Genomic DNA, 61,910 nt, shown 5'->3' with positions numbered 1-61,910 from the left:
CCTTAGGAGCATTAGGGAATGGTTGCATTTTTTTCCAGCTGTTCCGTGGGGACTGAGCACTACCTGAGCTAAAAAATAATGAGAAACTTCATGAGATTCTGTCCAGAGGATGGGATCACACTTGAAAATGTCATTTTTGTTGTCTCTCACAGGACAGACCAAGCCAAACCTCGCTGCACTCATCCCAAATGATCCTTCCTTCCCCACAGATCCCATTCCCATGAAGGGAGACAATGGCTGGGAGCAGAATAATCTGATAAAAACATAAACCAGAACTAAAGAAACTGAAGTAGCCACTGCATCCTTCAGCACAGGAACGGCTGGCACCTGCCCCACCTCCTGCTCCATCAAGTTTGATCACCAAGCTCCTCTGCTTGATTTCTCCATTTGCAAAGTGCATTGTTTTTGGGAAAAACAGGATTTATGTCTGTCCCAACAGCTTCACAGCAAAACCTGTGGCCCCTTCCCGCCTCATGACATGCTGAGAAAATCCTGATTTAAGCCCCAAACCTGCTCTTGGTGTTCAAGGATGCACCAGGAGGTACCACGGGTGTTCTGGGCACAGTTTTGCTCCTGTTTCCCACACCCATTATTATAACAGCTGAAAATCACACGTGAGCAGCATCTGAATTTCCCAAATAACCCCTAGTGAAGGGAGATGATCCAGGGGAAAGCACCCTCCTCCCTGGGATGTGGAAACATCCTCTGACAAAGGTCCTGCAAGAGTGAAGCAGGAGATTTTGGGGGCGCTGGGATTAATTTCTGGCCCAGGAGTGAGTGTTCACACAAACACTGACACTGAATCCTCCAATTGTGTTTTCCCTGGACAAACCCAGCACATGACTCTGCTCACCTCCCCAGCTCCCCTGATCAAAGCCAGTGCTGGGAACAACCTCGTGTCTAAAATAAACAACATTTCGGGGCAAACCTTCTATTTACAGACACAGAGAGGAGATTTTTCAGCAGGGAAAATACAGAAGTTGTTTGTCCAATTTCTCGGCAGCAAATTCGTTCCTTAGCAATGAAAGAATGAGTTGGGAAGGGGAATAAATAAATAAATCAGAACTCATAGAAAATTCAAACTACAGCAGGCAGGGAGCACCAAAGAAGAAAGTTGTGGCCAGATCTAGATGTAGAAGTTTGAGCTCTTTAGTCAGCTCTGCAGTAATTCTATTTTCCTTTTCCTTTTCCTTTTCCTTTTCCTTTTCCTTTTCCTTTTCCTTTTCCTTTTCCTTTTCCTTTTCCTTTTCCTTTTCCTTTTCCTTTTCCTTTTCCTTTTCCTTTTCCTTTTCCTTTTCCTTTTTCCTTTTCCTTTTTCCTTTTCATTTTCCTTTTTCCTTTCCTTTTCCTTTTCCTTTTCCTTTTCCTTTTCCTTTTCCTTTCCCTTTTCCTTTTCCCCTTTCCCTTTTCCCTTTTCCCTTTTCCCTTTTCCCTTCCCAGCAGAGATGGGAAGCCAGCAGACGGGAGGAGGGTAAATCCCACCTGTGCAAAGGAGATCTGGTCACAGGATGTGCAGAATTTAGATTTTAATAAGCAAAGGCTCTGCAAAGATGAAACTGGAAGGTGAAAGGCCGGGCACTGTGCTGGAACAAACGGGAACAATAAAGGTAATAAAGTGTTTTGGTACCACTTGATTTAGACATAAGGAAGATATTTTTATTTATTTTTTTACAATGAGGATGGAGAGACAGAGCAGCTGTGGCTGCCCCTGGATCCCTGGAAGTGTCCAAAGCCAGGCTGGATGGGGCTTGGAGCCACCTGGGATAGTGAAAGGTGGAATGTGGCAGGAGTAGGACAAGGTCACCTTTAAAGTTCCCTCTCACCCCAAACCACTCTGAGCCCAGCCCTGCTCTCATTGTGTCACCCTCTGATGTCCCCTCTCGGCTCCAGGGCAGGGGTGGGGAAGCCACAGCCCTGGCACATGGGGACAGCCCCAGTTTGGGGTGACCCTGCTGTGCCTCCCCCTGCCCTGCCCTGCCAGGACCCATCCCACACCCTCCAGCCCTGCATGAGCCACTCAGGGATGGACAAGCCTCTGCCCATCCCAGCTCAGCCCAAACCCGCGAAAATCGGGAGAGAATTCCCCAGAGCGCTGTGCAAGGGACGCCCTAACCCTGGGGACAGCAGTGGGACCCCGGCTTCCTGCACACCTCTGGGGAGGGGGAACAGGAAAAATGGGAAAAAGAGAGTAAAAAGTGACCTTGTGCTGTGGAGGGACACAGGGTTTGCTGTGCTGTCCGAGCCTGTGTGTGTGACAGGGACACCCCAGTGTGCCTGGTGGCACCTGAGAGCCAGCAAGGGACAGGGACAGCGCTCCAGGAAACCTTGCAGGGATGTAGGCAGGGGCACAGGGATGCAGGAATGGATGCAGGGATGCATGCAGGAGTGCAGGGATGCAGGGATGGATGCAGGGATGCAGGGATGGATGCAGGGATGCAGGGATGGATGCAGGGATGGATGCAGGGATGCATGGATGGATGCAGGGATGCAGGGATGGATGCAGGGATGCAGGAATGGATGCAGGTGTGCAGGAATGGATGCAGGGATGGATGCAGGGATGGATGCAGGGATGGATGCAGGGATGGATGCAGGGATGCAGGAATGGATGCAGGGATGGATGCAGGGATGCAGGAATGGATGCAGGGATGGATGCAGGGATGCAGGGATGGATGCAGGGATGGATGCAGGGATGCAGGGATGGATGCAGGGATGCATGCAGGGATGGATGCAGGGATGCAGGGATGGATGCAGGGATGCAGGGATGGATGCAGGGATGCATGCAGGGATGCAGGGATGGATGCAGGGATGCAGGGATGGATGCAGGGATGGATGCAGGGATGGATGCAGGGATGCAGGGATGGATGCAGGGATGCATGCAGGGATGCAGGGATGGATGCAGGGATGCAGGGATGGATGCAGGGATGCAGGGATGCATGCAGGGATGCAGGGATGGATGCAGGGATGGATGCAGGGATGCAGGGATGGATGCAGGGATGCAGGGATGGATGCAGGGATGCATGCAGGGATGCAGGGATGCAGACTGGGCTGCAGGAAGGGGGTAGGTGGGTGTTCTGCTCGTGCTTGGCCCAGGTTTTTTGGGAAAGAGCAGCACAGCAGCAGAGTGCTGCCGAGCAATGCGATGCTCTGCAGTGCGATCTGACGCGATTTGAAGCGGTTTGAAACAGTCTGAAGTGATTCGAACTGATTTAAAGCACTTTGAAGAAGCGACTTGAAGCAGTTTGAAGCCATTTTAAACAATATTAAGCGCTTTGAGGCGTTCTGAAGCGATTTTAAGCTGTTTGGGGTGACTTGAAGCGTTTTAAAGCAACTTGAAGCGGTTTGAGGCGGTTTGCAGCGGCTCGAAGCCGTTCGGAGCGAGCGAACCCCGGCGCTCTCCCCGCGGGCGGCCCGGCCGGGCGGTGCAGGCCGCGGGACTACATCTCCCATGAGGCGCTGCGGCGGCGCCGCGCCTGCGCGCTGCGGCCCGCCCGCCCCCCCGCCCCGTGCGCGCCGGAGGCCGGGGCGGCCGCCCCGGCCCATCATGTAGGTGCAGCCGCGCCGGCCCCGCGCCAGCCGCGCAGGGACCCCCCCGGCCCGGCCCGGCCCGGCCCGGCCCGGCCTGGCCCGGCCCGGCGCGGCGCGGCCCTGCGCGCCCGCAGCCCCGCGCCGCCCAGGCGGGAGCGCGCGCGGCGTTCCGGGGGGGAGCGCGCTGCTCTCGCATCTTTTGTGTGTTCGGGCGGCTCGGGCTCGGCCCCGGCGGGAGCCGCGCGGGGGAGCGCCCTCCGTGCGCGCGCCCTGCCCGCCCCCCCCAGCGCGCCGCGGGACGATGGCTCAGCCCCGAGGTGAGAGGCGCGTGCACGCGCGTGCATTTCCGCGCGTGCATTTCCGCGCGTGCATTTCCGCGCGTGCATTTCGCGCGTGCATTTCCGCGCGTGCAGCCGCGCGCGCGCGCGTGCACTCGCTCGTGCAACTTGGAGGGCGCGCGCGCGGGCGTTCGCTTGTGCAACTTGCGGGTGCAGCTCGCGCGCGCGTGCGGCCGGGCGTGCAAACGGCGCGTGCACCGGGGTGCGCGTGCACGCGCGCGGATGCACGCGCCGTTTGCACGCCCGCGCCGCCTGGGGGTCGCCGCTCTCTCCCCCCCCCCCCCCCGGTGCAGCTCCCGGTGCAGCTCCCGGTGCAGCTCCGGTGCAGCTCCCGGTGCAGCTCCCGGTGCCGCTCCCGGTGCCGCTCCCGGTGCAGCTCCCGGTGCAGCTCCCGCCGCATTTCCTGCTCGCTGGCGGTGCGGGAGCCCCCGGGCCGCCTTTGGCACGGCCGGGAGCGAGGCGGGTGCTGCAGGAGCAGCTGCAGCCGGGGCTCGGCGCGGGGTTAAAGCAAACTTTCAAACAAGTCCGCGAGGGACATGAAAGGTGAAACTGGAGCGGAGTTACCAGGAATTAAATATATACCTATGTTTCCATGGGAAAGTATTGTTCTCGTGCCAGCGCTGAGATCATTTTCCACCCATTTCTCCCCCCCTCCCCTTTAATATTTGGTAACTTTTGGTCAGAGGCGGCGGTGGGGTTTGTCACAGCAGCGCGCTCCGAGCGTGCAAAAAGGCAGGAATGGAGCGCTTGGGAAGTGCAGGCAGGCAGGGGCTGCGTGTTCGGGAGCTGCAGAAAGGCAGGAATGCAGCGCTTTGCAGCTGCAGGAATGGAGCATTTAGCAGCTGCAGAAGGGCGCAAAAGTTGAGAGTTTGGGAGTTGCAAAAGGACAGGAATTGGGCATTTTGGGGCTGCAGGAATTGGGCATTTTGGGGCTGCAGGAATTATGCATTTTGGAGCTGCAGGAATTATGCATTTTGGAGCTGCAGAAGTGGAGAGTTTGGGAGTTGCAAAAAGGCAGGAGTTATGAATTTCTGAGCTGCAGGAATTATGCATTTTGGAGCTGCAGGAATTACGCATTTTGGAGCTGCAGGAACTGGGCATTTTGGAGCTGCAGAAGTGGAAAGTTTGGGAGTTGCAAAAAGGCAGGAGTTATGCATTTCTGAGCTGCAAGAATTGGGCATTTTGGAGCTGCAGAAAAACAAGAATAGAGTGTTTAATAGCTGCAGGACTGTTGCATTCGGGAGCTGCAGAAGTTAAGAATTCAGTTGCAAAAGGGCAGAGATTGAGTATTTAGGAGTTGCAGCAGGGCAGGAATTGGGCATTGTGCAGCTGCAAGAATTGAGCATTTTGGAGCTGCAAAAGTTGAGAATTTAGGAGCTGCAAAAGGGCAAGAACGGAGCATTGAGGAGCTGCGAAAGGGCAGGAGTTGAGCACGGAGGAGCAGCAGGAGGGGGTTTGGGAAGGGGACAGCAGTGATTTATTTCTGCCAGCCTGGTGGTGGCAAAGAGCGCTGCCTCTCTGCTTTTGAACCCGCTGCTTATTCCAGAGTGGCTCTGCCTTGTGCCCTTGCAAGGGCCGGGGAGGGGGGGCAGGGTTGGGAGGAGGTGGAGAATTTAATATTGCAAAAATGCTGCGGGAATGCAACAGCCCCTGCAAGAGCAGGCGGGGAGGGCTTTAAGGAGGAGTTGCTGCGGCCATTCATTGTGAAAATAGATGCCCATATGTCAGCGAGCGGCCACACAGATGCAGCTTTTAGGAGCTTTTTGAAGCGCTTGGGTTGGATGTTGCAGCTTGGCTCTCCCTGCATCCTGCAGCCCTCACACATATTTGGGATTGGGGGGGTTGGCAGGTCCCAAACTGGGTTTGGAGCTGCCTCCTGTTGTGTTTATTTATTTATTTATTCCAACTAAGCCGTCTGTGGAGCCTTCCACAGTAATCCTTGCAAAGGCAGGACGTCGGGAAGGAGGTGCCTGCACAGCTCTTGCCACACAGTTTTCCCCTCTGTAAAAGAAAAATGTAAAGTTTGTCGTATAATTTATTCCTAATTTGGGTTTGCTGCAGTCATCCTTTCCAGCCCAGCAGGGAATTGTAAAAGTTTCCGATGTGGAGAGCCAAGGGAGTTTGATAGTGCAGGATTGACACCCAGAGCACTGTGCCACTGGCAGGAGGGGACAGGGGGGTCCCCAAAAACCCCGGGGTGGTGACAGGCAGGGAAGCTGTGCTGGTGGCCCTGCAGGGGTGCTGAGTGTCCCCCACTCTCCCAGCACGGCCTTCTGTGTCCTCCCCAGCACCAGGAAAAAGGGAAGATGGAAGTGGCCAACCCACAAAGCATGATCTCAATGAATGGCATCATTCTTGACTCCCTTTCCCGTCCTCCTCGCTCTCTGCAGCACCAGTGCCTGCATTCCTGGCTCAGATAACTTTTCCAAGTTCAGCTGTTCAGCTGGGAAGGGGTTTCAGCCCAGGGGTTTGTTCATTTGGGATAATGTGCATTTTGGGATAATGTGCATTTCGGGATAATCGGCATTTCAGGATTGGCTTTCATGTGTTGCACAGGAGGTTCCTCGGCAGCTCTGGAAAATACAGCCCAGAGCCCCAGCCAGCTGCTGAGCCCTCTCCCTGCTTTGAATCCTTTCCAGAGTTGTTCTGAGAATTTGCCAGAGATTAATTTTTTTTAATGCAGTGTGTCAGGGGAACATGTGAGCAGCAGAGCTGTTCTTATTCCCTGCAGGGAGTCCCACCTGGTTCAGGGGGACCCTACCTGTGCTATGCAAGAAATGAGGGGGATCTGCTTCCTGCACAACCTGTAAAGGTTAAAACTCACCCTGGAATTAAGAAACAACACTTTTCCTCTGGCCCTTTCTGTAGCAGGAATGAGCAGATGCCTCCAGCGCTGTGCTTGTGGTTTACCTGTCCCCTGACGGGCTCCCTGAGGGTCCACACAAATACAAAATACACCTGAAGTCAAAGACAATTTCACCCTGTGCTTCTTCCTGCCTTCATTCCCTCTTTTAAGCTGCAGGCTGGTATTTTTTTGTTGCATGTAGCAACCCATAGCGCATCAGCTTTTCCTGAGCACATCAGGAAAATATGCTCAGAAAATCAGGAATGGCAGCCTGTTCCTCACCTTCAGAGATGGGGCTGCTCTGGCCAGGAGGGCCTCGGTGTTGATGGGAGCTCACAAATTGAATGTTTGCCCAAATCCAGCCCATTTGGCTGTCAGGACTAATAGGATATTATTTTGGAAGAGATGGGGGGGAAAAAAAAGTGGAAGTCCATATTCATTTCAGGCCAAGCACAGTCTGAGGCTGTAAATCCAGACTCTGGGGACAGCAGATACATCCAAATTCTCCCAAATTCCTTGCAATGGAGGAATTATTCCCTGGCAAAGCCCACATGGGAGAAAACACCTGCAAAAATGCAAATTTCTCCATTGAAATAAGAACAGGGAAGGGGGAGCAGCATCCACGAGAGCACTGATTCATAAATACATTGAAATGATATTTGAACTGACTATTGCTGCCTGTTGGTCTCACACCTAAACCTCAGAGCCTGTTTCAAACACAATTTCCAGTGCTCCAGCTGCAAAGGGAAGCTGAGATTATGAGCAGCACGTGATGCTGGCTGAGCATGCACCCCGTGGACTTTGACCAAAGGCCCTGCACCTACTCCAAATACCACAATTTTATGTGAAACACTCCTGTTTTCCCCAGCCAGAAGTCTCGGTGTAAAGCTGCAGCGTTGGTTGTAGCTGGGGTATTTTTTTTGCAGCCCTGGGTAGGTGGCAGGTTGTGTCTGGTGTAAGATTAACCTGCAAGCAGCTCCCGTGGGTTTGTGCAATGTGCATTTTGCCTCATCAGCACCACCTCAGCTTCTCCCCATGACACAGGCACTTGGCAAGGGCACAGCCAAAGCTGTGCCACGGTCAGCCAGGTGCAAGCCTAGCAAAGCCTGGACTAGCAGCAAATTTCAGCTCGGGCTGACGATTTATTTTTAATTATTTTTTTTTTTTTTAATTGAATTTGTTGAGGTGCTGTGCTGCAGTGCTGGAGGTGCCTGCTTTGGGTTAAGAGAGGGAAATATTTATGAAGAGGTACAAAAACCTCGTGCAATGCCAGGCTGGAGGAATTACCCAGCTTGGGAGGAGCAAAATGTGGCTGGGGCAGAAAGTGGCTGTGCCCAGGTGAGCCAGAGGAGCTGAGACACCTGGCTGAGCCCTGCTCTGCCCTGGGGAGGTGTTTGCCCTGTCCTCATGTCCCAGCAGGTCCCAACACATCCCAGCACCACTGGTCAGGGCAGCAGCTCCCCAGTGCTACCCAGACTCTTGGTAGGGACACAACAGAAATATTTCAAACTCCAGCCAGAAGCAATCCTTGCAGTAAAAGTGCTGAGCTGCAGGAAGGAGGGAGCAGAGAGCTGAGTGCCCGTGCCAGGCTCCTCAGTGCCACCCTGAGCGTGGCTCCTTTTTTGTTGTTTTAGTCACCAAAACTCGGAGCTTGCTGACAAGAACTCCTGACACATGCACAAGCTGCTAAGGTGAGGCAGATGATGCTCCATGAGAACCACAGGAGTATTTTGGAGAGATGAGACACTTCATGTGGAGCCGTGGAACGTGGTTCCAGCAGATTTGCAGATTTGGGTCCTGTAGTTGAAAATACACAAGATTGTGTTGCCTTTTTCCCCCAAACAGTGCCTGTGTTTGTTGTCACTTGGGCCTTTTCTCTTTTTGGAAAGAGCTGACAGCACCTCCAGAAGCCTCTCTGGGAAACCAACACACCTGAAGAAAGCTCTGATCCCTTTTTTAAGCTGGAGAAAGAAGAATAGTGTGGGAGTTTTGTTAGCACAGCAGCAGGGATGCTTTTCCAGCCCTCTGCAAAGGCACTTGGAGGCCCAGAGCTTCTCACCGTGGTCATTGTGATGTTCCCAGCCCTGCCCCAAGGGATTCACCCCATGAACTCGCATTCCTGATGCTGCTCCAGCTCCAGAGGCAAAGCTCTGTCCCGCTGTCCCAGGGAGTGAAAGCACAGGGCAGGTCCCAGCTCTGATGGCAGCGGGTGGCACAAGCAATTCCGAGGAAGAATTACTCACCAGGAGTCCCTTCCTGCTGCCACTCACATTTTGGGGGACCATTTTGGGGTGCACTAACAGGTTGGCAGCGTGGCCACCAGCAGCATCATGAGGTGTTGAGTCAGCCTCCAGCGGCCAGAGAAATTACAGCAGTGTTCTTTTCGTTTCAGGCGTGGACAGAGCTATAATTAAAATAAAATAAAAATCTGTTTCATTACCTGTGGAGTTCCTTGGGGCCTGTCTGGGGATAGTTTAAGGGATTAGCATTATCAGCTCGAGCAGTGTTAGCAGGGGAGCAGATCCAGGAGGCTGGAGCTGTGCCACAGCAGATATTATGGGCTGTGGTGGCCAAGTGGTGAAGGCCATTCGGTGCAATTTCCATATCTGCTCATTGCGCAAAAAGTTGGGGCTTTTTTGCCTTTTTTTCCTTGATTTTGTCTTCCAAATCCACAATATTCTGCACTTGACAAATGTGAATGGAAAACCGACTCCTGCTCAGTGGCCTTGGCTCAGTGAAAAGCAGTTTGGAGAGGGGAAGCCTGAGGCTGTTGCTTGTAGGGCTTTTTCTCACCTAAAAGCCAGAATTAACCCCATCCTTCAAATCATCTGGGGATTCCAAACAGAGGATTGATCCCACCAGGAAAATCTCCGGGGTGCTGAAGCATTTTTGAGCCATCCTTCCTTTGGACATGGTGCAGAGGGTGCTGGACATCCCCTGTGGGAGCTCCTGCATCCGCTGGTGCTGCCAAAGCCGGGGCAAATCCCTCTGGATCTGCATCCCAGCCTCGAGCAGGAGCCTGGGTTTGTAGGGGCAGGGTCAAAGTTGGGGAAATCCCTCTGGATCTGCATCCCAGCCTGGAGCAGGAGCCTGGGTTTGTGGGGACAGAGGTGGCATCAGGGCAGGCTCAGGGGTTGGAGCTCTGGCTGCCTCCCCCAGTTGCTGCTGGAGCAGAATCTGAGTCCTGTGAAGCCCAACGCAAACAACCTCTGCAGCTGGGCTAGGGTTTCACATTTGTAAGAGAAAAAGGGATTTTTTTTTCCCCTACTCGAGCAGGAAAACTTCACAGAGCTGAGCTGATCCAGTTTCTTGCTGGTGCTGTTTTGTTAGCCTACTTAGCCTGCAATTTTATAATCAAGGCTGGGTTTTCTTAGCCTGCACCCAGGCAGATCAAAAATCGTGAGAAGAGCTGAAGCCCGAGCAGCAGCCACTTTTACTGCATTCAGATGAAAACAGTGAGGGGGGAGGAAAAAAAAGAAAAAACCCAGCAGAAGTTGCAGATGAGATGCCAAAGATAAGGCAGCAATAGAAAATCAGTGCAGGAGTCAACACTTCACTGTGTCTGCAAGAAGAGGCCTTTAATGAAGGCTGAGTCAGCACGGACTTGGGAGCTGCTTCTGAAGGAGAATCTTTTTCTAAAGAAAAAATATGTAATTGCACTCAATGAAAAATGCTTATCAGTGCCAAATGGCCTCAGAGCATCGCGTGGCTGCTGTGTGCGAGTCCCAGGCTGTGTTTTTGTGCACTGGGGGCTGGTCCCCAAATTCCTCACTCCTGGCTTTGCAGCAGGGCTTATTTCACACTCAAGCAACAAGTTATAAAAATTACAGCTTCACTCCATGGTATCATTCCTCTTATGAATGTTTATTGCTTCCCCGGTAGTTCAAGGTTAGACATAGAAAATGACTCAAAAGTTGTTTGTTCTGACAGCTCTAAAGCGATGGAAGGCCCAATCCAGCAAAGACAAACCTTGCAGAGAACTGGCACCAAAAGGGAAGGGAGAAAGAACATTTGAAAGGCAAACCCAGCATTGATTGCTGATGTTTTAAAGTAGGTTTGGATTAGATATTAAGAAAAAACTTATTTCCTGTGAGGGTGCTGAGGCACAGGGTGCCCAGAGCAGCTGCCCCATCCCTGGAGGTGTCCAAGGCTGGGTTGGAAGGGGTTTGGAGCACCCTGGGGCAGTGGAAGATGCCCGTGGAATGAGAAGAGCTTTAAGGTCTCTTCCAACCCAAACCATTCCATGGTTGGGCGATTCTTTCCCTGGATTTCTGCGCTCTCACATCTTTGGCGTGCAGCAGCCGCAGCCAGAGCCCGCTGCTGTCACCCCTGCACGTAGGAGGGGACACAATCCCTGCCACCACCCCTGCCCAGGCAGGGCACAGAGCTCAGGAGGTCCTTTTGGCAGCAGCTCTGCAGGGTTTTACAGCACCAGGCACAGCCCTGGGCACGGCTGCTCCTTGCAGGGCACCTCTCCAGCGCTGGCAGCTCCAGCCACACTTCCCAGCTTGGATTTCATACCCCTTTTTCCTAGGGCTGCTTTAATTGCCTGCAATTAGGGTCTCCAGTGCTGCAGAAGTCTGGAGAAATAAAAGCCAGTCCTGGGATTGATTTCTTCTCCCAGCCAGCTGATGCTGTGACCTTTCAGAAAGGAGGTGCCAGCCTGTGGGGTTTGTGCATGTGACTGCCCAGGGTTACATCACAAATTTGGGATATTTATTGTAGTTTTATCCAAGGAGAGGAGCACCTGTAGGAGCTGAGAATAGCTAAAGGAAGAGACAGGGACTTTACGTGCTGTCATCAAAACGCCAAAACCCCTCTGGGCTAAGCTACATCTTAAGTAGATTTGTTTAAGCACTTGACAAAAAGGCCTGGAGCAGGAGTCCAGGGCACAGCACGGGGCTGTGGCAGCCCTGGGGGTGCAGGAGGAGCTCAGGTCTGCCCAGCTGGGAGCAGAGGTGCAGACAGAGGTCTGACCACGATTTCCTTGCAGGTCTGGCAGTAGCAACAGGACAGGGAAGCTGCTGCACCTGAATCCGAGCACCACTGAGAGTTGGAGATGCAGATAAATCCTGCAGTCAGTCTATTCTTGCAGGTTTGCCTTTCTGAAGAGAAGGATGCTGCTGGTTAATGCAGAAGTTCCCTCCCAAGCAGACTTTGATACTTAACCGTGTTAATTAAATGCTTTCAAAAACCACAAGGTTGACCTTCGCTGCTTGCCCACAGATTTTTCTCTTATTTAACAAGCAGAAGGTTGTCAGAGTAGCCTATTAAAGGAGAAGAAAGGCAGTGCTCTAATACTGTTGGGTTTTGACCTGTTCCAAAGTGTTTTTCTGCTTTTTAACTCCTAAGAGATGAAAACCACAATCCCCTAACAACCTGCCAGGAGAAACCAGGCTGAGTCAAAGAGTTCTTGGCTGAAATAAGGCATAAAGTCTGATAAAATAGTGAACATACTTAAAATTTAAGGTTTTTAGTCATCTATGCAATATGCCAAGACAACCATCATATCTAGAGGTCCCTGTGCAGCCAGAGGCTCTGCTCTGTGACATGGATTGTCCTTTGGGATAGACCCTCTAGAAAATAATAAAGACAAAGAACACAGACTCTGACTGCCTTACCTTTCCCAAGGACACCAGCAATTTGCTCCTTGCTAATAAAACTTTGCAACAGCTCCACAGAAAACTTGGATCCCTTCCAAGCAATCAGTTGTATAAATTAACCAAAAGAGCAGATCATGCACTGCATGGAAGGACATCCCACATCCCAAAGCAGCCCCCGACAGCAGCATCAGAGCTGGAGGGAGAGCCCAGAACAGCCCTGGCAGCTGGGGAGGATGGCACAGGTGGTGAGAAACAGGTTGAGTTCTGGAGACAAGAAATGAAGAAATTCCTCACTGGAGGAGTGATTGGGACTGGAATTGTCTGCCCAGGGAGGTGGAGGGGTCGCTGTCCCTGGATGTGTTTGACAAAGCCTGGACGTGGCGCTCAGTGCCAGGGTTTAGTTGGTGAGGAGGTGTTAGGTCGTGGGTTGGGCTTGATGATCTCAAAGGTCTTTTCCAGCCTGGTTCATTCTGTGGAATAAGCCAAGGCTGAATTCACCGTGCTTGGCAGAGAGGAGGACCCCAGGGCTGGCACCTCTGTGAGGTGACCCCAGGGGATGTCCCCTTGCTCAGAGCCCCCCGAGCACCTCAGCCTTCCTCCCAGCCTGACTCCAGCTCCATCCATGTCACCAGGCAGCTTCTTTAGAGCCAGGCATGCCATTTTTTCTTTTTTCCCCGTTTTTTCTTTCCCCTCAAAAACATTTGGTACTTCCCCCACAAGAAATGAGGAGTTTTCTGTCTGATAAGGGGCTGGAGCAGCTTCCTGCAGCAGGGGAGAATTCCTCCTCTGGCCCTTCCTGCGCCGAGCCAGAACAATGCCAGAGCTTCCAGCGTGGCTTTACTTCGGATAATCTCATTTAGGGTCCATCCTGTGCGAGCATCTCCTGCCAAGGGGGGCTGCTTTTGCAGCAGTCTGCTTTAAAAAGGGGTTTTAAAAAGGGTTTTTAAAAAGGGTTTTTAAAAAGGCATCGCCACAGCAGAATGGCAGGAGCAATCCTGAGCTTCACTCAGGGCTGATGCAGGGCAGGGCTCTGTTTGGAGCAGTAGGGGCTGAAGAATATTTTTCTTTTCCCTTAAAGGAGAGGCTAAATAGGATTTTTTTCATGTCTTCATCCTGCAAGTGCACGTGGTGAACTCGGAGCATCCGAGTCCTTTTGCAGGACTCTGGGACTGGATGTGCTTGGTTGGGGTTGAGCACACACATACAGGAATTTACAAGGCTGGGATGTATTTTGTCCTGGTTGCTAAGTGGGGTGGACATTATGGGTCTGTGTTGATGATTTATGTTATCCTGCTTCTCTTGGTGACTTTTTTGCCTGGTTTCTGCTTTCAATTTTTCCCAATTCTGCTTATCTGCTCATGCACATGGTAAGCAGTATCCTCTTTTTGGGAGTGTGTGTGTAAGTGAAGCTCCAGCCCCAAACCTCACACGGGCAGTTCTGTGGAGGCTTTGACAGGCTCTTAAAGGGAGGTTTGTATTTTCAGCTCCTGCTTTAGAAGGCTGGGTGGAGAGATGTGACCTGATGGGCTTTGATCCATGTGGACATATGTAGAGAGAAAAAAAACCCTTCCCACTTCTGTCACTTCATTGGGAGGACAAGACTTGCTGTCACACGTCTGTCACGGTGCTGTGCTGTCACGGATTTCTTAAGTGTGTTCTCCAAATTGAGATAAAATTGCCTGATGAAACCTGGGGAAAGGTTTGTGTGTTTTGTATGCCAGACGAGCAAGTGTGTGCTCTTCAGCCTGGAGGAGACTGAGGACAGATCCCAGCAATCTGCAGCTCCTCCCCAGGGTGCAGCTCCAGTCTCTCTTCTCTGCGACAGGGACAGGACCCAGGCAATGCTGGAGCAGTGCCAGGGGATTGGGATGGGTTTTGGGGAAATTTTCTTTCCCCAGAGGGTGCTGGCACTGCCCAGGCTCCCCAGGGAATGGGCACAGCCCCAGAGCCCCAGGAGTGTTTGGACACTGCTCCCAGGGGTGCCCAGGGTGGGATTTTGGGGTGTCTGTGCAGGGTCAGGAGCTGCACTGGATAATCCTGATGGGTCCCTCCAGCTCAGGTGGATTCTAAGGAGGTGTCTGGCAGGTCGTGCTCTCTGACCTCTGCCTTAAACACGTTTGGACTTGAAAGATCTCCCCTGGAAGCTGCCTGCACCTTGCCCTGCACAGCCTGGAGCTCCTGGAGCCTTCCCCTGTGCCAGCCTGCAGTGCCCGGGTGCTGGCAGCACCCAGAGCCCGTTCCCCTGGTTGTGGAGCAGTCCCTGCATCCCTGTGCCCGTGTTTAAATTATATTTAAACAGTAAAACTGACTGAAAATCACAAGTTGTCTCTCTATGTTGCTTGTAAGAAAGTGAACAGTTTGTGGGGAGAAGGGAAAAGTTTTAGAAGTTCCATTTTTTTTCTTTTTCCTTTTTTTCTTTTTTTAGTGCGTGTTAATAAATCTGATCTTTGTAACCTTTAAGTCAGGCCTGTTTTGTCTTTTTCCTCCCAAAGTCTATCTTCTCACAGAACAAAAAGAGAGCAGGCACAAAAACCATCACGAATTTAGTAGTTTAACTTTTAGAAAAGTTCAAATTCGCGAAATCAAACTGCTGCAGCCATGAACAGGAGGGCAGCTCCCGTGCTGGGGCAGTGCCCAGAGCTGCCCTGCTGGGGACGCAGGTTTGGTTTTCCCGTGGTTTCCAATCTCCCTGGGACTGGTGTTTTGGATGTTTTTAAGGCAGGAGCTGCAGGTTTGGCAGAGGCATTGCCAGCAGAGGGAGCAGGAGCTGTTCCTCCCCTCCTGCCCATCCCACCCCTGCTCTCACAGCCAGGTGCTCCTTGGAGAGAACAGACACGGAGGTGGCAGCAGCAAAAGCAGCCTCGTCCTCCAAATCCTCCTGCACAAAAGCCCTTTTGTTCCCCGGGTGAATTCCAAGAGCTTGTCTCCAGTTTTGGTTCCAGCAAACTCCCACTGCAAGAAGACAGGCGAAGGCTGAAAACAAAGTGGCAGCGAAATGAAAAGTCCCTCGTAAAAAAAAAAACCCAGCCAGGGCTGGAGGCTCTTTTCTAACAACTTCCCTGGCCTGCAGCTCCTGTGGGTTTCCTGATGTGAGATAAGCAGCAGAGGAAGCAGGCTGTGGGATGGGGAGGCAGTGAGCTTTGGCAGAGGGAAAATGGGGATTTATGGTGTGCTGGGGGAGCCCTGCCCTGTCTGCTCCCGGAGCTCCAGTGCTGGGATTTCTTGTGCTGTGGGGGGAAGAGGAGAGGCCCCCACAGTGGCCTGTGTTGCCCTGTAGGATCTCCATCACCCTCACACCTTGCCCAGAGCAGCAGCAGGACGTGGCCATCCCACCGCTGGAAGCCACAAGGGCTGTGACCCGCTCCAGTGACCACGAGGAGCAGAAAACCAAATCCTTTAAGGCACCTCTTGGACTCCAGTGGGATTTCCTTGAACCTTGGCTGCGTGTTCCTTGCAGCTTCCCTGTCATGCAGCTGGGAGTGATTTGTAGGATTTGATGAAGATGTTTGAGATGATGTGATGGGAGGAGTGGAGGGGAGGCTTGGGCCACTTGTGAAGTCAGGTTGTTGGACAAACATTTGAACAAGGGAAGGTGAGAAGAGGGACGAGGCTTTGCTCCTGATGGGACGCCTGTCAGGCTGGTGGAAATGGACAAAGCATGGAATTCTGCATTTTGTGGGCTGCATCCTTTGGCAGCTGCTGAAATCCTGGCCCATGGCAGTGCCTTGCTTTGGTGGGTGTTTCTCAGAGCCCGCAGCAGCAGAGGTGTTTTTGCCTGAATTCCTCACTGCACGCAGCAGGACACACACACAAGGCTTGTGCAGCTCTGGGAGCTGGTGAGATCCTTGTGGGTCCCTTCCAGCAGGGATATTTGTGGTTCTCTGTGTCACCCATGGCCACGGATGGGGTTAATAGGGCTGAAATTTGTGTGTGCACATCCCGGTGCTCCATCCCTTCCACCACCACCTCCTCCCCTCTTCATCCCATGGATTGAGGCACTGCCTGTCCCTCACAGAGCTGAATCAGGAGAACTGAGGCAGAGGATCTGCTTCCCTGTATTTTGTCACAGGGAATTTTGGCAAAAGGTTCGGCCAAATATTGTGGTTAAGTTTCAGCATGGTGAAGGCTTTGATTATGCAGCCTTTGTGCCACACCATCACACAGCTCTCTCGCTATTTAATGATGCGAGAGATTACTTGCTGATTTTTATATCTCAGTTATTGAAGATGGTATTTGATAGTTCTGAGCAGTGCAGAGGGGAAGAACCAGCTGGGAGGAGGTGCTTGGGATCCCCCAGGGCTGGTGCTGGGGTGAGCTCGGGGCAGCCCAGGGTGGGTGGAATCCCCTGGGACGGGGTGTGCTCCTGCAGGGTGATGCTGCTGCTCCTGCAGGGTGATGTGCTGTTCCTGCAGGGTGATGTGCTGTTCCTGCAGGGTGATGTGCTGTTCCTGCAGGGTGATGCTGCTGTGTGCACAGAGGTGCTGTTCCTGCAGGGTGATGTGCTGCTGTTCCTGCAGGGTGATGTGCTGCTCCTGCAGGGTGATGTGCTGCTCCTGCAGGGTGATGTGCTGTTCCTGCAGGGTGATGTGCTGCTCCTGCAGGGTGATGTGCTGCTCCTGCAGGGTGGTGTGCTGCTGCTCCTGCAGGGTGATGTGCTGCTCCTGCAGGGTGATGTGCTGCTGCTCCTGCAGGGTGATGCTGCTGTTCCTGCAGGGTGATGTGCTGTTCCTGCAGGGTGATGTGCTGTTCCTGCAGGGTGATGTGCTGCTCCTGCAGGGTGATGTGCTGCTCCTGCAGGGTGATGTGCTGCTCCTGCAGGGTGATGTGCTGTTCCTGCAGGGTGATGTGCTGCTCCTGCAGGGTGATGTGCTGCTCCTGCAGGGTGATGCTGCTGTTCCTGCAGGGTGATGTGCTGTTCCTGCAGGGTGATGTGCTGTTCCTGCAGGGTGATGCTGCTCCTGCAGGGTGATGCTGCTGCTCCTGCAGGGTGATGTGCTGCTCCTGCAGGGTGATGTGCTGCTGCTGCAGGGTGATGTGCTGCTCCTGCAGGGTGATGCTGCTGTTCCTGCAGGGTGATGTGCTGTTCCTGCAGGGTGATGTGCTGCTCCTGCAGGGTGATGTGCTGCTCCTGCAGGGTGATGCTGCTGTTCCTGCAGGGTGATGCTGCTGCTCCTGCAGGGTGATGTGCTGCTCCTGCAGGGTGATGTGCTGCTCCTGCAGGGTGATGCTGCTGCTGCAGGGTGATGCTGCTGCTGCAGGGTGATGCTGCTGCTCCTGCAGGGTGATGCTGCTGTGTGCACAGAGGTGCTGCTCCTGCAGGGTGATGTGCTGTTCCTGCAGGGTGATTGATGCTGCTGCTCCTGCAGGGTGATGCTGCTGTGTGCACAGAGGTGCTGCTCCTGCAGGGTGGTGCTGCTGCTCCTGCAGGGTGATGTGCTGCTCCTGCAGGGTGATGTGCTGCTCCTGCAGGGTGATGTGCTGTTCCTGCAGGGTGATTCTGCTGCTCCTGCAGGGTGATGTGCTGTTCCTGCAGGGTGATGTGCTGCTCCTGCAGGGTGATGTGCTGTTCCTGCAGGGTGATGTGCTGCTCCTGCAGGGTGATGTGCTGCTCCTGCAGGGTGATGTGCTGCTCCTGCAGGGTGATGTGCTGCTCCTGCAGGGTGATGTGCTGCTCCTGCAGGGTGATGTGCTGTTCTTGCAGGGTGATGTGCTGCTCCTGCAGGGTGATGCTGCTGCTCCTGCAGGGTGATGCTGCCGTTTGGGAGGAGCTGTGCCCTTTCCCCAGGCCATGGGAGCCAGAGCAGCCACGCCAGCTGGGTTCAGCCAAAGTGTTGTAACAGGGTGTTGAATATTCCTGTGCAGGCAGAGCGCTCCTGTCTCCCACCTCCCATGGGCACCTCAGGGAGCAGGGATCTGGGGCTGCTCTGCATGGCTGTCTGTCCGCAGGGACCTGGCTGATCCCGGGGCTGCCTGGCAGGGCAGGGTGGCAGGGAGGGCTCTGGCTGGCCTTGTCCCCTCCGTAGGTGCCAGCGTGGTGCTGGCAGCAGCCCAGCAGGAGCGGGTGGCCCCACACTGCTCCCCTGACAGACTGGAAGTGACGCCGTGTCTGTGCTGGGAAGGGACATGAACTGGGAGGGGACACTGTCTGCCCAAGCTGTTTGTTGTCACCTCCCCATCAGCCTCAGGAGAGAGCACAGGTTCTCTTTGCTGGTCCCTGGGTGTGATGGAATGGGGCCCTCAGTGCCCATTTCCTCCCAGGCTGGTTTTCCTGCACTGGAATGGGGTGGAGGAAGCCACTGGGGCAGAGCCCAGTTGGGAAGTGAAATCCATGGTGCTGGAATGTCCAAGCCAGTGTGGGAGCCCATGAAACAGCTCAGTGAGGTGGCAGAGATGTCCATAGGACACAGAGGATCCCAAACACCCATACCTGCAGGATCCTCTCCATCAGACATTCAGCCTCCATCTCCAGACTGGCCCTGGGTGCTGGTGTCCAATAAATCCTGCTGGATGGTTGCTCCAGCCTGTGATTATCCCAGTGCTCCCTGCAGGAGCTGCCAGGGGGGGCTCAGGTTTGTTTGGTGGGGGGTTCCAGGGGGTACAGAACGGCCCCAAAGCTGCATCAGCTGCCTGTCCCCTCCCCAGGGTCCCTGCAGCCCTCCTCAGGGCATGTCTGAGCACAGGATCTCACCTCTGATCTCTGCCAAAGGGTCTCTTCTGCTGTGGACTCAGAAGGTCTGAACTCCTCTAAGTTCTGGAAACCCACTCTTATCAGGGTGTCAGACTCTGGTAACCAGAATGTGCAGATAAACAAGAAGAAATTACAACCCTCTGCTTTCAGTACTGACAAGAGTAACCCAGCAGCCTGCAGCCCTTTTGCAGGGTGTGTTAAGAGGAAAATGGGCAGAGTAAGAGAGATTAGCCTGAATCAGGAAATTACCTTCAAAATTGAATTACTGAAGTACAGAGCTTACTGAAAGGCAGACAAATAGCTCCTGATATTTGCAGAGTTTGGTGACATTTCTGTCCATGTCTGCACCGCAGGATCCACAGATTAAGTCTGCAGGAGTCCTTGTTGCAGAGCTCTCTGCCCTGCCTTGTTCCAGTGCTTTCTTCTGCTGCTGTTCAGAGCTTCTCCTGCTGGAGGCCGGTCTGAGGCAGGCACGGAGCCCTGACCTTGTGATTTTACCTCGCAGCAAAGCTGAGGATCTGTGTCTGGGCGGTGTTGGTGCCTCAGCAGGGCTGACCGGCGTCAGGCAGGCCCTGGGACACAAATAACCCTGGCATTGCCCAACCCTGCCCCGGGTCAGCGGGTGCACCTCGCCCGCTGCCTGCACGGCCCTGCTGGGCTGGGCTGGAGCCTCTCCTGGCCCGGGTTTATTGCAGGGTGCAGGGCTGAGTCAGAGGAGCGAGTTCAGCCCTGCGACGGAGAAACCCTGGGGCAGCTGCTGGCACAGCTGGGTGCTGGGGCACAGCTGGGTGGTGGGGCACAGCTGGATGATGGGGCACAGCTGGGTGCTGGGGCACAGCTGGGTGATGAGGCACAGCTGAGTGGTGGGGAACATCTGGGTGGTGGGGCACATCTGGGTGCTGGGGCACAGCTGGGTGATGGGGCACATCTGGGTGCTGGGACACAGCTGGGTGGTGGGGCACAGCTGGGTGGTGGGGCACAGCTGGATAATGGGGCACATCTGGGTGATGGGGCACAGCTGGGTGATGGGGCACAGTTGGGTGATGGGGCACATCTTGGTGATGGGGCACAGCTGGGTGCTGAAGCACATCTGGGTGCAGAAGCACATCTGGGTGCTGGGGCACAGCTGGATGATGGGGCACAGCTGGGTGATGGGGCACATCTGGGTGCTGGGGCACATCTGGGTGCTGGGGCATGGCTGGTCATTCTGTCGAGATATTTTTAAATGCAAGGTTGCTGCACTTACAGCAGCAGTTGCTCCAGGTGACCCTGCTGTGCCCTGGGTGCTGTCAGCAGCTTTGGGATATCTCAGTGTTTGTGTCCAGGAGGGTTAATGAGTGGATTTCTCAGAGATTTGGGTATTTCCAGGAGTCCTGTAAAGCTCAAAGTTCTCGCTGAGCCCCTCAAACCCCACGGTTGTTGCTGAAGTGTGGGCTGGAGCTGAGCTGTGGGTAGCAGGTGCCCTTTGCACTTGCACACCAAGGCTTTGCATGAAGAACTCTCTCCTGCTGGGCATCTCCAGGGTGCCTGGGACACAAAAGAAATAATCCTAATTCCTTGATTTGCCAGAACTGTCTGGGTTGGGAGTTTTGTCCCCAAGCCGTGGCCATGGGTCCTCTCCCTCTGCAAAGTGGCACTTCAGGATCAGGCCAGGTATTGATTGTGGAGCCTTGGGAGCTGCCCATGAGCTGCCAAAATTCGCTCCTCTTCCATGGAAACCCACCCAACATTCCTGTTTTGCCCTCATTTTAGGCATGAGGGTTTGCTCACACAGAGAGTCCGGCTGATAGGGGAAAACCAGATCATTTAGCTTTCAAAACCTTCCAAGAAATCAGACAAAAAATCCTTGGGAGAGACAGGAATCGTAAATGAGCCACTTTTATCTCCTAAAAAAATTGGACAAAAAAGCATTTCCCGCCTGTGAAATTTTACCAGCAAGTTACATGCCTAAGAGTGTTGTTTGAAAGGAAATGTTGCTACATGGCTATTGAACACATTTTTAATAATAAATTGTGGTGAAGACAGAACTAGTTAATATCCTTTGAAGGAAATAGGAGCTTTTTGTGGCAAGGAACTATTTATTTTGGATTATATCATAAAAAGTTTTTGACTGCAGTGAAACGTCTGGAGACTGGGGAATGGGATTTTCCTTCAGAAGTCGAAGTTTATTTTCTGTTACAGCCCGTGTGGGCAGCAAATTCCTCTGTCTTCCTTTTATTTGTTATTCTCTGTTCTTTTCACCGTGAAACATCGAAGTTTCCTTTTTCAATATTGATATTTTACACTGCCATAACTGAAGGGGGTTAACAGCATCCATCCCTGTGCTCTGTCAGTGCCGGTGGGAAGAGGTTAACGAGCCCCTTGGAAATGTGTTTTTTCTCCCCTCCCTCAGGAACTGAGTTTAAGACCTTCACAGGGAAGTGTTTAATGTGTTTTCATTAAGCCAGGGTTTCTTTTTTCCCCGCTGCAGTTTTGCTCTCAGCCTTGGTTTGGTGTCAGGGTTGCTGGGGCTGCTCCAGGGTCGGTGCTGGGGCAGGGAGGTTCAGGTGATGCTGCTGCCAGCTGCTGGCACTAAAATCAGAAATCAGGGGGTCCTCAAGGGTGGAAAAGCTCTCTGAGCTCATTGAACCCAAACATTAACCCAGCACGTCCAAGGCCACCACTGAACCGTGTCCCCACATGCCACATCCACGGAATGAGCACTTCAGGGGTGGTGATGCCACCACGACCTCGGGCAGCCTCTTCCCAATGCCTGACCACCCTCTGGTGAAGAAATTCCTCCAAATTTCTAATCTAAACCTCCCCAGGCTGTTTCCTCTCGTGCTGAGATGGAGCTGCTGCCTTGAGCAGTGCACTTGCAGGAAAGGCTTTGTCAAGGTTGCACCTTCTTCAGCCCCAGTCAGTTCAGTATTTACTGTGGGGCAGTTTTTGCTGAAAGAAAGCAGATTTAAGCTTCTGTTTAATGTCACAGACACGCTGGAAGTTTTGCTTATCAAAACTGGGTTCTGGAGATGTCTCTCAGCATCACTGCAAGGCAGGCTCGTTTTTTTCCCTTTCAATTATTCTTAAAACTTGGCTTTTGAGTCAAGTGCTTGTGGATGTCTCCATGTGCCAGATTGCAGGGAGAGCTCTCAAATGAAGCTTTAGCTCGAAGGCTCAGGGGCCAGCAAGGCTCCAGGGGTTGTTTACACAGAAAACTCACAAATTTTTGGGTGCTGGGGAGGAGATGTACGATCCTGTCTGCTGAGCCACCAGCAGAACCTTTTGTGTTTCAATCCCTGAGCTGGGGACTCCTTTATTTCACCACCTGCTTTTCTCACATTTGCAGTCTCCAAAAGCTCAGTTTCTCTGTCAGAGGGGGCTGAGACGATCCCGTGGCTTTGCTCTTGCCACAAGTGACACAGACCGGCAGATAAACACAGGCGGTGGTTTAGTCCAGGAAACAAAGCTAAAAATAGTAAAGATCCATAAAAACACCGTGGAAAATGCTGGTTTTTGTGTGGATGGAGCAGGTACCATCCAATTTTGTGTGTTATTAAGTTGCCCCCACGTTTGGAGCTCCTGTGCAGATGATTTTAATACAGCATCATCTCCCCGAGCCGACGTCTGCTCTGGCAAACTGGGGGATTTTATTTTGACAGCCAGACACTTGCTTGGCAGTTCCTATTGAACAGAGCTGATCTTGAGACTTCCAATTATTCTTTTCCGTTTTAAAAAATAAAAGCCATTTTAAGTATGTTTGTGTTTGGGGAGAAAGTCAATCATGTGTGAGCGGGGCTGTTGGATTCTGGAGCTGGGGGTGAAGGGGGATCCTGGTTCCTGCAGCCTCCTGGGGTTGTTCTGCTGCTTATTTCTGGTTCCAAAGCAGTGCCATGCTCAGGATTGCTGAGGCTTCCTGCAAACCACTTGCAGACTGGCCCCAGAGGCTTGGAAAGATGAGCCGGAACAAAAGGAGCTCAGAAATTTGGCCTGATCCAGTTAAAAGCCATGAAATCGCCTGATTTCAGCCCAGGTTTTGTTAAATAACCACAGAGTCAGCACATCCCTCTCAGCACCTTTGAGTGCAGGTCCTGACCATGGCAATTCCCATTTCCCATCCCTCCTCCTGGTGCCATCCATGTCTTCTTCAAGCTACTGTTGTTGCTTTCTGCTTTCTTGAAAAGAAAACCCCAAAGAATGTTAAACTCTGCCTGTGCCTTGGCAGCCTGAACGCACGGACAGATTGTGCTTCAAAAAAATGGCAGAGCTTCAAAATGCTGTGTTCTGTGAAGAAGAGACAAGGCAAATAAACTCTCCAAAGTGCAGGTTTTATTTCCCCAGGAGGAAAGGCTTTTAGTGTTTATTTGGGTTTGGCGTTTTGCTCCCTGGTTCTGCTGACACCACTCATAAGATTCAACCCGTTCTGGGTCCAGTTCAAATCAGCTTCATTTCCATTTTCTCCCTCCCAGAGCAGGTTCCTGAAGCTCAGGGACAGCACATGGGGTGGTATGAAGGATGAAAGGGAAAAAAGGGGAATAACAGAGCAAATTTGTGCCTGTTTCTGGTGAGATTTTGGTTGTGCCAGCGTGGCTGCAGCAGAGTGAAGGGCTGACCCTTGGGGTTTGTCAGGAGGCAGCTGATCGAAGTCCCTAGATTAACAGGGACACTTCAGCCCTAAAAGAAGCAGCTCCACAGCAATTTGGTGGATTTTTGTGTCTTTTCCACGTGTAAAATCAGTTTGAAGATGCTTTTCCTGTGTTTCCTTGAGGATGCAGGAGAGGCAGGGAGGTCGCTGCGATGGCAGCTTGGAAAATGCCAGAGGAGCTTGTCTGCCTGCACTGCCAGAGCTGTGGATTGAAATATTCCAATATTTCAATCTTTTTGAGATTCCTTCCTCTGGATGAAGTGCCAGCATCCAGAACACCTCTCCCTGTTTAACATCCCACAGAGCCTGGGCAGGAAGGGGAATCTGGAGCATCCAGCAGGGCCTGGTCCTCATTTCTGCCTTCCTGACACAACTGAAAAACGGGAAGGAAAAGGGGCAAAGAGCAACTCTGCTCACTGTAAGAATTCCTCTGCTGTTTTATACAATTGTTTTCGCTTCCTCACACACCAGCTTTTACTTTTTGGTAAGATTAGAGCTGTTCTTTGTGCTCTCCGTGATCTTGCCGCTTTTATTTTGCTTTTCTTGGGTGAGCTTGGGAGCTCCTGGGAGCAGAGAATTGGCTTTTTTTTCGTTTTTTATTCCCTGTGTACATTCACATCTCTGTTGGTTTCTAATCCCAGCAGTGAGTGTGCACAGGGTTTCCAATAAATGCTGTTCTCAGCTGGGTTCTTGCAGCCTGCCCCATCCTGGAATGACTTTGTCAAAGGAGAGAGCACAACCCCATCTTTTGGAGCAGACAAGGAAAAAAAATACTGAAAGAAACACCAAAAAAAAACCCTAAAACAAACAAAAAACTCCCACCAAAACAAACAAATAAAGCCTTTTTTAAAAACCCCAAACAAAAACAAAACAAAAAACCCAACAACTACAAAAAAAACCCAACCCAAAAACGAAAACCCTAAATAAAAATTGCTAATTTGAATTGATGAATTGATTCATAAAGGTCATTTTCCACTCTGGGTGCCTGCCCTTTGATCCAGCACCCCTCTAGCACTGGGATGCACAGGCACGTATTGATGTGTCGAAAGGAAAAACAAATTCAGACGTGCATAGGTGAAGTTAGAGAGAAAGGGTTGGGAATAGAGAATAAAACTCATGCTTAAAATAAAGAGTAATTGATAGAAATTGTTAGATTAAAAATGCTGAATGCCTAAATTAGATGTTTGTGCCTTTTTGAGGGGATGGAGCAGGGTTTTATTATGCAGCCAGGTGTTTACCTTGAGCTTTGGTGATGTTCCAGGATATTTTCTGTGTGAATTTGAGCCCCCTGTGTTGAAATCTGTGCAGTCAGAAGAAGGTTCTTGTGTTTCTCTGCTCTGCCTGGCTCTCATGGCTCTCTGGACCCCCTTTCCAGGAGAGCTGCCTCACATCCTGAGCTGCATCCAGCTCAGAAAAGCTTGGCTGGTCAGTGTGAATAGAAACAAATGGCTTTGAAGCCTGCAAACTTGAATTCTGCTTTATTTTTGCTGGGTTTGCATAATTTTAATGACCAGGAGATGAAACGTGCAGTTCAACAGAATCAGAATCTGCACTTTCAGATGCAGTTTTAAGAAGGTGTTTTATCGTGCCAGGGTTTGAAGTTGTGTGTCTGGAATGGTTTTAAATCTGAGAACTGTTTGAAGGGTAGGAGGAGAAATGCCTTTCCCTTTCCATGTTCTCGTGGCCTGCCTTTGCCAGAGCTCTTTGCCTGTTTTCTGGACCAAGCTGGCAGCCAGAGCTCGCAGGTTTGAGTGAAACCTCGCTGAACAAAGGCACTTTATGTTTGAACTCTGTGCCCTGAGTCTGCCCCACCAGCCTGGCTGGGCATTTCTGTTAAATAAGGTTAACAAATACAGACAAGCTGTGTTTTAATTAACCCCAAAGAAATCACAACAACAACAACAACAACAAAAAAAGTGCCTTTCTTTAACTCTGCCTTTCTCGTTTCACAGGCAAGAAGAGAAACCCTGGGCTGAAAATTCCTAAAGAAGCATTTGAGCAACCACAGACAAGCTCCACGTAAGTCTGCAAACACTGAGGCAGGAGGAAAAGCAAACCACAGCCCCTGGCAGTGCCCAGGGCCAGGCTGGACAGGGCTTGGAGCACCCTGGGACAGTGGAAGGTGGAATTAAAGGATCTTTAAAGTCCCTTCCAACCCAAACCATTCTGGGATTCTGTGATAATTTCACGACCCTTGCATTTCCCAGGGGCTCTCAGCCCATCACCCTCTACCCATCTGTGTCTCCTGTGCTGCTTATTGATGCAGGAAAGGAGAAAAACCAGATAAAAACCCAGTTTCCACTGGTGTGGCACTTTGGCCAGCAGTTTGAGTAACAGGCATTTGGTCAAGGCATGGGAACCCATCCCCTGTCCTGCCTGCTCAGCCTTGCAGAGGGAATCCCTTTGTGCAGTTCCAGCCTGCCTGGCTGGCTTTGTTTCTGTGGGGATTGAGTGTTTTTAGCCTGTTATCCTGTGCTGTGTGGCTGAGGTGATGATTTACAGCAGGTTTAAATGTTGCTGCCCGTGTAATCCACTTTTCCTGCAGGCTGGCAGGGATTTGGTGCTTGCCACCTTGCCAGTGAATCCCTCTGGGTTCCTGCAGGGGCAGGCTGGCTGTGAGAAATGCCAATTGCAGCTGCTTTTCCCTGAACCCTTTTTGGGGTGATTTTGTGCATCTCTTGATCCTGCAAAGCCAGGAGGCTGCTCAGGGCTGAAGGTGTGAGGGGATGGTTTGGGGGTTGGATTTACCCACTGAGGGAAAATGGATCTTTGCAGGGAATATTTCAAATCTTTTCCCTTTCCTTTCGTGCAGGCCACCCAGAGATCTGGACTCCAAAGCCTGCATCTCTATTGGGGAGGAGGTAAGACTGGGAGACCTGTGGGACCAAATGACCACCCTGAGCTTGTGGGATTGCCTCACCCCAGCCCCATCCCCAAAAAACGGGCAGATAATCCAATATCACCTACTATAAATAACACTGCCCATTTTACCTGACAGACAAAGCAGGGGTGAATAAAAGCTGAGAAAACCCAACCTGGGAGCTGGTGAGCTCTGGGGGCTTGTCCAGCCATAAATATGGAAGTGGCCCCTGGTGTTTGTGTCCTGCAGGGCCAGGGCTGTGTGGGTGGCACCCCATGGGCAGCTGGAGCTGGCACTGCCCTGCTGAACGTGCCCCCCTTTGCCTCCCATGACACGTGGGCTCCCTTCATATTTTCCACCATGGAAATTCCTTCCTTGCTGCACTGAGGTGCAGCTAATCCCCTGGAAATAACCATTATAAAGCAAGGGGGTTGCTGGCAGAGTTGTTTGATTCTCCTCTGCAGTTCCTTTGCTGATTTAAAGCCTTCACCCAAAAGATTTCTCTTTGCTGATATTGAAGGTCGTCTCCTCAGGAGCTGAACTCGGGTTAGATGTTCCTGCCTTGGAAGTAAATCCTTCTGACAGCATGGAAACCAGTCCACCTGAATGAAAATAAAAATAAATCAGGGAATAAAACAAACCCCAGGACAGTTATTTTGATAGAGGAAAAAGGCAGAGCAGAATTCAAAGCAGCACTTTGAAGCTGAACAATAAATTCATGAGGTGCAAAAGACAGGCCTTGGTGTCGGTGAGGTAATTCCTGCAGTGAAATGCTAATCCAATAGTGGTTTAAAATGCCTGATTTTGGAGGCTTTCCTTGCATTTTGCATTTTGCATTTCCCCTGGCCTGGAGCAGGGGCTGGGAGGTGGAAGCAGTGTGAGATGCAAAGCGGTGCAGCACGGGAGCAGAGGATGTGCCTGCTCCAAGAAAATCACCCCTCCCTGCAGTGCCAGGGCTGAGGGAAGGCTCCAGTGCTCCAGAAATGCTCCGTGCAGGGGGCAGTGAGGCTGGGCAAGGTGCAGGAACAGCCACACTCACAGCCCCCAGAGATTTCCAGGATCTGTGGCTGCCTCACAGGGACTGGCACACCTTGGCTTGCATTCCCAGGGATCTGTGACCTGTTTGTGCAGCAGGGTCCTTTGGGAGGGGCAGCAGCATTCCCACACTCCCCCTGATCCCCAGGGGCAGCCACTTCCCCCTTCTCTCCCTCTAAACTCTGCTGCTCTTCTGAGGAAAGTGCTCCAAACTGGAGAGGTCCTGATGGGCAGCAGGAGCAGGGTCAGAGCTGCCTGAACCTCCCCTGGGACCCCCAAATGTTGGTCAGGGCTCTGTGCCCACGCAGGGCTGCACCCTGGGGACACCCAGGGGCCACTGATGGCTTTTGTCCCCCAGAACTTTGAGGTGAAGGCCGATGACCTGGAGCCCATCTCCGAGCTGGGACGAGGTGCGTACGGGGTGGTGGAGAAGATGCGGCACATGCCCAGCGGGCAGATCATGGCAGTGAAGGTAGAGTGGGCTCGGGGGGTCCTGTCCTTTCTGGGGTGCTGGGCACGCTTGGAACCCCTCTGCTTCCTTCCCTGGGATTTGCTGTTTCCTCATGAAATCCTTTTTCCACACAGGGGCCGAGATTTGGGTTATTTCACCAGGGAAAGGGGGGTGTTGTAAACGTGGGGTGCTCCAGCATTGCAGTGCATCAGTCACACTGTTCACCTTCATCCACAGTTCGCCCAGGATTTTAAATAGACATCATTTAAATATACCATCATTTTAAATATACACATACATATAAATGTACATATCGCATTTCTAGAAACGAAAAATCATTTAGAAAATTAGTTTTCTAAATATACACATACGTATAAATGTACTTTTTTTTCTGCTGTAGCCCCTCCGATTCACTTCATAATTATAAAGAGGAATAAATCTAACTGCACAAGAGGCTCTTCTTCATCTGGGACTTTTTTAGTGTCCATGGAACAGGAATTTTTTTGTTGGGATTTTCACATTTTGCTCCAGCATTGTAGTGCATCATTGTTCACCTTTATCCACTGTTTGCCTAGGATTCAATATACCATCATTTTTTAAATATACACATACATATAAATGTACATATTTTTTTCTGCTGTAGCCCCTCCGATTCACTTCATAATTATAAAGAAGAATAAACCTAACTGCACAAGAGGCTCTTCTTCATCTGGGACTTTTTCAGTCTCCTTGGAACAGGAAGTTTTTTGTTGGGATTTTCACGTTTTGCCTGCCGCAGTGGGATCTTGACTCATGGCAGGCTTGCAGATGCTATCATGAAAAGTTTTCATAACAACAGCTTAGACTCATAAATTTGGGGATTAGGGAAATGGTCATGGGAAAAACTGTAGTTTGGGAAGGACCAGTTTTTGCTTGGCTGAATTTTAGTTTCCTTTCAGAGTAAGAGAAAAAGCTCTGGAAGCTCTGAGCAAACTCTTGCTCGTCAGTTATGGGTGGGTTTTGCTGTGGGTGCTGGCTGGGCTGGGTCCCATGGCCTCTGTGCTCTGTATTTGGTATTTTTGTTTGTTTTGGTGTTCACCAAACTGCCCCAGGCCTCTCTGAGGGCCATGGAGATCTCAGCTGGGCATGGCAGGAGCGCTCAGGCTCTCTGTGGTGCTGAGTTCTGTCCCATAACTGGCCTCGAGTGGCTTTGGCCAGGAATCCTAGCAGAGGTGTGGGACCTGAGCCTGCCCTGGGGTGGTGTTTGGCACCCAAGGGTGTCCAGGTGTTTCACAGCAAGGAAATCCCATCCTGGAGCCTGGGAAGTGCCCCTTTCCAAAGGCATGGACAGCCCACGGGCTCTGGGGCAGGGCTGGAGCCCTCTGTCCTGCTGATGCACCAGATGTCCCTGGGCTCCAAAGCCCCAGCTTGCCACCAGCCTGGAATTCGATTCCCTGCTCCTTTCTCCTCTCCAAAGCTTCTTTCTTTTGGCCCTTGCCTGAAGAGTGGCGTTTGCAGGGAGGAGCAGAGCCACCCCTGGGTGCTCCCGCCGTGGGTGCTGGGCTGGGGCTGTGCCTGTGACAGGGGGGGGTGACCCAGGGGTGGCACCAGGGCTGCAGGAGGGGTGCCAGGCGTGGTGCCAGGCCCTGGGGCGGGCAGCCCTGACAGCAGGCTGTGCCCTGCAGAGGATCCGAGCCACGGTGAACAGCCAGGAGCAGAAGAGGCTGCTGATGGACCTGGACATCTCCATGAGGACCGTGGATTGTCCCTTCACTGTCACCTTCTACGGGGCGCTCTTCCGAGAGGTGAGGCTGCCTTGGAGCTCCTGCACACCCTTAAAGTGCCAGGGATTGATCTCCAGCTGCTCACAGAGGTTTGCTCAGTCCTGGAGGTGTCACTGTGTGTGGCTGTGAGTGTGGGACAGCCACCAGCTCACAGCCTGGGGGACAGCCACCAGCTCACAGCTCGGTCCCACGGCGGTGGCATCGCCCTGGCTCGGTTTCATCCATGGAAAAGCGTGGAAAGCTCTGCAAATCAGGATTTATTGAAGGGCTTTAAGCACAGCTCTGCAGAGCTGAGCCTCTCCTGGCTGGCCATGGGGAGCCTCAGTTCATGATAATTTTCTGGGCTCCTAAATCACCGTGGCTGTGCTTTGGGAAGAGTACACCCTAAATGGTAGGGAATGTGAGCAGGGAATTCCAGAGCAGGGGAAAGAAAGCCCAGGAGAGCTTTGGTGGATGGGCTTTAAAAAACAGGGAAGGGAAGGGAAGGGAAGGGAAGGAAGGGAAGGGAAGGGAAGGGAAGGGAAGGGAAGGGAAGGGAAGGGAAGGGAAGGGAAGGGAAGGGAAGGAAGGGAAGGGAAGGGAAGGGAAGGGAAGGGAAGGGAAGGGAAGGGAAGGGAAGGGAAGGGAAGGGAAGGGAAAGGGAAGGGAAGGGAAGGGAAGGGAAGGTTTGGGAAGGGAAGGGAAGGGAAGGTTTGGGAAGGTTTGGGAAGGGAAGGGAAGGTTTGGGAAGGGAAGGGAAGGTTTGGGAAGGGAAGGTTTGGGGAAGGGAAGGTTTGGGAAGGGAAGGGAAGGGAAGGGAAGGGAAGGGAAGGGAAGGGAAGGGAAGGGAAGGGAAGGGAAGGGAAGGGAAGGGAAGGGAAGGGAAGGGAAGGGAAGGGAAGGTGCGGGAAGGGAAGGGAAGGGAAGGGAAGGTGCGGGAAGGGAAGGGAAGGGAAGGGAAGGTGCGGGAAGGGAAGGGAAGGTTTGGGAAGGTTTGGGAAGGTTTGGGAAGGTTTGGGAAGGTTTGGGAAGGGAAGGGAAGGGAAGGGAAGGGAAGGAAAGGAAAGGAAAGGAAAGGAAAGGAAAGGAAAGGAAAGGAAAGGAAAGGAAAGGAAAGGAAAGGAAAGGAAAGGAAAGGAAAGGAAAGGAAAGGAAAGGAAAGGAAAGGAAAGGAAAGGAAAGGAAAGGAAAGGAAAGGAAAGGAAAGGAAAGGAAAGGAAAGGAGAAAGGGAAGGAAAGGGAAGGAAAGGAGAAAGGGAAGGAAAGGGAAGGAAAGGGAAGGAAAGGGAAGGAAAGGGAAGGAAAGGAAAGGAAAGGAAAGGAAAGGAAAGGAAAGGAAAGGAAAGGAAAGGAAAGGAAAGGAAAGGAAAGGAAAGGAAAGGAAAGGAAAGGAAAGGAAAGGAAAGGAAAGGAAAGGAAAGGAAAGGAAAGGAAAGGAAAGGAAAGGAAAGGAAAGGAAAGGAAAGGAAAGGAAAGGAGAAGAGGAAAGGAAAGGAAAGGAAAGGAAGAAAGGAAAGGAAAGGAAAGGAAAGGAAAGGAAAGGAAAGGAAAGGAAAGGAAAGGAAAGGAAAGGAAAGGAAAGGAAAGGAAAGGAAAGGAAAGGAAAGGAAAGGAAAGGAAAGGAAAGCCGAAAGGAACGAAAGGACCGGAAAGGAAATGAAAGGGAACGAAGGTCCACTTTGTATCCAATCTTGGTCAATTCTAGCTCTGCAGGGAGATGTGTGGATTTGCATGGAGCTCATGGATACCTCACTGGACAAATTCTACAAACACGTCATTGACAAAGGCCTGACGATTCCCGAGGACATCCTGGGGAAAATCGCTGTCTCTGTGAGTAGCAGCAGGGTGGGGAGGGGAGGGAAAGGGATTTCTCTTCTGAGCCAAGTCCTGCCTGACCCAAGCTCCCTGCTCTGTGTGCATCAGGGAGAGGGTGCTCCATGTGGCCATTCCCACAGCTGGCCTCATATTAGTGTGTTATCTATAACAATAATTTATATTATTTATATAATAAATTGTATTAAATAATAAATATAATAAATATCAATTATTTTATTTTAAAATTTATTTAATTATTATTAATTAAATAGAAATAATTTTTATAATAGGTGTAATTATTTGTGTATTTAATATATTTAAGGGGTGTTATTAAGGGGTGTAATTTATAAGCCATAAATGTGCCCATCCATCCAGATGATGGAGAGATGGCCCAGGTGTGAGATGTGGACTCCTGCAGCTCCTTTCCCTTCTCCTCGGGGTCCTGGAGCCCCCAGGAGGATCCCTGGGTGCCCCCCAACACCCGAGGCTGCTGGCAGGGTGCAGGACTCAGGGGGGATGTGGTTTTCCTGCCCTCCAGGCAGCTCTGGGGGGGATCAGGGATCGTTTTCTCCTCCCCGTGGTGCTGCCAGCTGGGATTGACTCTGGGTCTGTCGTTGCAGATTGTGAAAGCACTCGAGCATCTCCACAGTAAACTCTCCGTGATCCACCGAGGTGAGTGCCAGGCACACCCTGCCCTGCTCTCAGCCTGGCAAGGGCTCCCAAAATCCCAAATCCCTGAGATAAAGCGAGCCTTGGACAGCAGAAATACTCCCCAGCATCTCATGACTTGTAGCAAAATGCAGGCAGAGGAGGGGTGGCTGCTCTGCTGTTTGCTGCTTAGAATCTGCCTGCTGCTCCCAGTGTTCCCCAGTTCAGGAGAAAGGGCTGGCACAGGTAGGGCTCTTTCCCTGGGGCTGCTTTGCCCTGGGTGAAATGCAGCCAGGCTTTTCCCCCTGACCTTGGGAAGCCTTGCAGCAGGCTTTGCCCAGGTTTGTCCCCTGCTGGTGTGCAGGGAGAGGGATCCCCCTGCCAGCCTCATCCTCCTGCACTGCTGCAGCCATCCTCAGCCCTTGCACCAGCTTCCCTGGGCACCAGCTCACACCTAAACCAGCCTCAAGTGAAAGCAGAAATTCCCTCCTTAAACTCCTCTGCTTTCCCCTCTGGAGCGTCTCAAAGCTGCTGTGAGCACACTCAGGAACAAATTGGCAGTTGCTGCTTGACACCTTTATTTTTAAAGGGTCATTTTCAATTTGTCAGGAGGAGGAAAGAGCCCTCCCTGGAGTGTGTGGGTGCCTGGGAAGCAGCAGAGTTCAGCTGGAACAGGCAGTGGCACTGGCTCTGCTCTTCCTGTGGCTGGGGGTTGAGTTTCTGTGTCACTGACAGGGTGGAAAGCCCTTCTTGGCTGTGGGTTTCTGTGTGTTCTTGTTTGATTTCCACTGAAAATTGTCTGATTTCAGCGTAGTAACAGATGGGTGAGGATTTTGAATACCTGAGGCTTTTGATTGCAGAATACTGATTAGAGAGCAGATGTTAACGAGCTGTAAACCCACAGTTCTAATGAGCAGGACTCAATCACAGCTCCTGGCATCCTTCAAAGGGTGTTTCAGCTCTTTATTTAGTTCTTTATCACGTGGAGACAGAGGATCTTCAGGAAGTGATCTGTTATTTCTGGGTGGCAGCAGGGAAAGGATCGCTCCCTTTGGAGCATCCCAGGGAAAGCAGGGTCACCTGTGCTGGAATTCCATTTAGGATCAGCCTCACAGAGCAATTGCTCTGCAGGGAGCACCTCCATGCCCTGCTGGGCATCACTTCTGGCATCTCTGGGTGCCTTAACTTCCCTTTCTGCTGGGGACTGGAGCTGCCCTCACGAGCCTGATGAACGCACAGGAGTTTGTAAAGCCACGGTGGGAAGAGATAAACCTGGCAGTAACAGATGAGACCCTGGCCTGATTTCCACGGGGTGTGGAGCTGCCACTCTCCTGCTGCTGCTCACGCTGCAGTCGGGCATTGTATCCTTAAAATCAGAGGCTGTTCCTGCACCTTTGATCCTTGGCTCACCTTACTGCTCTCTCCTTCCCTGCCCCACATCCTTCCCCCGTGGGTTTTTCCTTGTGCTGGCACAATCCCAGCCCCACGGGGCCTTGCCAGAGCTGCAGAACCCCCTGGGCTCACCCCCAGCCCTCCCTGCCCATTCCCTGAGCAGAGGGCTGTGGTGGGGACGGGCAGAGTCACCTCCTGCTGCCCTGGATCAGAGAGGGGACTTGTGTGAGTGAGGGGACCCTGGCAGGACACACGGCAGGCCCGTGAGCTGTCACCTGAACGTGCCACGGCCGCAGCCAGCGGGATTTTGGCACGCCTGGAGCGCCAGGCTCTGCCGGGCTCTGCTGGGCTCCCTCCACTCATGGGAGCCTCTGTGGCTGCTTGTGGCTTGTCCCAGCCACCCCCACGTGACAGTGACTGTGGTCTGTGTTCCTTCTTGCAGATGTAAAGCCCTCTAACGTGTTGATCAATACGCAGGGGCAGGTGAAAATGTGCGATTTTGGGATTAGCGGTTACCTCGTCGACTCTGTTGCTAAAACCATGGATGCAGGATGCAAACCCTACATGGCTGTAAGTGGAGAGGCTGCGTGGGGAGCAGCCCCTGGAACGTGAGCCCAGGGGGGAAGGATTAACCCCAGGATTGCTTTGGGGAGGTGCAGCCCTGAAGTGAAGGGATACAGTTCCCTTGGGAGGGGGGACAGATCTCATGGCTCGGGTCACATCTCCTGGGCTCACCTTCCTGCTGCCCTCTGGCCTGCCTGTGACCTTGGGGAAGGCTCTGGAGCTGCCCCCTCTTGCCTGTTTGCCATTTGCCCCATGGGGAGGACAAACAGTCCCCAGGGACTGGGTCCCTCTCCGGGGAGCTGCTGTGCAGGATTCAGAATTGTGGAGCACTGAACGGGGTGAAAACAGTCCTGGAGAGCTGAGCCTTGGTGCCAGCTCAGCTCCAGCACCCAGCCCCTGCTGCAGGTGCCCCCTGGTTGTGGTGACCCATGTCACTGATGCCTTCAGAGGCTCCCTGGAACAGAGGCTGGACAGAGTTAGAGGGATAAAGTAGAGATTTATTAAAAGGAGACAAAGGATGCACCTTGGGCAGGACAAGAGCCTGGCCAAGGCTGCACCCAAGATGGACAGTGGGTCAGGAGTTTTGACACTTTGATAAGTTTTGGTCCATTTCCATATTGGGGTTAATTCTCCAGTTACAGCTCCAGGTGATGCAGTCCCACCCTCCCAGGTTGCTCTCCTCATTTCCCTGTTGTTTGCACTTTTTGGGCTGGAAGCTGCAGTGGTGTCCTTGGTTCTGGGCTGGAAAAGGATTGTTTTGTGTGACTGAGCTGTGAGGAGAGCTTGCTAACACTTTCTATGAAGTTCAGAGTTATACACCAATGCAGTACAGAATGTGGAAAATATGAAAGCTAAAATTTAAGGCACCACCCTTCCTGGTGAGGACGGGGAACCAGCTGTGCCCTCCACAGGAGGGTGAGCTGTGGGCTGAGGGGTGCTGGGCTGCCACCCTGAGAGAGCCACCCTGGGCGTGGGCAGGGCTGTCCCTGCTCCTCACCCACCTCTGTGTCTGTTGGCAGCCTGAGAGAATCAACCCCGAGCTGAACCAGAAGGGATACAGCGTCAAATCCGACATCTGGAGCCTGGGCATCACCATGGTAGGGTCACCTGGGGGCTCCTGGCTTCATCCTCCTCCCCACAGGGACACTGTGGCACGGGGTGGGGACAGGAGGGGCGCAGGAGGGCGCAGGGAATGTGCCATGGTGTAGCAGTGGATTTAAATAACTTGGACTATAATGTGCTCTAGTTAAACTGCTTGTATTTTTATCAAACCCTCAGAAATTTAGCAAGGTTATTGAGACAGAAATTAAAAAAGAGGAGCTTAAGAAACAGAACAGTATAAATGTAAGAAAGAGGTAAAAGAGACCCAAGGTAATGACAGACTGTGACCAATCACATTTCCTGAAAAAGCGTCCTGAATGCATAGACAAGACAGAAGCACCAATCAAATAACGTGTAATCACGTCAACAATCAGTCCGAAAATGTATAAAAGTAGCTTAATGTGAACAATAAATGGGCTTCTGCTCAATCGTTTTAGTCAGTGGTACAGAATTCCTGAGCCCCTGCAGCGCAGGGGGGCAGGGGAGGAGGAGGAGGAGGAGGAGGAGGAGGAGGAGGAGGAGGAGGAGGAGGAGGAGGAGGAGGAGGAGGAGGAGGAGGAGGAGGGAGCTGCTGTGTCAGCTCCGGGCTGCTGTGGGATGTGGGGCCGGGAGATGGCAGCATGTGCTAAGGAACAGCACAGGCAGCAGGCTGGATCCCAGCACAGAGAGTCCTCCCTGCACTCAGCCATTCACAGAGGCTCCCACAGGAGAGCAGGGGCAGCTCCCACGAAGTGTTTTGGGGGAATCCCGTGCAGGGTGGGGCTGGGTTTACCTCCCAGCCTTTCCCAGGAGCTGTCTGACACCGGGGTGCACGTGGAGCTGGCTGGGTCTGCTCCAGCCCCTCCTGTGTGCTGGGGGAGGATAAGCAATGTGGGGTGAGGAAATCGTGGAATTGCAGACTGGTTTGGGTTGGAAGGGGCCTTAAAGGCCATCCCATCCCACCCCTGCCATGGCAGGGACACCTTCCACTGTCCCAGGGTGCTCCAAACCCTGTCCAGCCTGGCCTTGGGCACTGCCAGGGATCCAGGGGCAGCCACAGCTGCTCTGGTCACCCTGTGCCTCCCCTCCCTCCCAGGGAAGAACTCCCTCCTCATACTTAATCCGTATCTCTCCTCTTTCAGTTCAAAACCAATCCCCTTGTTCTATGCCCATGTAAAAGATCTCTCTCCTCTCTGCACAGCCTCTTCAGGCTCTGCAAGGGGCTCTAAGATCTCCCTGGAACGTTCCCACCTACAGCCCACAAAAACACACTCGTGTGGGGATCCCTGCATGGTGTGGCAGGCTGTGGGTGTGCCCCCCGTGCTGAGGGTGTCCCCCAGTGCTGAGGGTGTCCCCCCCATGCTGAGGGTGTCCCCCTGTGCTGAGGGTGTGCCCCCCGTGCTGAGGGTGTGCCCCCCGTGCTGAGGGTGTCCCCCCGTGCTGAGGGTGTCCCCCCGTGCTGTGGGTGTCCCCCCGTGCTGAGGCAGGGCTCTGTGTCCCCAGATCGAGCTGGCCATCCTGCGCTTCCCCTACGACTCGTGGGGCACGCCCTTCCAGCAGCTCAAGCAGGTGGTGGAGGAGCCGTCGCCGCAGCTGCCGGCAGAGAGGTTCTCCGCGGAGTTCGTCGATTTTACCTCGCAGTGGTAACGCTCCCTCCTCTCCTTCTCCTGCTCCCTGTCCCCCTCACCTCCACCCCGCTGGGGCCTGGATGCACGGGCAGCTCTGTGGCCTCAGCCCTGGTAATTAGCAGCTGTGTTAATTAACAGTACAGCCTCACCTCTGAGGAGTAACAGCAATAGGCAGTAAGGGTGAGTGACATGAAAGAGGGGTTTCATCTCTCTTTCTGGTGAGGGGAGGATGATCATGGAGGAGGAACCTTGAGGAGCATGAAGGAAAGAACCATGAAACAGGATCCTGGAGAGAGAGAATCACTGCTGTGGGGTCAGTCTGGGGCTGCAGGTACAGCCTGGTGTTGGAACCTGCAGTCAGAGTTTAGCTGGGTAAAACCCTGCATTCAGAGCCTGCACTCCAATCCCTGCAGTCAGAGTTTAGCTGGGTAAAACCCTGCATTCAGAGTTTGCACACCAATCCCTGCAGTCCGAGTTTAGCTGGGTAAAACCCTGCATTCAGAGCCTGCACACCAATCCCTGCAGTCAGACTTTAGCTGGGTAAAACCCTGCATTCAGAGTTTGCACACAAATCCCTGCAGTCAGAGTTCAGCAGGAAATAAGCAGCAGTCAGAGGGTGCAAGGGAAATCTCCAGCAGGAGCTTGCTACAGCCAGAGTCAGGGAATAGTTGGAGTCAGGATGGCTGAGCTGTAAAGAGGAATAAACCAGGACCCTTCTTATTCTGTGTTTAACAAGAAGTCTGTGCCTCAGCTCATTTTTACCTCTAATAAGAGGGCTGCTGCAACAGCTTTCAACCCCCAGTTTTGGGCAGTTTTTCCTGTGGTCAGGGCTGGGCCCCTGTGCCCTCGCTGAGCTCTGTGCAGGTGCAGGCAGTTCATGTCCCTGAGCCTGGGCAGGGCAGCAGGGTGTGGGATGGCTGCATCCTCTCTCTGGGGACATGGCTCTGAGGACAGATTTTACATAATTCAGATTTTACCTCCTACCTGTCCTCTGTCCCCTGAGGGCAGATTTTACCCCCTCTCTCTGGTGTCTGTCCCTCTCCCGGGGCTCTGAGGCTGCTGCTCTGCTTCCCTGGGAGCTGGAAGCAGCAGCAACATTTGGCTGTGCTGTAGGAAAAGGGCTGGAGCAGCCCTGCTGCTGTCTGCAGGCAGCACAGAGAGCTCTTGGAGCTCCTGCCCTCCCTCCAAGCCTGCAGGGTTTGATCCTGCAGGCGCTGCAGTGCCACCCACCTGCCTGCCAGGCTGGCAGCTGGCTCTGTGTGGTGCCCACACAGGGCAGCAGATGGACAAACAGAGAGATGGACAGACAGAGATGGACAGACAGAGAGATGGACAGACAGAGACATGTGAGACTGCCCGAGCTGCCAGGCCTGGCCAGCTCTGCTGACCCAGAGGGGATTAGCAGCTGCTCCTGCCTGGGGACTCTCAGTACCCACGTTTAGATTCTTCAGAGTCTTGTTCAAACATGTTTCCATGTCCTTGTGGTCCAGCTGCTCAGCCCCTGCCCCACGCTGGGGAATACCTGCCATGCCCCCTGTGCCCGGGCTCTGGGAGAGAGAGGTGGGAGCTGCCTTGGAAAAACCCTCTCACCAGAGGCCCCCCGTTCTTGCAGGGCCCACGCTGAGGTTTTGGAGCAGCTGCTGTTCCTGCAGACAGCACTGCTGGCTCTGCTGTTTGCCAGCTGCCTGCTCGTGCCAGGCAGGCTGTTCCTCCCTGGGGATTTGCTCTTCCAGGCCCTCAGGCTGTGGCTGCTTTAGGGGTTGCATCCACAGCCACTTTGGGGAGCACGTGGTGATTCCTGTCTGTGCAAATCCTCCAGGGTCACTGAAGATCCCTCACTGCCAGCAGAGTGGCACGGACACGGAGTGGTGAACTTTGCACCAGTTTTGTGCAAAGGACTTGGAGCGGTGAACTTTGCACCAGTTTTGTGTTCCTGGGGTCAGGGAATTCCTCCTGACTCCGAACCAGGTCACAGCCACTTGGATCAAGCCTGGCTTAGGACTGTTTGTCCCTCTGCTGCCTGGGGCAGTGAGGCCTCATCACCTGTAGGCACTGCAGGAAGGTTCCTGGCCCATCTGACTCAGCACAGATCCCAATATAACTCCTCATTCCTGAAAATTTACATTGATTTCAGTAACTTATCACCAGATTTCCTGCTATTAGTAACCTGGGGTTGAAGTGGCTTTGTAGAGGGTCTAAATTAAGAGATTTACAACAATTCTGGACACAGCTAACCTTCAAATTCACCTTGTCATCGTGGCTGGGGCTGCTCCTGAGCTGGGAGGATGTGACACATCCCGTACCTTCGGGCCGGCGGTGTTGGCACGTATCGGCCCTGGGTTCCTCTGTTCATTCACAACATGACACTGAACACGAGCCCTGCACACACAGCAAGCAGGAAATATCTATTCAGTGTGTGTCCTCTGCTTCCTCTGGGCCCCAGCAAATCCCAGCAGAGGTTCTCACTTTTGTTTTGCTCAGTGTGACACCTTTTCCCCGCCATCGCCGCGTACGTGTGTGAAGATCTTTTCAAGTTGCTCCAAGTGTCTTTCCCCTAAATACACTGCCAGGAAGTGAGTAGAGATTACGTCCTGTCTTTTAAAAGCTATTTTCTGCTGGAGGGAAACCAAAATAACTTCCAGCTACAACCCTCCAGGGCCATCTGTTGTAGGAGAGGAGAAAAAAAGGATGTCCCATGGAAGCGTCCCCGCTGATAAGGGCACGGTGATAAACAAACAGTTGTACACGTGCTCTGCAGCCACCCAGTCACTGCTCCCAGGCAGGGCTTGGAGCCTGAAGCCATCCCCCGAGTCACTGGGCTGCTGGAGAGCACCCAAACTCCCAGCTGGACCTGGCCCCCAGCACGAGGCAGCGTTTGGGGTGGTGTTTTGGTGGCTCCAGATCTGTTGGTGGACCTTGAGCTCTTGTACCCAGCGCTGTTGGCTGTCGCTGTCCTCAAGGCCTGAATTGTTTCCTCAGCTTGGATGAGTGGCTAAATTTACTCTGCAGAGTCTTTAAACCTTATTTTTGTCATGGTATGGTTTTATGGCCTTATTTAAATCCCTGACAGAATGTAAATTCTAATGTTTTCTCTTTTTTCTTCCCAATTAAAGCTTGAAGAAGAATTCCAAAGAACGGCCAACATACCCAGAGCTTATGGTGAGTGTGGCTGCATCAAGGAGTGTGTTCAGAGCTGAGCTGGGTCACAGTGAGGTGAGAAGGAATCTCTGAAGGCAGAGATTCCAGCGGTGATGGTGTTTGGGGATGCTTTGCATCTCTTTTTTTCATACCAGGTGGGAGAATTGTGACACTTCAGAGTCCTGGGAGGGTGGCTGCAAGTCAGAGATGCTCTTTGAAATCTCAGCCAGGTGCTTTTCCAGTCAGATCAAGGGAGGAAATACAAGTTAAGGCAGGTAATGGACAAGAAGGAGGCTGTGAAGAATGAGTTGGTGAGGCTCAAATGCTGCTCTGGGGTTTGTGTGATCAATTCAGACACCTCAGTGTGCCCCAGATGCTCAGTGGCCAACTGGACTTAGGGGCCTTGGAGAGGAGGAGTTTTGGACAGAGAAATTCCTGGATGTTGGGGACAGAGACTGTGACTAATAATTCCAGTTACTGAATTTCATCTACTGCCTACAGACCGTTCACTGGGAGGGATAACTAAGGAGGAAAATACCAATAAAGATTGGTGACAGGGGAAATGCAGGGCACTGCTCTGTGCCCAGGCAGAGCTCTGGGCTGCAGCTGGCAAGAACAGATTTATCTGCTTGGGCTCCACAGCCTCATGGCTTCTCTCTCTCTCCTGACTTTCTGGTATTGATCCTGGTGCTCCTAAAAGCTGGCAAAAAGCAGGAGAGCTCAGGAAGTTGGTGTTTCACCCCTGCAGACATTTAATCCTTTTTTACTCTCACACAATTCACAGTTTTCTAAAAGCAGAAGGGTGCTTAAATTCGTTATTTCTGAATAACCCTGCATTCCCACCCCTGTCCAGTCTCAGTGTCAAGATTACCTGGATTAAGGGTGGAAACTGCTGCAGGATTTCTTCAGGCACTGGTGTTCCTACCCCACAAATTTTGGGATATACAGAGAATCAGATCCATCACCACCTCACACCTTCTGCTCAGAGGTGAAAAGGTGCCAGTTTAAGGTGATTTTTACCTGCAAGTCATGCTGGAAATCTTGAGTTGTAAGCAGTGAATAATTCCCATGGCATTTGGTGCTGGGCCCTGTAATGCAATTCAACTTTAAATAGCTCTGATTGACACACAGCTTGCCCCCAGACTGCTTTCAAACAAAGGGAGGCCTGAGATTTATGGCTTTTTTTTTTGGTGGGGGGGGATATATTATTGAATAAATCCATCTGTATATTTTAAGCAAATTTCTGGACTTTGCCAAATGGCCTTTTATCAAAAAAGGTTCGCCGAAGCAGCTCCGTCTGCTGCAGCATTAAAACCCATTGGCAAGGGAGTGCATTTCTATTGAATTAGGTTCTTGGATCACCCCTGCAGAGTATCTCAGAGCTGTGGTATTTTATGGCTGACATGGATGTTGTGAGGTCCTGTGGTTGAGGGTTGCTGTTTTGTTGGGGTTTTTTCCTCTCTCTCATGGCATTAAGTTGCGGTGCTGGATTGGACTTGTCATTTAGACCCAGACTGCTCCCTTGCTTTCCTGTGGAATTGAGGTTTCTCATGGAAAATGTGACTCTGTGCTATCTTGAGCATCTTGAGGAAAGCTGATAGGGGTGCTTAATTTCATTTAAAATCCCACTTCCCCCAGGTGAAGCGGAGCGTGAAACTACTGCAGGAGCGGTGGTGTGCACACCCCACCTGGCACGGGGCTCTGTGCCAGCCCCAGCCCTTGCACAGGGCTTGGCATCCCTGGGCACAGCCTGGAGGGCATTGCTGCCACCCCTGGCACGTTTTTGGGTGCTCCCAGGCTGTGGTAGCTGTGCTTTGTCACTTCAGTGGGGTGTGGAAGCAGGGACATCGTGCTGGGATAATAACGAGACATTGGGGTCACCTCTTGGAGTTATGCAGGGCACTTCAGTTCCTGTGAGTGTCTGACCCAGGGAGACCTTGAGTTTTGCCTGGATCTTTGCCTCAACCCACTCCAGCCCTGTTTCCCACATAATTGTGCTTCCTCTTCCTTACTGCTGTGTCTTTGGATCGCTTCCCAGGCACTCAGAGCTGCCTTGTCTCCCTCCCTGGGTGACTTTCCACTCAAGCCCACCTTGGAAAGTTGCTTTGCTTTGCTCTCCTTCTCCCTCCACTTGGCCCCTGCCACTAAAGATCATTGAAACAGCCAATGCTCAGGCAGTGAGGTGAGGGGCAGCGTGGAAAAAGCCCTGGAAACCCCAAATTGTCTTTAAAAATCTGACTTGAAATGAGAGGGCTGGAAATCAAACCCCCAGCCTCGTACAGAGCAGAGATCTCTGTGAGCCCTGCAGGGCCTTCTGACACCCTCCATACAAATAAATCCAATTATCTGCCAGGACAGTGGGTGTCAGACAGGGTTTTGGGTGGGATCTCAGCTTGGGGTGTTGCTGAACCAACCAAGCAGAGTTGGTTGGAGAGGGGCTTTGGTTGTTTTTGGGGTGTTTGGTTGTGTTTTTTCTCCTTAGCTGTATTTTTCCGTTCATGCTGAAATGCAGGCAGGGTTTTCTGGCAGGCTGTCTGCCCGTGTCGGGCAGGATGAGGTGGTTAAACACACCAGTGGGGATGGCTTTCCAGCTGGGATGGCTTTCCTGTGTGGTGAGGGAGCCACTGGGGCAGTTCAGGGAAAAGATGAGACTCAGGAGTCAGCAGAGGGTAAATCCACAGATAGAGCGAGGGGAAACCACTGCAATCAGCAAGGTTGGAGCCTGTGGGATGGGTACCCGTGGGCTGGGGGTGATATGGGGCACATGGAGAGGATTTTGTGAGCCTTCTCCTGCCTCCAGAGCTGCCCAGCTCAGCCCTCCCAGCCAGGGCAGGGTTTAGGGCAATCCAGAAGGGCATCACAATTTCATGGAGCAGCCCTTGTGCTCCCCAGCTTGCCTCATCTGTCAAAGCCCAATATTATGATGCTAAGGAGAAAACCTTCCTCGCTGTCTAGAGGATTGTCTGAAAAGCTTTTTTGCTCAGCGTGGTGAATAATAAACTTTGCTGGTTTTTCTCTCTCTGCTTTCCCAGCAACATCCTTTCTTCACCCTGCACGAATCCAAAGAGACAGACGTCGCCTCTTTTGTCAAGCTCATCCTGGGAGACTGAGAACTGGACTTGTGAAAGAATTGCCCTTCTGTGGACTGGTGGGTGCAGGGGAGGGGCGCGTGGCAGGACTTGTCATGGAAGCACCAACAGAAAGTCGCCGTGGTTTTGTTTTGTTTTGTTTTTATTCTGAGGAACCCCCGCCTCGCCCGAGTTTTTTTAAAGGGTTCTTTGGTATCCATAGTGACATAGAACGAGCTGGTTAGTGGAGTGAATTTTAATAAGGTTGGTAACCTTAAAACGAAAACAAAACAACAAAAAAAAAATTTTTTTTTTTTTTTTTTGAAAGAGTGATTTACATATTTAATGACAGTCGAAGTTCCTCTTCCTAACTTGCTCCTCATCCCCCTTCCCTTCCCCTTGAACCGGAATTTGCTTTGTCATGGTAATAGGTGCTATGGTAGTCATGAAGTTGTATGTAGATTTATATTTTGTCCCTTCCATTATTTTAATATTTATGTTAAGTGCTTGATGGAATAGATTTCTGTTTTATATGAGGATGAGTGCGTGGTGATGATGATGATGATGCAAAATGAGGCCACAGCAAGCAGCACTTGTAGGGCTTTGCTGGGGAGGTGTCCGAGGAGAGAGGAGAAGTGTCTCTGTTGTGGAATATATTTAATGTGCATCATGAAAGGAAGTGATGAGCAAGGCTTGCAGCTCAGCTGCTGGAGCTGTGTCAGGGAGGGAGCCCCGGTGTCCCCTGTGGTCACCTCTTCTCCAGTCACCACCCTCGGGGTGGTGCCAGCCCTGTCCCCCGCCCTACTCTGCTGGGGAGGGCAGGCTGGGAGCTCTGGGGATCGCTGGGACAATGCCTGGGACAGAGGGGCCAGAGGGAAGGAGCTGTCAGAGAAGTTGCACAAAGAAGAGGAGGCTGTCCTGGTCAGTGCCCACCTGCCCAGCAGCAGTGCCCGAGGCTCCCTTGGGCTGGGGATGAGCTGCTCTGGGCCCAGAGGGAGTTCCTGTCTCCTCTGCGGTGAGGCAGGGTCACAGGATGCCCAGCGTGGCACTCCTGCAGGTGGCACGGTGCAGAGTGGGCTCCCAGGGCTGCACTGGCAGCAATCCCCCCGTGCCTGCCCGGAGCTGGCAGTGCCAGTCCCGGAGCCCGCGCGGGCTGGGCTGTGTCAGCCCCACTGGGGGCTGCAGGCAGCCAGGGGCTCTGCAGCCTGGAAACCACAGCCCACCCTGAGCAGGAGCTCCCTGCTGCTGTCCCTGGGGCAGGAGAAGGGGCTGGGGAGGTGGGAGAGGAGCTGGAGGCCGTTCTGCCCTGGGCTCAGTCCCTGTCTGGAGCAGGGGCACTGTGAGTGCTGCTGAGCCCGGAGTGAGGCTGCTGGCTCCACGTCTGAGCCCCAGCTGCCCGGCCTGGCCCCCAGCTCCTCTGCCTTTGCCCGTGGCTCCTTCCCCCAGCCCTGGCACGGGGCCTGCCTGTGCATTCTGGGGAGGCTGCACAAGTGCCTCGTGCCCTGCACGTGCTTCCGTCCCCACCCCTGGATGGGCACAGCCCCCCAGAGCCAGGTCTGAGCAGGAAACCCTGCCCTGCAGCACTGGACCTGTGCAGGGTGTCACTGGATCGGTGCAGGTGTCACTGGATCGGTGCAGGTGTCACTGGATCTGTACAGGGTGTCACTGGATCGGTGCAGGGTGTCACTGGACCTGTGCAGGGTGTCACTGGACCCGTGCAGGGTGTCACTGGACCTGTGCAGGGTGTCTGGACCTGTGCAGGGTGTAACTGGACCCGTGCAGGGTGGCACTGGACCCCTGCAGGGTGGCACTGGATCTGTGCAGGGTGTCACTGGACCTGTGCAGGGTGTCTGGACCTGTGCAGGGTGTAACTGGACCCGTGCAGGGTGTCACTGGACCCGTGCAGGGTGGCACTGGACCTGTGCAGGGTGTCATTCCACCTTGCTGTGCCAGGTGAGCAGCTCCAGATCTGTGCTGCAGGTTGGAACAGTCTGATTTTGGGAAGCAATCCCCTGGAAGGGCTGACAGGGAGGGCAGTGTTCAGAGCAGGGGCTGTGGGCTGGTGGCACTCCCACTGCTTGGGGACACGCCAACACTTCAAAGAGGCGCACAAAGACACCACCAGTGCCTGGGCTGCCGCTGTCACTGCCACCACGGGGGTGGCACTGAGCCTGGCACGGTGCAGCTGTGCCCTGGGGCTGGCAGTGACAGAAATAGAGGAGCATTTATCAGGGTTTATCGACCCTTGTGCCCTCGGCTGCAGAGCAGGGGGCTCACAGAGGGCTGGCAGCAATCGGGGTGTGATTCACAGAGGGCTGGCAGCATTCAGGGGGTGATTTACAGCTCGTGCAGGCTCTGGGGAGCAGGTTCCCCTCGCTCAGCCCCGTGCCAGGAGCCTGCCCAGCTCTGGGGAGCAGGTTCCCCTCGCTCAGCCCCGTGCCAGGAGCCTGCCCAGCTCTGGGGAGCAGGTTCCCCTCACTCAGCCCCGTGCCAGGAGCCTGCCCAGCTCTGGGGAGCAGGTTCCCCTTGCTCAGCCCCGTGCCAGGAGCCTGCCCAGCTTTGGGGAGCAGGTTCCCCTCGCTCAGCCCTGTGCCAGGAGCCTGCCCAGCCCTGGGGAGCAGGTTCCCCTCGCTCAGCCCTGTGCCAGGAGCCTGCCCAGCTCTGGGGAGCAGGTTCCCCTCGCTCAGCCCTGTGCCAGGAGCCTGCCCAGCCCTCGAGAAGGGATCAGCTCCCGCTCTGTGCCGGGGGGAACCTTTCAGGTTTTTTGTGGCGGATGAAACACGAGGATGTTTTACTTCACAGTGTAATTTTAAGAGGCCTCGCATGGCTCATGATCTGCCCTCTCATATTCCATGGTGTGTGTGTGTGTGTTTTCTCTCTCTCACTTTCTCAGAGTCACAGAGCTGTTTTGATTGATTGTCCTCAGCTGCAGCTGAAAGTCCAGCCAGCCAGTTTATAGACTTGGTTCCAGCATCAATTCTCACTTTGAAAAACATGACATTTAAAACCACCCTTTGGTTTTCCTACATATGGATCTGATGCTTTTGTTAAAGATTGTTTTTGCTGCTTTTCCCCTGCAATATAAGTCTCGTTTGGACACCGCATCTCCTTGACCTCAGAGCACCTTCATTTCAGTGCCATTGTAATTGACAGGTTGAATTTATGAGATACTGTCAAAGCTCAGTATTAACAGCAGATATTAATGTCACCAGCGTTTTCCAATAGAGAATTAATGGCAGTGTGGTCTGCAGCTGGTAACCCTCTCAAAGAATTCCTCCTTGCCCCCACACAGGGCTTGCTTTTATAATATAAATTATAAATAATTTTTATTTCTGCTCTGATCCCTTTGTTTTAATGGCATTACAATAGGGCACGCAACAAATCACTTCCCTGCTCCTTCTCCGTGACTTTGCTCCTTTTAAAGCCATTTGTGCCAGCCCAGAGTAAGTGTGGAGTAAATGAAACGTGGAGTAAAACCCAGAGTAAACGTGAGCACGAGGGTGGGGAGTGCTGGGAGAGGTGCCCAGTGCTGAGGGCAGCTGAGGCAGCTCTGGGGCTGTCCCTGCATCCCTCGTGGTGGACACAACGCGTGGCCTGACCCAGGAATTCCTTAGGGGACAGCCTGAGCTTGGTGGCTTCAGCTCAGGGAGGAGAGCCAGGGACTCCTGAGTGCCTCAAAGCCCTGCTGGGCTGCAGGGTGGGAGTCAGGCTCTCCTCTCTGCTGTTTCATTGTGAGCTCTGTGGAGGTGAGAAGCCTTCGGTCGGCTGTGGGGTGTGAAACCCTTCCTGACAGCCCGGCCCCTGAGCAGCCCAGGCTGAGCCTTAGGGATGTTCTTCACAAAGGGGTTCTGTGCTCACACAGCAGTTTGGGATTGCCCCAAAGCAGGACTTGTAGAGAAGCAGGTCCCAAATGCCATAAACGTGAAGGAACCCCAAAGCCAGGGAGCAGAGAGAGAGCAGAGAGAGAGCAGAGGGAGAGCAGAGGGAGAGCAGAGGGAGAGCAGAGGGAGAGCAGAGAGAGAGCAGAGGGAGAGCAGAGGGAGAGCAGAGGTGCTGGGAGCTGAGCCCTGAGCTGTGGGTGGGTGTGCAGGGCAGGGAGGGCACAGCCCAGCCCCAGGGATCCCCAGGTGTGGTGTTCATCCTCTTCCTCCCCCCACCATACAGCTCCTGATGCTCCTGCAATCTCAGGATGCTTGGAGGAGGCCTTGCCATTGCTGGAGCAGTGTCACTGGAAGGTTTTTGGGTCCCCAAGAGCCCTTTGGAGTCCGAAAGAGGAGCTGGAGGGCATTTTGTGGTTACTGTTTTAACCACCAGGTTCATGCTGCTGCACTGGGTGCAATGCCCATCTTCCCTGGAGTTCTTCCAGGCGTACAAACCTTGACAGAGATATCCCTGTACTGTATTTCTGTGGTTTTCTCTGACTTTTGATGAGTTTACCGGTGACAAAGAGGCAACTCTGACTTGTTAAAGAGGTGGAACTTCATTTCTGGAGGCAGTTGGTGGGTTCCTACTTGGAAAAAATCTCTAAAAAAATCCCAATTCATCTCCCTGTTGTTGAGCAGGTGCTGCTGCACCTTGTCCTGCTGGGGAGGAGGTGCCAGGGGCTGAGGGCAGAGCCTGGCATGTGCAGCCTCAGCTGGGATTTCTCCCTGCTTGCTGCCAGCCAGGTGTGTACCTGCACATTTCCCTTCTTCCCTGCACCTCCTGGAAGAGGAAATCCTGCTTGGTCAACACAGCATTGCTTCAGTGCCTGGTGTGGTGTAGTTCAGACAAGGTTCCCACCAGCTCCCATGTTTAATAAATATTTTTTATTCAAAACAACCCCCAAACTCCTCTCTCAGAAAAGCCAGCCAAGATGCTCCTTTTTTTTCTTTTTTCTTTTTTTTTTCCCTTCCATCTTGTTCCTGTTAGAGGAACACTGAGAGCCTGTCTTGGTGCTTTCACTCTTTCACATGCCAAAGATCCCTCTTAGCTCTGCTCCTGCCAAACCAGATCTTACAGTCCTGCCTCTAAAACCATCCACTTCCCTGCTCCTTGGGGTTCCTTTTGTTGCTGTTGCTTTTTCATTGAATTTCCTCGTGTTTGTTGACGTGTCTATTGTTGAGCTTCCTGGACACATGCAGCTCTCTTTTTTTGGGATACAGGGAAAGACAAATAGTTGCCTTCACTTGTGTGCCCCTGCTGTTGGGGAAATACTGTCAGTGGTGTGATTCCTACAGCTGGGATGGGTCCCATGTAGGGCTGGGGTCGTGGAGGGTGTGAGCTGGCACTGCTCCACTGCCTTGGCTGGAGTCAGGCCAGTTTTGTCCAGCTGAGAATCTATCCTTAATGTCTAAACAGTTATTACACCCTAATAAAGATTGATGATGGTAAATCCCCACGGATTAGCCATAAAACGGCAAGTTTTGCTCATTAATCTTTATTGCCACGCCGTGGTTGTTGATGTTAGAGCAGTCTCCCCTCTCTGCTCTGGAGGTGCACAGAGGAGGGGCTGAGCTGGGGAGGTGAGGGGTGGACAGAGCACTCAGGACTCACCAGATGTCCACATTTCACACTCTGTGTCCTCCCCCTGGGTTCCTTGTTTCCTTGAAAGCCCTTTAGCAGCAGCAGAGGATGGATCCCAGAGCTTTGCCTGCTCCTCTGGCCTCTGCCTGGGCTATAAAACCCAGATTGTTTCTGGTGAGAAGGGATCAGATGCCCTCATTAATATTTCAGCTCAGCCTTTGCTGGAGCAGATGGAGAATGTGAGATTTGCCCTGTGCTCTGCAGAGCTGGGAGATTCCCCCTGCAGCAAGTGGCAGCTCTGGTGAAGGCTGAAAGGACTCTGCTCCTTCACGTAACCCCACTCCATAAAAACAGTGGCTTTTGTGAATAAATAGGGCCAGAAAAAGCTGCATCTCACTTTTGAGGTGTTTGCAGATGAATAAACACAGCCAGGAGCTGGTGGTGCCAGTGCTGCAGGCACAAAGGTCCATTGCTGGATAAATGAAAAGGGCTCTGAGACTGCAGTGAACTCTAAGGGTGGATTTAATGGCATTTATGGGTTTTAGGGACAAAATGAGGTCTCTGATGGGCAGCTGGTGTCAGCCCACTCTGCCAGGGAGGGTCTGGAGCAGCAGGAGAGGCAGGACACAGCCCCAGGTCCCTCAGGGCACAGCCTGGCCGCCCTTTCCCTCCCCACATCTTCCTTCAGGCCCAGATCTGTGGGCAGTGGCTCCCAGGTTACCACTGCATCCCCAGTTCCAGCAAGGGGTGCAAAATCCAAACCCCAAAAGAAACAGAGAAAAACCTGCAGGTGAACCAGGGCACACTCCTGCTGCAGGGCCTTAAACGATGGGAAAAGTCTCTGTAGCTGAGAGAGAAGAGGGGAAACATTTAAGGTGGTCTCTAAGCAGCTTAATGCTGGAAATAACCAATTTTCAGGCCACCAGGAGGAGAGAATTCACCAGGGAGCAGCTGGGGCTGCAGGCTGGTTGTGATGTGGCTCCTTCAGAGCAGCCCTGGGATGCTGGGGAGCTCTTGCCTGACATCCCAGGCACCTTCACATTTTCGTTTTCATGTCTGAGATTTTACTTGCCCCAGCAGAAGTTTGTCCTTTTGTGTGCTGCCATTCCACTTGTGGGTTTTTAATCTTCTTTTCTTCGTGTCAGAGCCAGGATTAAATGCACGGGAGCTGCAGTTTTAGTGTTCGGACTCAGTGTTTATAAATTCTTATCTACAGCACAGTCTCACGAGTTGTGAGCTCCAGCTAACGAGGTGAAAATGGCTCTGTCTCTAACTCTTTGCAAGGTCGTTTAAGTGCTAAGTACCCAATAACGAGATGACACCTAAATTATTTGTTAACCAAATATTCGAGGTCTGCAATGTGGGGCTTTCTTACCCAATTAGAAAAAAACACCCAAACCCATGAAGAAGAAAGTAAAAGAAGAACTTAACCTACCCCCTAAATCCTCCATCTTCATCTATATATATTATTAGATACTAAAAGCTTAAAATCTAAGTTTTTCACCCCGTGATATCACACAATTCTATTCAAACTACACACTGGGATTATCCCAGTGCTGTCACTCCATTTTGGAAGCCTCTTCCACAGCCTCAGCTCAATGCAGTGTTTGCTTAGGGGTCAGCACAGAAACACTGAAATTCTCAATTTTGAGGGTTCCAACACCCACTGAAATTCCCTTTGGGAATGCTGGGCGGCTCTGGGGCTGCAGCAGCCCTGCTCTGGGGGCCACAGTCCCCTCCTGGAGAGGCTCCTGGATTTTGGAGCAGGGGCGGGCGTCCAGCGGCCGCGAGGTTCCGCGGGGATAAGCCGGGAAGGTCTTGGAAGTGGAGATGGAAATCTCAAAAGATCAGACGCCTTTCGGCCATTTCCAAAGATATCTGGTTTTAGCCAGACCTGAAAACCTTTCCTAGAAGTTTTGTTTCGGGGTTTTTTTTTGGTTTTTTTTTTGGTTTTTTTTTTTTTTTTTTTATCTGTTGCTTTCGCTTTTGGGCTTAGCTAAATCCAGGAAACTCGGGAGTGGTGTAATTTTTGAATAAAGACTAAACACACCCCAAGTATTCCTGAACCGATCAGGAAAGCTGCTGATTCCTGCTTTATCTTCCAGGAGTAATTCAGGCCAGCTCAGGCTTTAATTCAGTCTGGTTTTGCCCCTAGATAATGATTCTTGTTGAGGAAATAAAGAGGAAATAATCTTTCCAAAAGGATCCTGACACACCAAACCATTCCAGGAGGTGGATGGGGAGAAATGCTCCAGTGAGAGGAGCCAATGTCTGGAGGCTGGAGGAGCAGCCTGGAATATCCGTGACCTCCAAAAACTCACACAGACACAGTTTTCCCCAGGAATTTTGGGATGGAGGTGTTGGATTCTGCCGTATCTTGGGATTTTTCCCTCCAGGAGAGAACATTCAGCCACCTTGGAGTGTCCCAGAACACCCAAAAGCCTTCAGCATTTTTATGGGGTTTTTTTTTTCAGGATGGATACTGTGAAAAGTCAGGAAGGGCCAGGTGTCCTTGATTTGCACAGCCAGGGTGAAGAAACGTGGATTAAGTGCCTGGTAAAAGCCAAAAAAAAAAAAAAAGGTGTGTTTAGAGATAAATCCCAGTCTCTGTCAGAGCTGTTGAGAAAGGATCAAATTTTCCCAAATCCAGGTACAGCTGCAGAGCTCTCCATCCATATTTAGCCCAAATTTAGTCACAAATCCTTCATAAACACCTACAGCATGGACTCTGCCTTCTTGGGGGGCTTCTGGCAGGTCGGGGCTCAAAATCCAATATCCCCCAGCCCAGGATTTGGCTGTGAATATTCCCTTTAAAATCCATGTGGGAAGTGAATTTCCAGGGCTTGGCCGCTGTTTTTATTTTGGTGAATCGAGTGGTTTGTGCTTGGTGAGAGCTGTCCCTGTGCCAGGGGCTGCTGGAGTAGTCACAACATCCAAAATAGCTGGAATTCTGCATTTTTTTAATAGCAGAACAACGAGGGGAAGCTGCTAAATGTAGCTTCTTGTAAGCTGGAAATGTGTTGGAGTAAAATTTGTCATTCCTTGTAGAAAAAAAAAAAAAACCCCAATGAAACAACTCTCTGAAATGATCCAAAATCTTCAATTTAAGGAATTACAGTTTTATTGGCAAGGATCCATGTTTAGCATCAGTATATGGGATTTCTAGACTTTCTGTCTTAAGGTGTGAAGCCTGCTTTTTCTCGAGATGGTGGGAAATCTGTAACAAGGATATTTCTTCATAATTTTGGCTGGGGAAAAAAAAAAAACAAAACAACTAAACCTCAAAATATGAGCAAAAAATGGAAAAGCACCCAGTGGTCTCTGGTGTTGAAGAGGGCACATGAACACGTTAGGAAGGAGAAGAGTTTCCAATCTGCTGTGATATAAGTCCTTATTTTACTTTATTTTTCGGATTTTTTTTACAATAACTTTATTTGGATTCTTAACTGTGAAAGTCTCTGCTTTTCCATCCCTGTGGAAGGCTGATTATTCTTCCTCATGTTCTTCTTATTTATTATTTATCCCTTTCTGTTACTATCCAAAAGGTGCTGAAGGTATTTCCCATGTGGAATTCCCGTGTATCTCCTAACAGCTGGCATGGCAGTAGACAGCTAATTATGATTTTAAATTCTATTTATAGCAACTTAGATTTTTTTTTTTTTAGTGTCCTGGTTTGCTCTAGAATTAGGGGTGAGGATAAAGAATCTTGTTTTTAAATTGGGGTTTTTTTTGAGTTTTCTTTTAACATCTTGGAGGCTTCTGAAGAAACCTGCTCACTTCTGTGTTTTTATAGGGAAGCACGAGGTGGGTTTCAGTTGTTCCTTTGAGAGGGGATTGAGTTTAGCTGGTAAAGTGCTCTGTGTCACATCGTTTAAATCACCCTGAATTCTGAGAAAACGACCTGAAAATTCAAATCTGGTTGCTGAGAAATTTGGTTTGTCCAAGGTTCATGCCAGGTTTTTGTCTAAAGTTTCCATGGAGTTTGCTGGAGCCCTGGGTGGTCAGGATTGGCCAGGGCAGGGCTGGGGACAGCCAAGTGTCACCTTGGGGTGGAGGACACGTGTCCTGCAGAAATCCTGGAGCAATTCATGAACAGCTTATTGCTCTGTAGGGGATGTTGAGGGGAATCCCTTAAGTGAGGGAGAGAGTCAGGAATGGGGGCTCAAATTCCATCCGATTTTGTTCTTTTTATTCCCTTTCTCCCCTTGGAAAGGTGCTTCAAAAGCCTCCCCAGCCTTTCTTATAAAGAAAAATACAGAACCACAGAGTCATTTAGGGTGGAAAAACCTTTAAAATCATCGAGTCCAGCCAAAAACCCAGCACTGGCAAGGCCACCACAACCCATGTCCCCAAGTGCCACATGCACACATTTTGAACCCTTCCAGGGAGGGTGACTCAAGCCCTTCCCTGGGCGCTGTGGTGCAGCTGTTTTCAGACAGCTCACGCTGCTTTTCTGGTTTGTTTTCTTTCCCCAACGTATAAGAAACGTTGGGTAGCAGAATGTGGAATTGATTAGAAGTTCATAAAGCAGGGACCTCAGAAGGATGTGGGTATAAATGCTTTTCAGGCATCCGAGGTGAACTTTAAATGGAGCTTTGGCCCTCATTTGCTTTCTGCTTTTCAAAAACCATTTATGAGAAAGTGGAGCTGTCAAAGCCATGCATGAACTTTGCCTTCTTGCAAATAACTTGTCTCAAAGTAAATTGTCCAAATGCACAAGAAACTTGTCTCACAGTAAATCCAGTGGCTCTACAAAGCTGGAATTCTGTGCATTAGAGGGTGTGAGAGGTGTGTGTGTGTGTGTGTGTGAGCACGTGTTGTGCTTGGGGGGGTGCAGGGGGTAACTCAACCATTTCGAGATTTAGCAAAAAACCACACAATGCAAGTGCTTTTTTTTAAAAAAAAAAAAGGCAGAGTAAAATATTTATTTCTTGGCAGAAGTACATCAGACCACATCTCCCATCCTTCTTTTAATTGCTTGGTGTTTGTTTGTGTTGTCTCAGGCTTTGCTGGTTTCCTCGGCGGGCTCTGCGCTGCTCGCGGCCGTCACCTCACACAACCCCTGTCACAGCCAGGGCACGGGGCAGCTCCAGCTCCTCAGGAGAGCCCCGGGGTGCCAGCAGAGCAGCAGAGGCAAAGGGGGTGTTGGGTTAAAGGCAGCACAGTGCAGCGTGGGCCATTCTCAGTTTTTAGCCTTGTTGAGGGAATTCTTTCCTTGGCAGAATCCAAACCGGCACACGCTAAGGCAGCGCCCCGAGTCCCAGCCTTGGGGAGGGGGATTGGCCAGGCTGAGCAGCTTGGAGGTGTCAGTGCAGAGGAAAGAGGAGCTGACAGGGCTGTGAGGGGCACTGGGTGCTGCTCAGTGTCCTGGGGGCTTTGCCCAGGGTTGGGGTGCCCCGTGCGGGGTGGGCGCTCCGAGCTCCGTTCCCAGCCGGGTGCGGACTCTGCCAGGTTCCATCACTCGGCACTGCCGAGCTCACAGGCTGCTCCCTGTGCTCCAGAGTCCTTCCAGGTCACCTGGCTGCCCACCTGCCCACCTGCACGTCCCCTCCCTCTGCTCCACCTGCAGCACGGCCCTGTGCTGTCTTCACCCATCTCAGTGCTGCTCCTCGTGCTCTGCAGATGGGCAGCGGCAGCAGTAGGACCGTGTGTGGAACCTTTGAGAGGCTTCTGCTCCGTGGTGTTTTCATGAGATGCTTTTAGGATCATGCTGAACTGGTTTTCTTTAACCTTCACTGCCACGGATTCTTTCTCCCACCCTCTTCACTTCAATCAGATTGGCAAAACGCATTTGACTTGGAAAAAAATAAACCCAAACGACCCCAAACCCTGCTGATGGGAGAAGTTACTCCTCTTTACTGCGCTTTGATTTGATTTCTCAGGATACCCAGAGGTTTTTCACTGCTGCTGAGAGGGGACAGTAGACCTTTTTGGAGACTTCAACCACTGTAACAGTTTTCCAGATGTGTGTGTGCGTGTGTGTGTGTGTAACCCAGCACTGTGCGTGCGTGTGTTCTGCTGAATATCGTGTGCATCTCTGAAATGCTTCAAACAACTGCCTGGAAGTCAAAAACCAACCACCTCTTTCCAGTCATATGTTTGCCGTGACTTTTCATAACCACACTTGAAACTAGTGGTCTTGGATGGAAATATTCAAAGAGCAGGGCATCTTTATAGCAATGGTATGTCAGTCGACTTACGGAAAATGTACACAAAAATAAATAAATGAAATTTAAAAGTAACCTTCTCTCAGCCTACCTGTGTTTCCCTCAGTGGAAGTGCTACCGGTTGTGTCGGGGCACGCTTTGGGCTGCTTTTGCCATTCCTGCGGGAGGTTTTTGGGGATCATCTTACTCCCAACAGCTTATCATACATTCCTGAGAACTCGGGGCTGCTCAAGCTGCTCCACAGGGATAATTGTCAGCCCTGGTTTCCCTGCTCGGGCTGGCGGGAGCAGGCGCAGCCACATCCCGTCCAGCCCACATCAAAGGCACGGCCCAGAGGGATGGGAGCAGCGGCTTCCTGCCCCCCACCCTCCCAAAAAACAGCTTTTCCAGGGGTTCAGGGGGACACAGCCCCGTGCCCAGCATCTCCCCGGGGTGCTGCTCCCAGGGCTGGGCTCTCAGGCTCAGCACCTCACGGCAGTGCAGCCCAAGGGGCCGGGTGCAGCTGCTGGGCTGCAGAACAGATGTGCTGTGCTGTGTTTGCCCAGGTCCTGCATCCTGCATTCCCCTACCAGCCCCATACCCGCCTTTCCTTAAAGGGTGACTCTCAGGCCGTGCTTTTGTCCTGATGCAAGGCCAGAGCTCACCCTGAATTTATTGTCAGAGCCAAAGTGCTTTGCTGGAGTGAAGCGTGTTGGGCTGGTCATGCTGAAACATGAATCGCTGCTCCCCTCCTCCTCGTGTAAATAAAATTATCTTTCCATTTATGTTAGAAGTGCAGAAAACAACATCCCAGCTCCCTCTGCTGATCCTGCAGTCCCAGTGAAGGCGAGAGCACTGCAGAGCTGCACAGTGAACTCCAGAGAAGCAGCCTGGTTAATAAAAGAGCTTTGAGGGGCACAGGTTTTAAACCGTGCTGAGCTTTGTAATGCAATTATTTGGGTGGAGGAAATGGCAGATCCTGTTCTCTCTGCCTCCCCTGCCTGTTTCACACATGAAACTGCGAAGAAATTCCTGCATTGTCACAACTAATGTCACATGGAAGTGAGGAGGAGAACGGGGAAAGTTGAGGTGTGAGGAAAATCAATGTTTATCACCTGGAAGAGGCACAGAGGCCAGGGCTGAACGCTTTGGGATTGCAGCAGGACTCTTACCCAGCAGTGGGAATGCTGCTGATGCAGAGATTGCCATAAAAACGTCTGAAGGGAAGGGCTGCAAGAGGCACAGACCCATTTCTGAGAATCCTAAACTGAACAGCTGCTGAAGTTCTCCCTGTGCTGCCCGTGCGTGTGTGTTCTGTTTGAAAGGAAGAAATTAAAAGCCATACTTCTATTTTATCAAATCAAATTACCCCTGTACGCTCAGAATATTTATGCATCAGTGCTTTTTTTTTTTTTATTAGGGCTTTATCTCACTGTAATCAATTCCAAATACTAACCTATTTTTATCGCTGTAATGCAGCAGTAATTTATAAGATCTAGACGGAACGCACACGAGATGCCAAAAGCAATTTTATGGAGCCTCTTTTGTTGTCATCTACAATGCATCAGCTCTTGCCTTCAGCCTCCCATCAATTTTAAAAGCCCCAAGATGAAAAAAAAATAAAAATATAAAGGAGCAAGTACAGTAAAGCAGCTGCCAAGGCCTGGAATAGCCTGAGATCTGTGTGCACCTTTGGGATGGAGGTTGATTGAACACGGCACAATAATGAAAACCGTGCTGAGCTTTGTAATGCAATTATCTGGGTTGAAAATGGCAGATCCTGTTTCCTCTGCCTCCCCTGCCTGTTCCATGTATGAAATTGTGAAGTAATTCCTGCGTTATCCCAACTAACATCACAGGAAAGGGAGGAAAAGAAGGAAAGTTGGGGTCCTTGGGGCTGAACAGATCTGCCCTTCTTCATCTTCTCTTTTCTCCTTTGGGAGCCCTCCTGGATGGGCAGAAATACTGAACTCCAAAGTGCAAACATGCCAATGGAGCATTCCAGAATCCCCATCCCAGTTCTCACACCACCCAGCTGCCTTTGAGCAGCTTCCACCAAGCTCCTGTGCCCCTGAGGGGCACCTGCAACAGGAGCACCCATGGGTGTGTTCATGGTTGAGGTCCTCCAAGCCTTTCCAGTCAGGATCTTGCCCGTCAGACATCGCTGCTGCTCTCCCAAATTTTCCTGGTGTTACCAGTCCAACACAAGTTTGTTTCCAGTTCTGGCTCTCTGGTGCTGGAAGTGCTTGGAGTGATGGTGAAATCGATATAATTGTGATCAGACAAGTGGGGATGGCTTCAGACTCACAGAGAGTTGGGTTGGTTGGGATATTGGGAAGGAATTCCTGGCTGTGAGGGTGGGCAGGCCCTGGCACAGGGTGCCCAGAGCAGCTGTGGCTGCCCCTGCATCCCTGGCAGTGCCCAAGGCCGGGTTGGACACTGGGACTGGAGCAGCCTGGGACAGTGCAAGGTGTCCCTGGACTGGATGATCTTTAGGGTCCCTCCCAACCCGAACCATTCTGTGAGTTTATAAATCTTTGAATTGCAATGTTTTTGAAGCACACACTGCACCTCGAGGTGATGCAGTTTATTGATGTTAACGACACAGATGTTCAATTCTGTTTCATTTACTTGCTGAATCCTACTAACAGACAGTTGGAAGCACCTTCAGACTAAAAGCACATCCCATTTAATACCCAGTGATTGCTTTTAAGGCCTGCATATAAATACATCTCTTTCAATAGGCTTCTATTAACCACAGGGACTGAAAATAAATGGAGGAACATTTCAGAACATCGACAAATTATTGATGGCAAACATTGCCAAGGCACCTTTGTTGTTTGCCTACCCCTTTCATATCGGAGGGCTTTTGAGAAATAACAATCAAAGCAGCCCCTCCTGGAGGAATCATTACTAAAGCATTCTGCATGCAGATTACTTCAGGCCTCAGCACCGCGGCTCTCGGCTGGGTCAGGAGAGGAAGGCCAAGATTTGCTGATTGAGATCAGATGGCTGGTGGCGAGAAGGAATCTAGATGACTTAACTGGAGGGATTAGACTCAAGTCTTTTGGCTTCCACTTGGCTGTTTTATAAACTGCGCGGCCGGGCCGCCTTCCCCTCGGCGTGTGCGCGATGCGCGCGGGGCGCCCCGGGGCACCCTCGGTGCTGGCAGGGCAGCCCTGCTGGGTGAGAAAGGCACAGGCAGTGTGAGTGGAAGCTGAAATTATTCCTCAGAGCTCCAGCCCTCGCACCTCCAGCCCGCAGCGCTCTCCAGCCCAGCCACGGTTTGGTGGGTGATGCCGCGGGGCAGAGCCGGCGTTCCCAGAGCTCCAGCCGGTGCTCCCAGAGCTCCAGCCGGGATTCCCAGAGCTCCAGCCGGGATTCCCAGAGCTCCAGCCCTGTTTCCCTGCCCTCCCCAGGGTCTCTGAGGTACCCAAACACAAGCAGTGTCCCCACAGCTGGCACTTGGCTGCAGGGTTTTGTTAGCAGCAGTTCCCGTGTGGAGCCTCACCCATTGGATGTATCCCCACGGGAGCAGACAGAGCTTTCTCCTTTCTCTCACAGCCTAACCTTTAATTTTACAAGGCTGATTGAAACCAAGAGTGGAAATAAAATGTCAGAGCTGCTCTGTTTTCCTTCCCCTCCCTTCCATTATCTTCTTTCTTTTCCATCCATCCTCGTTTCACATGCCTCTCAGATTGCATCCCCCCGGTTTCCCAGTTATTTATTGACCCAGACCTAATTCCTTATTTCCAGAAATGTGTCAAGAATCTTGCCTTTGAGTCATTTGCTTTTTGCTTTCCAGGCTCACCTCTTTGACCACGTTTTCCTGTGAAAGATAAGGATACAGGGCTTGTGGAGTAATCTCAGCAGGATGCCTGGGTTTCATTCATGGATCTGTTGCCACTGGCTCATTATGGAAAATCAGGAGAGTTATTTCACCTTTCAGTGCCTCACCTCGGTGTCACCATCTGTAAAACAAGGCTCATAATTGTTATCTCTTCCTCACAGGAGAACTGGGGAGCTTCGCTAATGACCATCTGCTAAATGCTCTCAGTGCCTCACATGCACATTTCTACTGAAGTGCAAATTATTATTAGAAACCAGGGATTGTTACTGGATTGATATCAAATCATTGTCGACAGCTTCTCTGCAGGGAAAACTTAGGCACAGCCAACAAGAACAAGCTGCATGTTTTGAAGTTGTGCAGTTGATTATGTTGGCTTTCATCTTCTGGTAAGAGGATCCTCTGCCATCTGAACTCTCTGATCTCTGGGAACACAATTCATCCAATCAATCTGGAGGAAAATAAACCTCCGCAGACAAAAACATTAAGTATCCACCTGAGATCAGATGAAGATGGAAGATGTTAATTAATTCCCAGCCCCTAGCCTTTAACTCTTGCACGGCCAGCGCTTCCCTGGCCCACCAGGCAGTGCTGGAGGGGAGCACAGGACACATCCATGGCCCATCCCAGGCCTGCAGAGTCTCCTGGGCTCAGCTTTAATTGGAAACATGCAAGAATTTAATGATTAAATTGGTGCCCCTGAAGGCTGCTATGGACAGTCTGGGGGTGTCGTGCTGATCTCGTGGTCACACTCGGAGATTCCGGGTGCCAGAGCAGATTCCAGCTGTGGCTCCTTCCCAGCTGTGCTGCTTTAACCCCAGCCCCAGCAGCTCAACCCCACAGAGAACCAGAGGGGTAAAACTGAGGAAACTCTTGGGCTGAGATAAAGGCGGTTTAATAATTAAAGCAAAAGCCGCACACGCAAGCAAAGCAGAACAAGGAATGCATTCCCCACTGCCCATGGCAGGCAGGGGCTCTGCCATCCCCAGGACAGCAGGGAGGACAAAGGCCATCACTCCAAGTGTCCTCCCCTTCCTCCTTCTTTCTCCTTCTTTCCCCCCTGACCCTGGATGGCCTGGGATGTCCCTGGGGTCAGCTGTCCTGGCTGTGTCCCTTCTCCCAGCTCCTTGTGTCCCCCCAGCCTCCTCACTGGAGGGGTGAGGAGCAGGAAAAGCCTTGACTGTGTAAGCACAGCTCAACAATAACAAAAACATCCCCAGGTTATCAACACTGTGTTCAGCACAAAGCCAAACACAGCCCCACGGTGGCTACTGGGAAGAAAATCAGCTCCATCCCAGTCAGAACCAGTTTTAACTTTCACACCAATGGCTGATTTAACTGTGTCACCCATCCTGCCACAATGCAGCTTTCTTATCCAATCCTATAGTGACACACAACCCTACAGAACCACGCCTTAAAACTTCTATTTACCTTTATAACCACTTCTATGTCCACACTTTAAAACCATCAAATTCTCCTCTACCTAGCTTAACATGTTGCTGCTTAAACGACAAATCCACATTCCTGCTATGGTCTCTAAAACCTTTTCCAAGGCCTCAGGTGGAACCCTGTGTTCTCTGCTGTATTTGGGGCTGCATGCAAGAGGTTTTGAGAATTTTCTGTGCCTTCATTTCCCACAGCCTCCCACCCTTTTAGTGCCTGGCCTCATCTGTGGTGTTTTCCCGGAGCTGGGGATGGGGAGGGAGGGTGGCTGGAGGCTACAGCCCATTATGGGGACATTCAATAGGGACAAACATCCCCACTGACAGCAGAAATGGGGCTGGGGGCAATGACCGGGGCCAGGCTGTGAGGAGCAGAGAGCTCAGCCCTGCTGTGACACCAAAAGTGACAATTTACAGCTGGAGAGGTTTGGGAACAGCCCCGAGGCTTCCCCCACTGATACCATTATGTGCCATTAGGGTCACTGTCTGATTTTGCAGGGTTTAAGTAAAATAAATACGGTTTAATGATGCTGCTGCAGTCCAAAATTGTCATTGGTGCTACACTCACACAAGCAATGCAACACTGAGGGGAAAATGGGCGACTTTTTTGGGATCTGCCAGGGAAATATCAGCATAGAAAAATGGGTGAGGCTGAGATTTTGGGAGCTTCCAGGGATATATAAACATGGAAAATGGGTGGCTTTGAGATTTTAGGAGCTGCCAGAGGTAAATCAGCATGGAAAATGGGTGAGGCTGAGGTTTTGGGAGCTGCCAGGGAAATATCAGCATAGAAAAATGGGTGACTTTGAGAATTTGGGAGCTTCCAGGGATATATAAACATGGAAAATGGGTGACTTTGAGATTTTTGGGAGCTGCCAGGGATATATAAACATGGAAAATGGGTGGCTTTGAGATTTTAGGAGCTGCCAGGGGTAAATCAGCACGGAAAATGGGTGAGGCTGAGGTTTTGGGAGCTGCCAAGGGAATATCAACATCCCTGCACTGCACTGGGTCTCTGGAGACAGGACTCAGTTCTCTCCAGCAGTGCAGAGCTTGTTGAAAATGGAAAATAAAATACAATAAAATAACGCAGTAATTTTTTAATTAAAAAAGGATAATGACCTCTTGTGTTAAAGCTGTGAAAATCAGTCCTCTACATTTAAAAATGGGCTTGTAAAAGCATACGTGCCTTTTGGCTATTTCCTAGAATATATAGCTTTGGTCACATGGCTCTCATTAAGACACCAGAAAATGTTGTAAACTGGCATTTATGAGCTCGCCATAGGAAATTTCTGTATTTTTATTTTTGAATTTATAATCCCACTCCAAGATTTGCTGAAAGATATGAAACTTTACTTGAGGTTTTGGAAAGGGAATGATGTCTGAGCAAAACAGTCTCCTTTTGGAAAAAACTCCCATCTGTTCAAGTTCTGACGTGTTCTTCAGGAAAATACGATTTTTTTTTCCCCTACATGTATTAAAAGAACCAACAAAACAGATCTGGCTAAGAGCACAGTCACTAATACTTTAACTGTAAATGTTTCATAACATTGCATTTTTTAAAGGTAAAATTACTTAAAATACATATAAACACACTTGCTCCCATCTCTGCAGAGCTGAGGAGGCTGCTGTGGATCCCTGGGTGAATTTAACACTGAAAAAGGGGAAGTTTTGGTCTGAAAATAAAAAGGAATATTAAAATCCAGGAAGACTTTTAACCCCAGTTTTTTACACTGAGGTTTGCATAACACCACCCCAGGTTGTCAATAACATCACCAGATGGAAACTTCCCTGTTTCCCCCCAGCTCGCATCTCTGGACACGGATCAAGCTATAAAATTAGAAATGAAATAAACTCAATAACTTCTACAACGATGGAACAAGGCTTGCTGCCGGTTCTCCCTGAAGAACCGAGGGGTTTGGAGCA

General features: G+C 51.6%; 1 protein-coding gene across 1 annotated transcript; it reads left to right on the top strand.

Moving 5' to 3' along the window:
* The first annotated feature begins 3,597 nt into the window (after positions 1–3,597).
* On the top strand, positions 3,598–43,363 carry MAP2K6 (mitogen-activated protein kinase kinase 6). The gene is made up of 12 exons (XM_063410157.1): positions 3,598–3,842; positions 25,576–25,642; positions 26,436–26,484; positions 27,877–27,990; positions 29,634–29,753; positions 31,425–31,541; positions 32,147–32,198; positions 34,009–34,136; positions 35,150–35,227; positions 36,714–36,853; positions 39,952–39,997; positions 43,009–43,363. Exons 1-12 carry the CDS (start codon positions 3,827–3,829, stop codon positions 43,084–43,086), a joined length of 1,005 nt encoding a protein of 334 aa, XP_063266227.1. The 5' UTR covers positions 3,598–3,826; the 3' UTR covers positions 43,087–43,363.
* The last annotated feature ends 18,547 nt before the right edge of the window (positions 43,364–61,910 follow it).

The sequence above is a fragment of the Prinia subflava genome, chromosome 12 (genome assembly GCF_021018805.1).
Source record: "Prinia subflava isolate CZ2003 ecotype Zambia chromosome 12, Cam_Psub_1.2, whole genome shotgun sequence".
In the NCBI taxonomy this organism is placed as follows: Eukaryota; Metazoa; Chordata; class Aves; order Passeriformes; family Cisticolidae; genus Prinia; species Prinia subflava.
Note: the sequence above shows the minus strand (reverse complement) of the source record. Positions and strands in the feature narration are given on the sequence as shown.

Coding starts and splice junctions, on each gene's coding strand:
- MAP2K6 (XM_063410157.1), top strand. Junction 31,542..32,146: donor TGGGGAAAATCGCTGTCTCT/GTGAGTAGCAGC, acceptor CTGTCGTTGCAG/ATTGTGAAAGCACTCGAGCA. Junction 36,854..39,951: donor GTCGATTTTACCTCGCAGTG/GTAACGCTCCCT, acceptor TCCCAATTAAAG/CTTGAAGAAGAATTCCAAAG.